The sequence below is a fragment of the Strix aluco genome, chromosome 3, assembly GCF_031877795.1.
Source record: "Strix aluco isolate bStrAlu1 chromosome 3, bStrAlu1.hap1, whole genome shotgun sequence".
Classification (NCBI taxonomy): Eukaryota; Metazoa; Chordata; class Aves; order Strigiformes; family Strigidae; genus Strix; species Strix aluco.
Window position 1 is genome coordinate 24,142,593 of NC_133933.1, and position 70,866 is coordinate 24,213,458.

General features: G+C 42.2%; 2 protein-coding genes across 5 annotated transcripts; both read right to left on the reverse strand.

The window, feature by feature from the left end:
- Positions 1–3,884: 3,884 nt before the first annotated feature.
- On the reverse strand, positions 3,885–28,152 carry EPHX1 (epoxide hydrolase 1). 4 transcript variants are annotated; one of them, XM_074817786.1, is made up of 10 exons: positions 28,064–28,152; positions 27,537–27,680; positions 17,349–17,533; positions 14,449–14,629; positions 12,014–12,241; positions 10,853–10,982; positions 10,137–10,351; positions 7,621–7,729; positions 6,511–6,636; positions 3,885–4,947 (listed from the first exon to the last, which is right to left on the reverse strand). In XM_074817786.1, exons 3-10 carry the CDS (start codon positions 17,526–17,528, stop codon positions 4,728–4,730), a joined length of 1,389 nt encoding a protein of 462 aa, XP_074673887.1. In that variant the 5' UTR covers positions 17,529–17,533; positions 27,537–27,680; positions 28,064–28,152; the 3' UTR covers positions 3,885–4,727. The 4 variants fall into 4 exon arrangements, with proteins under 4 accessions (XP_074673887.1, XP_074673890.1, XP_074673889.1 ...); XM_074817789.1 differs by lacking the exon at positions 27,537–27,680 and having other exon boundaries at positions 28,064–28,107; XM_074817788.1 differs by lacking the exon at positions 28,064–28,152 and having other exon boundaries at positions 27,603–27,623.
- Positions 28,153–36,668: 8,516 nt separating this feature from the next.
- Positions 36,669–43,965, reverse strand: SRP9 (signal recognition particle 9). The gene is made up of 3 exons (XM_074817791.1): positions 43,812–43,965; positions 41,322–41,390; positions 36,669–39,227 (listed from the first exon to the last, which is right to left on the reverse strand). Exons 1-3 carry the CDS (start codon positions 43,881–43,883, stop codon positions 39,108–39,110), a joined length of 261 nt encoding a protein of 86 aa, XP_074673892.1. The 5' UTR covers positions 43,884–43,965; the 3' UTR covers positions 36,669–39,107.
- Positions 43,966–70,866: the final 26,901 nt, after the last annotated feature.

The following is a 70,866-nucleotide window of genomic DNA, read 5'->3' on the forward strand; positions in this document are numbered from 1 at the left end:
TGCTGTTGAAACAACAGTTGTGAGTCGGTCTTCACATATAGTTAAGGTTGTCGTGTTGGTATCTTTGACTCAGTAGCTGGGTGGTTGAGTGTAGTTTTGTCTTCACATGTTTCTGCTCACCTTTTCTCTGTACCGTACTCCCTCTGCACCGATCATCTGCAGTGGTTTGAACTGTGGCTGCAGAGGGGGATCATCTTTCCTTTAAGAAGATGGAAACTCACCACTTACATCTCATTTATCATTTGTCCCATCCTCAAAACTGCAGACATCCAGCTATTAAACACAGGGAGAGCACGAGCATCCTTAACATCTTAAAATCCAATCAGGGAGGTATTTTGAAGACTGTCATGTGGACTACATCTAGCAAGGGGAAAGAGCTGTCACTCAGCACAGATCTGTTCTAAATACTGCTCTCCAGAAGTCAACTGACAATTGTAATGGGGCTAATTCTTCTAGCAGCATTGGCATAACACCATCAGGGCTGTCTGGCACTGCACAGGATATTTCTTCCACGAAAGAAAACTAATCCTAAGCAAGATGGTTTTAGTGTGAGTTATGTTCCTTAAAGTGCTATTACAGCAAGTAAAACAAGTGGCATCGTTTCTCAGTGTTTTAAAATAAGCTACCCTGAAATCAATATGGATTTATTCCTTGTCTCTTCCCACAGTATCCAGAAGGATCCTTCCATTCCTCTTTCAGACAAAAATGTATCTTCATTTAATGCGTATTATGTATTGCACCTGCTGTAGAACGGCATGTGCACTTGATTGACTGTCTTGAACTGATCAGTCCCTGCCCCCAGGCAATTCCGGCTGACTCAGTGGTGATGAATAGTGCCCCTTATGGATCTAGAGCTAACTGTGATGCTAGACTTAACAGATTCTGTTTTTCACTAAATGATGATTTAACTTCCTTTTTCATATGAAAGTGTGATTTCTGTTCATATTTTTTTTCATTCATACTCTGAGCAATGCCTGACTTTTTTGTTTGATGTGCATGAAGTCTTGTCTTGTTTAGTTGGATAAGATGTCTAAAGGCTGCATATAGTGGCTTGGATTTTTCATGACTTTAGGGTTTGTAGTTTAAGAATCAGAAGTCAAATTTGGTTGTAGTGGGAGTTAGTTGAGCTGGAGCTATATGGGAAGATGATGGCCTTACTTGTGTTTTTCCATAGCAAAAGGAGATACTTTTCAAAGCACTTCAGCTGGCAGGGACAGAGTGTAAGTTCTGTTTATTTTCAGTGGCGTCTTCATGGTTCTGAACCTCTTATCCAGACTCTTCATGGGCTGTAACTGGCTAATTAAAAAGCAGGGTTTAGGTCAGCTACTTTTGGTTTTGGTGGGGGATAAATGCATGCTTTGGAGCAACTTAAGGAGGAATGGCTTTTAGGGCAGCAGTTTCTTTGAGCAGAGGCTTTGGGGCAACTTTGGCCCAGAAATGGAAGCTTCACCAAGAAATGGCTCTGGAGCAAACCAAAATGTTTTGAGCATCAAAGTGTCACTGGATTCTGGGTTCTCCTGAAGGCTGTAGCTACTCTTTCAAAGAAAGAGCCTTATTCCCAAGGAACAGCTCAGCCAGCCCAACAGCAGCGCACTTGGCCTTGTTAGAGGAAACTTACTGTCTTGAGGGGCGGGTACTCAGCTGGCTCATTTAAATAAGAACAAGTATAATAGAGCAGGGAGTCCTCTCTTACTGCTTATCACTATTGCAATAATCTGATATGCACGGTTACTTGCTAACAGAAATGTTATAACTATTTCTGATTATCTGACCAACTCTTGCACTGCTCACTGTAGTACTGCCCAAATAATGGCCCATTAGCCAATACCAGAGTGTGTCAGAAATGAGTCTGGATTCACTCAGGGTGGTTCTTAAATCCAAATCTGAGGCTTATGGGAGAGTTGCTCCCTGCAGGAAGAGATGCAGATACTATCACTCGCCCACAAACACTTCATTAGTATTAAACCTTACGCTACAGGCCGTGGGATTGGCTGCGCTTTGCTAAAAACAGATGATTATTTTGAAAAAGGGGAGGGGAATTGATGGCAGGCTTTACAGCTGGCACATAGCTGAGTTTTATACTCTTTCACATTGTCAGAGTATTTCACTGAATCTTTGTATCTCAGAGTAGATAAGTAGGTGATGAACAACAGCTGCTGATAGCTGTGGGCTTAAGGTTTGAGAAGGGTGACATCAGAGTTCAGAATGACCTGTGCTATATAACAGGTGTTTAATTTTAATTTTTAAGCTTCTAAAGTCTACACCTTTTAGGTCCAGATTTTTTTCTCTTTCAGGCGTCAAACCCATTTTTGTGCTGGGTTTAGTGCCTCGGTGCCTGTCTTCCATACTAAGTAAAACTGACAGTGTGGACAGCTCGTGTTTGTAGTAGGCTGAAGCGCACTTATCTAGTGTGCAGCGCGGGGCAAGGACGTGCTCGCTCGCTGCTGCTGTGCATTATCATTGTCTCAGATTGCTGAGCACTGTCAGGCATATTTAAAAATAGAAAGGTTCTACAGGCAGTTGTTTTTTTGTCCTGCTCACTGGTGACTGAGCCTGGATGAGCTGCTTGTAACATAAGATCACAAGACAGAGTCCTGATGTGTCTCCTTTCATTGAGGCTGGGCCCCTTTAAGCAGATCTGCTCCAGAAGGGAGAGAGAAAATGCTTCGAGCCTTCTGCTCCCATCTGAAAATGGGTTTGGCAGGTATCATATAGCAAACTTCCTTCCCCTTTACTGTATCTGCGTTGTGACTGAACAGTCCCTGGGGAAGAATTCGGTTATATCGGAATATGGCAGCGCTCCCTGGCACCACAGCAGATGTCTGCGTCTGCATTAGAGAGGAGAGGGGATGATCTCCAGCTCTGAAATATAAGGCCACACAGGGGACAGAAGTGAAGCAAAAACAAATGGCCAGAGATCAAGACCTGTGCAAGAGGGAGCACGGTGGTGCCTGTAAACAGCTGTTGCTGTCAGAGGTGAGCTGACTCTTCTTGAATAAGTAACCTTTTTTCAATATGCTGCACCTGAAACAAGTTTAGGGATGGTCTTCTCTGAGAAGAGTCTATTTTAGACAAAGCAAATGATTCTGGATTTTCTTTCTGTCTATTCAAAACAGACTGGCCTGAACCACACAATAGTGTGCAAATGAGAACACTCATTTTGACTAATGAAAGCATTTATAAGTAAATGTAGAATTACCACTCACTACTAATCTGGAAGCAAGAAGTCAAGTACAGCTTGAAAGTGTAAGGCAGCACTGCAGTCAAATCTTGTGAGGGCTCCTCGGCCTTCCTCTGTGGGCACCCAGGTGTGGAAGCACAGAAGGCAGGGGAAAGGGAGCAAGAGGTCTCATCTCTGCTCAGAAAACAGCTCCCTAACCCATCTGCCCTAATGATTTTCTGTCATGGCGTATCAGGGGGCCTTCAGCACAAAGACTCCAATGTGCCCAGCAGGAGCGTTCACTTGCCTTCTGTGAAACAAACTACGGCCTATTCTTGAGTCTAAAGCCCTGTGGGATGGAGCAGGGCTCTGCCGGAGTGACTCTTATTTAACAGCTTCCATCTCAATTAATATTGTAAAATAATACTAATCCATGCAATTGTTACTGGTGGATTATATTTCCCTGTGCTTGCAGGGGTAGGGAAGTATATCAGAAGTGACTGGAGAACAAAACCCTACTGAAATCAGTCATCTGGATAGAGTTTGAGTGTTTGAAGCTCAACTGCACACACTAGGGACTGTTGCTGGCAAAAACATACAGCCCTTCAAGTTCAATTTTCTTTGAGCAGTTTGCCTTCAATCTGACCTTTGTAACGGATGCAGTACAGAATTGATAGGGTGAGTAAAATCTCACTTATCAAAAAATTGAAGAAACACACAGGTATTATCCAAAATTCTGATGCAAGTTTATTTTAATTTTGAATTAATCAAATTTTTATACTCTAGGAGCAGGTATTTACAATACGCTGCAGAAGCAGTGCAAAGCCACAGTGTCTTGAGCCCCTCCAGGGCTCTGATTTTAGTTGAGTACAAATTCAGTGCAGAGGTAGCTTGGGCTATAATCACTCCCACCCAACCCCTCCTCCTGGTCAGAGCTACAGGCGCCCATGTGTTTCAGCTGCTCCTCCCGTGTTGCTGCCCCAGGAGCCTGGCGCGGGGGAGCTGAGCTTCCTCACAGCCAGGAAGCTGCTTAACAGCCCAGGCTGGAAGAGAAAGGCAGCCAGCAGTAGCCAGCTGGCTAGTTTAAAGGTACTGTAGATCATCAATGCTGATTAACTGACACACTCATGCAAGTTAGGTCTTGCGGGGCTGTTCCCCATTATTTAGGTGAGGAACCTCACACCTACACCAAGTCAAGTTTTACTGCTGCCATGAAGAAAAGCCTTTCCTAACAATTAAACTGTTATTAGTTGTAAGGTCTATTTTTCAATTTCAGAGCAAGAGTCAGGAATACTACAGAACAGATTTTAGAAGTCTCTGCTCAGGGCAGAAGATAACCAAGTAATCTTCGTGCTACTTTCTTAGCCTAGCTGAACAAAATAAACCCAACCCAAAATCAGCAGGTCCCCACAGCAGTATCTCATTGAGATACACTGCATTTTTCTTGCTGTCCTCTCTATCTGGTCAAGAATAAGATCTAATTACATAGACTACAGGAGACTTAGTAGGGCCTGTACATGTGCTAAACTATAACCAGTTATCCTGCTGTTTGTTAGGGGAGTTGGTCTCATTTCTTTCTCCAAAGTTGCTCTTTCTCTACTTTCCCAACAAACTGCAGAATATCTTCAGCAAGAAGTTCTGGTTCCTCCAAAGCTGCAAAGTGGCCACCTCGAGGCATGAAATGGAAGGAAACTATGTTGGTGTATTTCTTCTGGGCCCAAGCCTGGGGTGTGTGCATGACTTCATTAGGGAAGGAGGCAATGCCAGTAGGTACTTGTACTGTGAGCCTGAGAGAGGAGAGAGAATAATTTTAATCTTTCAAACACTTAACTCTGCAAGAAATGGAAAGTCCCACGGCAATGTTGTTAAACAGTTGGGCACACTGTTGTTAGGCAATTAAAATTCAACTTCCAGATCCTAAATTTGAAGACTAGACAACACTCCCATTCCTGGGGAAAAAAACCAAAATTTTTGCACACATTGATATAAGGCAATTTTGTAAGGGAGCCGGGGCATGAGACTTAGACGCATGGATGGAAATTGAGGAGAGAGCCCTAGGAGGTGGTGGGTATCAAGTTTCCTCATGCTGCATTCAGGACTCAGGAGTCATGTATTGAGGGGAAAGCACATAATTTGACAAGGGCTGGAGAGAGATCTACAGTGAAGATTACAACTGGAACATGTTGAGCCTGGCAGGACAACTGGAGGGTAGGCAGGGGAAAGAATTATCTTGAACTGCTGCAAAGGGGGAGGAGAGGGGAGGAATAACAGGGTAAATCTAGACTCGTTCAGAGGATGCATTTCTGAATGTGAGACTGTACCCTGTAAAGTAGCTCTTGCTTTTAACTGGCACGATGCACTGTACAGAACAGTTTGCACATTAAGTGCAGGGAAGCAACTGGATATGAGGAGAAGAGTATCTTAGTGGAATGATCCACACTTGTTCTAGAAAAAGTTGCTCTGTTTATGTTTAAATACCCCAGTACACATAAGCTGTGTTGTCAGAAGTGACAGACTTTAAAACGTAGATACAAAAATTGTTGGGCACGTAACCACTGGAAACCTGAAAACAGGGTGCCTCATTTTACAGAGGACTTTGAAACTCTCTCCTCTAGGCACAAGAAGCTCATGTAGCTCATCTCATGTAGGCAGAACTGGAGCAGGATACTGCCCACAGCACAGCCACAACAGCTTCGAGAACTGAGTCAGCTTCCTGGGAGCATCATTTCACAGCTAAATAAATACCACAGCAGTGAGCTGGGGTTGCAAATACCTCAGGGCAGGTTTAAGCCTTCACTAATACTCAAGCTGACACAAGTATATGCAGCCAAGCTGCTGTCTTAAGTGTCTGCGCAGCAGGAACATCAGTCTTACTGACTTTCAAATGATGCAGTTTGTTGGTCTACTGAAGTTGCTTCCAAAGGTAGGACTTAAATCTTTTGCAGAAATAGGCAAACTGTGTCCGGAAAAGTACTAGAACTACAAACCAAATAAGCTAGAACAAAACTGACTGCATGACTCGGTCACAGGCTAATTTAGTAACTGAAGTAAAATCTGGAAGTACTTGTACTTCCTAGTCGGATACACTGTGAATGGGAGGTCCTCAAGCAGCGTCTCCAGTCAGTTCTCCTTACTGATGGTTCAGGATTCTTACCTAATTACTGTGTTTTCCAAGCACAACACAGTACATCAACTAACAGACCTGTCCTGCAGAGGAACACCGTGATAGAGCATTGATTTTCCTTAGCATTTAGGAACTTGCAGCAGCTGTAAGACATAAGCAACCTCTCTGCAACCATAAAATTAAGTTCAGGGCAAAATAGTTAAAGAAAAAAACACCCACCACTTACCTTTCATGTTTCTGTGTGCCTATCCCCTTCTGCAAATTTTCCTTGTAAAAACGCATTGAGGAGACTATGGAGCCTGACACCCAGTAGATCATGATATTGGTGAGCAGATCATCCAGGTCGAACTTCCTGAATAGGTAAACCCAGAGACTGCTTAGTTAGAACCGAATACCATTTTGCATTACTTTAGCAGGGACTTGACTTTGGTTTGGTTGTAAGAAAAAAAAGTTACAGGAAAATACAGCTAACTTGCTCAAGAAAAGATTTGAGAGGTGAAGTATGCTACCCCCTCTATCTGTCAGTGACCAATTAAGCACCTTAAAGGCTTTCAAACACAAACCAGGAAGTGACATTTTAACTCCTAGATGGAAGGCAGACTCCAAGAGGCACCTGAGGCTGCAGCACAGCTGTCGATACTGTCTGCAGACTGGGAGGGCAGGAGCAGAAGAAGGATGTAGAACAGCTTGTGCCATTTATTATTCATAATTTGAAATGCTACCATGAGCCTTCGATAGAGCCATCACACCAACATGTGCTGTAAACAGTGCATGTTTCATATCAGATGATGAGCTGTATGCAGTGCAAACATTCTATTCAAATCCATTGTCACTGGAGCTTTTCATAACATTCCCCTTCACTCCATCCCTGCCAGGCACCTCAGCAATTTGCAAAGGGGACTTCATCTCAGGTTTCTGCCACACACTAAGAATGATCCTTCCTTAGCAAGCGGTAGGTAGATGAAGCAAATACTGATCAATCTAAAGCAAATTCACAGAGTTAGGTATTAGTATTAAACAGAATCATGAGTTCTGTTTCCCAGCATCTTAATGTAGGTTAAACTTTTGTTTTTCTGTCCAAATGAGATTCTTCCACCTGAGTCAGTTCAATACCCAGAAGTTGCAGGGTGTATCTTTTCCAGGAGAACAAAGTGGAAAGGGAGTACATCAGCCTTCATGGCCTGTTTGCTTCTGTGCATGCTGTAGTACAGCACCGTACCATTTGTGGTCACTACCGGCTCCCTACCAGATGTGAGGCGATCAATTCAGCCAAACTTCTTTAGCTATGACTGGGCTTAGACACCTCATCCAAAATGGCATAAGAGGAAACGCTTACCTCCCTAGTCCTCCATCCTCTAAATTACGGAATTCCAGATCAGTCCATGTAGAAAACTTCTCCAAGATGTATGCGGCCAGTCCTACGGGAGAGTCGTTCAAACCACAGCCTGAAAAGGAGGAGGAAAATGTAATTAAAATGGCAGCATCCAACTACTGAACTCAGGAGCGGCCCATTAGAATACAGGGTACATAACTTTACAAAGCTGTTCCAGCAGCTGTGTTCTTAAATAAATAAAATAGTAGAACAAGTTGGAGCCATTTATTGTTGAATCATAAACTGATAGTATCTGCAAACCAACAGGCTCCGCATTAGCTCAGACTATATGTTATTTTGAACTGATGTAACAGTATTGGGTTTCTGCTGGCTTCTTTTTTTTCTTGTAAGCTAATAAGATTAAGCTCTATGTGCCAAGTAGGGTTTGCTTCCATTAATCTGGAAGTTGTCATGTATTAAACAGCATTACAGGGCCAAACCCCACATGCCTACACATGACCAGGAGAATTTGCACCATTATCTAACAGCAAAAACATTTTAAGGATTATTAGAAAGTCATTAAGGAAGAGCAAGGCTTTACTAAAAGGTCCATCTTCTGAATTAACAATAGCCAACTGCCTTCATGAGAACAAGGCTTAATATACTTTTTATGGTTTGTTTTGCTTGGATGGAAGAAACACACCTGCTCCTGGAACTTTGCTAATACATCCTAGTGCTGTGAAATCCAGGGACCATAAACTGTCCCAGCTGCTCAGAAAAACCTTAGAAAAAGCTTTTCCTGAGGAACAGCAATATATATATGAAGTTCCAGCCATGCAATCCAACCTTTCTGGAAGATGCCTAACCCTACAGCTAGCACCATTTCATCAGCGACTGCTATTTAAACACGATAGTTGACTTTCAGTTATCAAACAACTAACGTTGATAACTGAAATACCAAATGTTTGAAAGAGTTTTATTGAGCACGCTTCCCAGATCTGCAGAACTGGACAAGCAATAGCCTGTTCTCATAGACTTGCTGTGAACAAAGAAGAGTACATCGGTTTACATATAGGAAAAACTGACATTGATCCTAACAGTACTTTGAATACAGGCGCTGCCTATTTCAGTCCATTGAAAATGAACCCACACTCCATGCAGGTGTAAATAGTAAGTGTAAAATCAAATCCATGCAAGCCAGTCTGATCAAAAGTCAGCTCTGAAGCAATTGAGTATAGTATTAGCAAGCACAGTACAGATATATCAAGAGCCAGAGACCACTACCTCGCTTTGGACAGCTTGCAAGGTAGCCCTGTACCACCAGAAGACTGGTAGCCTCCATGGCTGCGCTTCTTCCAGCTACCTCACACTCCCTTCTTCAGAGTGTTTTTCTCCCTGTGGGAACCTGCCACCTGCCACGCTCCTCTCTCCTTTGTCCTCAGAGCTGCAGGAATGCTCCTGCTCCAGCTCCCAAAACATGAACTGGCTGCTGGTTCCCAGTCTGCACCGTCCGCTCTGACAGACCACGCATTACTGGCAGGGACAAGAATCAGCCAGGAAACCACAGCAGAAGGAGCATGGCTAGGCATCTTTCAGCCACCAGATTCCCCACCTTTTCTTAAAGCACAAAAGGAATTAGAGACTAATAATTTTTAGAAACCAAAACTGAAAGGAAGCAAAATTATTTAAAATCCATAAAATTATCATTTTGCCTACACATTAAGAATATACCTTGCTTCTGTGGGTAAGCTTATGGAAAATCATTAAGACTAAAGTTTCCTCAGCTATGTTTTTAATAAAATCCACGAGTGAACTGCTGCCACACTAAACTAAAATATATTCATTATTCTTGACTCAGTTGTCCAATTCAGTTGCAAAGATGTTTTCAAAGTAGACACACTTAATACTCAGATACTTAAAGCAGTTAAGCAATCTGAGTGACTACCTCATCTAGAAAGAATATTCATAGGTACACTTTTTTTTTACTTGAAAGTCTGCAAGTGATTCAGAACAATGAGTGAAAACGAAATTTGATTTTACTTTTCAAGTATTACTTATCCCTATAAATAAACTACATTGCATGCTGAGACAGCTAACAGCTTCTTGTAGTTTACATCATTTGATTGGGATCCATACTCTGTGAAGAAACTATATTTTGCTCTCAGCATAGCTGCGTTTGACATAGAATTACAGTCCCCAGTGATAGCAGAAGTGGAAAAGTATTAAACTATTTTATTTACGAAAACTGAAAATTAGGTCAGAGCCACTTAGAGCATGCTCAGTTTTGATGTGCAGATTTACTGCTTCTGCACGCAAAAGTGAGTGTAACACTATACACTCATACATAACCTTTTCTGGCTTGGATACAGAAAAGGAGCCCACCTTTTAAAACCTCTAACCTTCCTACTTCAATTTCCCTGAAAAAAACCTCTGATTGTCTGCATATTTTAAGCAGTAATTTGTTTTTCTATGAAAGTACAAGTAAAATGAACAGACTAAGTATTCTGAGCTCAAAAGGTTATTTTGTTTGTTTGTTTTACCAACAGTATCAGGCTTTGTAGCCTGTATGTGAGCGTAGCCAGACTCCAGCAAGATCCTGTAGAGCCCTTTTTTCAAGAAGGGAAACATCCGCCTCACATCTTCATCCTGGAAACCGAAGAGCCCTGGAAGATAGCGGCCCAGCAGAATGGAGAGCAGGTGAATGAATCCCATCTTCGTAACTGAGGCTAGATTTAAATGGAGACCTTTCATATGGCTAAAAATAAAAACAGAAAAAGCCCCCACAAATTAACAAAAATAAAATGTGATTCAAAGTTGTTATATCTAAAATGTTATTAACAAAAACGGCCATACTTGAATTCGACCTGCTAATTACATCATGACCTTAGCTGTACTTTGTAGTGTGGCTTTTCACACAAAAATGACAAGTCAAAGGGGCAACTGTCAGTAATCAGTACACACTCCTGGGCACTAAGCCACAAATCCTCCTTTTGTTACAAGTACTTATCCCACTCCAGACCCCCGTGGGGCCATTGCAAAACTACTGCACAACTGTTTGAAAGGACAGGGGTATAGTACAAACAAAGGTATGTCATTTTGGATCACTGCTTAATGCTGAGCACTGAAGAGAGAAACTACACAGTGCCCATATGAGGACTTGGACAGGAACTCTCAAAAGTGCACAAGAAATAACTATTCAAAGAATAAAACAGCTTTGCATGCCAGTCATGCAGCACTGTACCAAAGGGGAACTCACTTGGGAGCAATCTGGGCCAGATTGGTGCAGATGAGCCAGCCCCAGTCACCGCCTTGTGCGTAGAACTCCTTGAATCCCAGTCTGAGCATCAATTCATAAAAAATAGAAGCAGCACTTACAGAATTAAAGTCTGCATTAAAAGAAAAAAGAACACTTGCATTAATTCCAGCTATGCTTCTGACTGTGCAGCATTTATTCTCCTGATAAAGGCAATGTTCAAGTTCCTAAAAAGCTACAAGTCCATTTTTCCTTGCCTGAGAGACTATATGGAAGCCCTTGTCACATCATCCAGGCAAGGTCTAGAGAGGAAGCAGAAACCCTGGGGACAAAGTCCAGCCTTCGCTGCAGACTAGTGTTCTCCTAACCCCATCAGTTGCCCACGTACTTGCCCCACCAAGGGGTTGCCAGACGCCCTTTAAACTGTAGTCATACACCAGCTGAGCCCCCTCAGAAGCACAGAGCATTGCCCAGGGAATTTGTTTCCATTTTGTCTACTGTCAGCACAGTCTCGTCCTAATGATACTCAGAAACTTTAATTTTCCACTAGTAATGCACTTCTGCACTCCGCTAAACACTGACCACATAAATCATAACCAGGGAAGTAGAGAAAAGCAACACCAACCTTTCCCCCATCATTCACCTGCACACATAATTAACTACTAAACTCAGTATCACTACTTCAAATACTACCTTGCTCCAATTTGTTGCAGCTTGTGTTTGTGTAATTCAGAGCACAAGCTGAGCAAGCAGGTATTTGGCTGCAGTCTACCATGTAGACATATGAACTGATTTGTTCCAACTGCTGCTTCTCACCTACTGTATAATGCTGTTGCATGTGGATTCAAAACATCCAAAAGGAACAGTAACAAATTAAGTCTACTCTTCCTGCTCACCCACCCACAATTCATGGACTCAATTACAATTAATGAGTTGTCACTTCAGAACTTTTTATAGTCCTTTCAAATTATCTATACATTGCTCCTGAGACTAATTAATAGTGTCACCTGAAGTCACACTGAGATCTCCCTCTTCCCACATGACACACAGGATCTTTGTTTCTACACTGGGAAAACAGGAAGAGCCAGGAGTTACTGGTCTGCTAACAGGGGCCAGCTCACTGTGAGACTAGGCTCGTGTTCAGTTTCTTCTCATACATCATACCTTTTTTGTGGGGTGCTTCGGAGAAACCATAACCAGGGATAGATGGGCAAATAACTTCAAAAACGTGTTCATCACTGAGGCCATGGCTTGCAGGATCCGTCAGGAGAGGGATAATTTTGTAAAACTCGTAAAATGAGCCAGGCCAACCATGAACCATTAATAATGGCTTTGCAGACTGGCCTTCAGGCAAATGAGGAGGCTTTACGTGAACAAAATGGATATCAATGCCTGTAAAAATAAAATAATTAATTAACATGCCCGAATTTACCACGACACCCAAATCACGGAACAGATTATGAATAAATCTTTTCTAAAGTCCTTTTTGGGTGAGCACGCAAACACATTGCACTTCTCTGGATCCATTTATCCAAGGACCTTAAAGTACTTTATAATGGGCAATTCAGCATCACAGCAGCCAAATGAGGTCGGCATATTTCTGTTTTAAAATAAATTGGCAAATTAAGACATAGAAGTGAAGCAATCTACTAACGGTAACACAGTGACTCACACAGCTTAAAGGCAGAAGAGACGATTACATCATTTAGCCCAAGTGCCCTTAAATTTTACCCAAATGTTCCTATATGGCACCAGATAGGCTTCAGCCAACCACAAATTTTTCTTCCTGAAAGTCATACAATTGCAACTTGAAGGCATCAAGAAACAGGGAATCCATCATAACTAGCAGCTGTTTGTTTGGGGGCGTTACTCACTCTCCTTGTCTCGTGCATGCCTTACTTTCCATTTGAGCATGTCTAGCTTCTGTCTCCAGCCATTGATCCTAATGTTACAGCAAAAGGAATTTTAAAAGCCTTCAGTAAGTATTCTGTGTCTATGGAGGCCTCCTGTAATCAAGGCAGACATCTTAACTGCTGATAAACCAATCATGCTGAATCAAAGATTTGAGAAAATGCCTTGCTAAAAGAGTTAAAGTGTTCAATTTTGTAGATCTTTTCTACCTTTTGTCCAAAGCTTTCAGTATCTCTTTGAGTGAACCAAAACAGGCAACTATGTTCTAGGACCAGTCTCCTCCACGTTAAGTAAAAAGGTAAAAATTGCAGTCTATTTCCTTTGTGATCCTTACAATATGTAAGCAGTAGGCTTCACACAGTGTTGCACTAGTTGCTCCAGGTGCACTGCTTTTCCTCAAATCTATTCGGGGCTTTGCTTTCCAGGAAACAGTAATTTGCTCTTAGTAGAGCCTGAATGTCTCACTTCTTGATGTATTTAAGCACATTTTACTCATCAACTCCAGCTCACCAGCAATCCCACCCTCTTTCACTGACTGAGATTTCCCCATCCTTGACAATTCTGTGGATTTCTGTAGTCTCTGAAAAGCTTTGAAGTGATGACAGAAGCTAGGAATCTGATATATGGCATGTTTGATCTTGTCTTTTCATGTCTCATCTCTGTAATCATTCCTAACACTGAAATTTCTCTTCCTATTGCTATACGTAGTGCATTGTCCTTAGCTTCTTTTCCCCTTCTTGTCTCATGATACTTTTTTTTTTCTTTTTTAAGGGAAGACATTTTGCTTTTATCTTTTTCAGCACTAACCGTGTTGGTTTTCAAATAAAATCTTTATGTGCTAACCACTATGTAACAACCGTTTAATGTCCCAAATCCATTTAAAATATTATGAACTGCCCCATTTGAAGTAACGTACAATTATGGGTGCAAGTAAAAACATAATAGCATAATCTCAAGCTTGAATTTTGCCATCATGTGAGATAATTGCCTGCTGTGCTCTAAATCTACAACTGTACCCCTGAATGACCCAAGCACAACCCTAATTTAAGCATTTAAAACATCCAGTTTGACCAAGCTCCAGCACCAGCAGACCTTAGCTGAATGGCCTCTTTCAGAAGGTGTCTGTGCTTTGAATGAAAAGACAAACATTCACTCGCACCTGGCAGCAGATCAACCCCAAGGGAAAGGCATTCTGCATTTCTGAGGCTGTGAATGCTTGAAATGGTGCAGCAGAGCGCATCTGCCCTGCCACGCAGGGACAACCTGAGCAGCCAGCACGCCCAGCCGAGGAGGGCTGCCAGGCTGGTGGCATCACCCTGACAGCGGCAGCTGGGGAACTACGTGGAGCAAGAGGCGGCATCTGTGGGTATTTCTGCGTGACTGCATGCAAGTCAGGGAACACGTGTACATCTTAGGATCCAGTTCTGTTTCCAAATGCCTGTGCTTGGCTCCTGTTAACACCAGCTGACAGCCCATCCACGCACAAGGGAATTCCATTTGTCATTCCATGTCCTAAAGGCTTCAGTTACGATGAAGGAGTTTCTCGCTGCTTCAGCAGCGGTGCCAACAATCCACACCACGGCAGCACGGCCCATGTGACACAACCACGGCATTCTTACCACTGAGATCCCTTTAGACAAGATTATGTATTGCTGTTTGCTTGTTTTTTAAGGGAAAAAGCCACGCACCTTGAATCTTAGTTTTGAATTGCGGGTACTTGTTGAGGACTTCAACTTGTTTCTTCCAGTTGAACTGGTTTTTCCAGTAGGAGACGACCTTCCTGAGATACACTGAGTTAGTCCCATAGTGGAAGCAACTGTTCTCCAGTGGCTCAGTGAATCGAGCCTGGTCAAGTCTCCTAAATAAGTCCTATAGGGAAAAAGAAAGAAGAGATATTACAAGCACTTGTGTCTACCATCTTGTGCTCCACGGTGCATGGTTTCTAGTTTTTCTCCAACTGAAATGAGAACAATAAAAAAACACCTCTAATGACACCTGTGCATTTTGCTGATGCTCCATCAGCTGTTCCAATGCTTTTTCTCCTCCAGATGGCCTCCTTCCTCTTCCATTCACAGCTGTTCTTAACACTCTGTCTTTGTTTTGTAGGGCTGGCTAACCTGTTTGCCAGGCTGATAACCACAGAGGACAATACACTCTTCTGACAGTACTGTGGCTTCACAGTTGAAGTCCTGTTGCCTTTCCATGGTACTTTGTTCCGCAGGTTACCAGTGAGCCCAGCCTCATAATCAATGCATGGATTTGGCCCAAACCTTTTGCTCTCCTTCCCAAACAAAGAGGATGGGTGTCTACACTGGCGTTTTGCTGATTAAGGATACCAATTAAACTCAGACACCAGAGTGAAAAGAGTAGGCATATTTTACTGGTGATAACCGAATAATGTAACAGTGTAACACAGAAAACATGCAGTAAGAAAAGGCAGAATAGTGCACCTAAAGCAACAAACAGGAAAATACAGGGTAATGCATCAAATCATTACTACACGAGAGAGTAGTAGTGATTAAGAAAGATACATCACCACTTGCATATGTTACCATCATCCAGATCCGCAGACACTGGGCAGCCCCAGTTACAGCGAGGATTTGGAGAACCTTTCCCAGCAAGTGGGAAGTCCTACGCGGTGCATCCACCCATAGGTGAGGCTTCCAAAGTCACTGCAAACGGGTCCAGCCTTATATACCAGAGATCGACAAGCCAGAATAACTGGCACCTTTGTTTTGAGCGGACAATTTCTGGTTTCATTTTCCTGTTGGATTCCACCCAAAGCTTGGCCAGGGCTCGGGGGGTGGAAACCGAGGGAGTTTCTAACAAGGCCAAATACTTGGGTTCTCAGCCTTGAACAAGGCTGAGAAAGGAAAGTTGGATACATTCTCTCCTCACTACTGATTATATTCTGTCTAAGCTGCATCTTTCACTAGCGAGTTTACATATTTTATTAATGACTACATGCTAAGTTAGAAGCTTCAGCTTGGGGCCTGTTGTTCAGGCTTCAGTATTTCAACACTTTAGCACTTCTTACATCAGCATAGGTGGGTTGTTATAACTTAGTACAATACCTACTAGCACAATGATTATCAGTTATAAAATATACAGGATTCATCTATAGGTCAACTCTGGCTTGGGCCTGTTGTCCAAGCCTTAGCACTTCAGCTGGGAAACACTGAGGGATTCGCATGGCCACAAAACTGGTGAAACTAGACTGGAATTAAAGCTTCCCAACCCAGAGTAACTATGAAAGTGACCTTCCCACTGCACTTCAAGGTTACAGGGGATGCTGACGATACTGCAAAATCAGTCCAAAATCACGCAGCAGGGAAGGACAGCTAAGACGCCCTTCCTACTGCGAACAGAACCACAGAATAGCCAAGAGTGGAAGGCAGGTCTGGAAATCTAAGCCTGCTCAAATCTCTGTGGGGTTTAAACCTGGACAGCATTTTCTAACACAGCGATAGAGATAGCTCTCGCTGACTAAGATGAGTTAGGTGTACGCACTGGCTCACGCCTCACACTGAACAGGCAGTCTCAGTCTAGGCAAGATGTCAGTATGCTCACTGTTTTGGCATCTAATGTGTACAGAAAGCATGGATTTTTAAATGAGGTTTTTAACACGTCTTTACATACATTGTTTTTGTCCATGTTTGACACCTTTAAAAAAATGTTTTAGTAATATACACTGGCATAACTTTAACTCCTAGTTTACAGGAGAATATATTTCGAAACAGAGTTTTCTACTGATGGATTATGTTGCAATAGCTGTCATAATACCGAATTGTGTGTTTCAAAAACATCTGTAAATTAGAAATTATCTAGCTTTGTGTCTGCAGCGTAAGGGGAAAACATATTGGAGATCAATGTCCATTGATATTACTAAGGAGGGCAAACAAAGTGTTAAAAAACCCAGGCCTTGCTGAGAAAATAGGAATCCATTATAAATGAACAGTATGAGCAACCCCATGAGTACTGTTTGAACCGCTAATTCCACACAGATATATGAAACTGTGCAATCCCTGACTTAAAACACACACAACCAAAATCTTGCTATCTAACAAATTCTGCAACGTATGTGTTTACTGTAATTACCACTGTGGTATTAGTGTTGACCAAAGTAGATCATTAATTACAGAAGAATCAGCATCCAACACAGCTGCAAACATAAAGCAGTCAAGAGAGTTAGATATTCGTAATTGCTCTTGAAAGAAAAAAAGAAAAAAAAAAGACATTGTTCTTATTCTGGTCTACACAATCAAACTGAGGAAGGTGCACAAATGGGAACACATAGCTGAGTAATCTGTAATATGATTTTTATGTTTATTAGGCTTTACAGAGTAGATTTATTTACTAGCAATCTTGCAACAGCCAGCTGAGAACAAAATTGTATAGCAGGCTGTGAAATCTGCGTATGCATACCTATCTTCTGAAGTACTGACAAATCCCCTCCCCAAGTCCTGGACATCATTGCTCATTCTCATAAATGTAACTATCGGTTCAATTTAAAAATTACTTCCAAACAAGTTCTGCATTTATTTAGCCATTTCTTTCTTCTGTCTCCCCAGTATAGAGATTTGCTTACGCTCAGCTCTTCTTCTGTAGTTTCCACCTTAAATGGCCAAATAGTTGTATCTTCTTCAGTGTCAGGCTTTTGTCCCCTGCCCCACCATCCTTCTTTGAAGGGTAATGTCTCTTCTTTCTTCTTGGAAAGTAAGAAGTAGATGATGACTGTCCCCAGAACCAAGAATACTTCGAGCAGCATAATGCCTGCAGAGGAAGAACAGAATTCTGGTAAGCCCAATCAGATAGTTCAGAGACATGCAACTTACTTTGTAAAGAGTATAGAGGTTTACTCGCTTTTAAAGATAGGATTCGATCTACACAATGTTCTGTCACTCACAGGACATCAACACTTCTGTAAAATTTCAGAAATACGACGTTTTAACCTACACAACTTAAATGGGGAGGAATTTACACAAAAGACATTTAGTAAAAACAGAACTCAAAGCAAGTCAAGAGGTCACATGGCTTGCTAATTAATGAAATAGTCGCCTGATTAAACACGCCATGTCGGCTTCCTCAGTGGCTGCTGACTGCTGCTAAACTTCAACAGTAAGGGAGATGACTGTGGATATAATTCAAGTTTAATGATTTCTCTTCCTCTGAAGCTCTAGATTTGCCACAAATTCCAAAGCACAGCATCTCTTCAGTAAGGCTCACATATCCATTGTTACAGATTTAGAAGGGAAAAAACCCCAAAACCCAAGACACATATAGAGAATAAAAAGAGCATGAGGGTAGCCACCTTGTACCTCCCAATCAGCATGGGGAAGCGGAGCAGGGATATATTTACCTAACCCTTGAACAGCAGTGCAAAGGGTAGAAGGACCTTCCTTTTCTTTCTCCCTCTGAACTGTTTTAAAGAGAAAACAAACGACCACATGCACGTTCTCCTGGCTCTAAAACAACCTTCCCCAAGAGACAAAATGCTGTCAAAGTGAAGAACAACCTGATTTCACAGCATATCTGCATAACCTGACTGCAGGGCTGTTGTGTTTTAGCCGAACAGAACACCTTAACAACAACAAAAAAATCCATTTGAACTGTTTCATGCTGCAAGTAGAAAAAATAGTTACTCAGACTCTCTTTAATAATTGATGTTTTCAAGCATCCCTTTAAGTATGAGAAACGTTTGTAAGGTGGTTTGGGGAGCAGTACTGTCATTTCAATGCATAATTTTAAAGAATGTCGTGTTTCAAACATTCATTTGCTGGAGAATTGATAAAACATGAAGTATTTCAAAACTTCTGCAGGGCAAGCATTGTTTACGACACAGAAAAATCTTCATTCTCTCCAGAGCGGGAAGGTTTTGTTGGTTTTGCTGCTGCAGAGTAATTTGATGCTCTGAAATTGCTCAAAGGTATTCCTGGATCAAAACAGGAATTATAACACAGGTTAATGGGAGTTCACATGATTGTAACAGGAGTAAAACTGACCTGTCTTTAAGTGCCTTTATGTGACAGGACACAGACTTTAATTTTCTAATCCCTGACAATAAATGAATAAAATGGTCAAAAAGAGCACCCACTAAAACATTTGTACAGAAGTCAGGTACTATGCAGATAGTGCAGCAAGCTACAAAAATACATTGCTTAGAGATGCAAGTGCTACAGCCTTGAAAGTGACTTGAAATTTCTTAATTTTCAGAGGTTGGAGAAATGGAAATGATAGGCACTGAAAGAACTTGATCCGTTTATTCAGTTCATTGGTCCTTCGTAATTTCTGTTGTTTGAGGACGTGCTAGTTTTTCTCTACAATGTTGTCTGGAGCACAAGACAACAATCTTTTCCCACCTCCAACATACTCAACCATAACTTACCCCAGAATTGAAAAGTTTGTCCAATTTCAGCTTGCCTCAACACATAAACCAATGCAGTCTAGGAGCCTCCAGAGCACAATTAAATTTTACTGCAAAGCAGAACTGGAAGGGCTTTTAGAAACCTCAAAGCACTTTACATAGAAATAATACCTACCACAGTATTTAATAGCATTTCTATTGCTAAGTCTTCACAGAAAAGAACAGCAACTTCCCTGAAATCACAACACAACTCAGGCTGTGTCTAGACTACAAAGGTTCACCAGCATAACTGTGTAAACACCACACAGGAAAAATTCAAACTCTTAGCCAACTTCAGTATGCTTACAAAGCCCCATGACAAACAGCCATGCCAGGAGGAGAGAGAGCTGCTGTCAGTGCCAGCCCCGTTGTTCAGGCAGGATGGCTGGGGTACCCAGAAAAACAGAGGACTTTCTCCTGGCTTATGCTGTATCGGCACCATCGCCTCCGCCAATACGGTGACAGAGGCACAGCACTGAACACCGAACTGCTTTACCCAGGAACAGAATCCCAGCCCATTCTCTAGCAAGAAACTTCTATGTCCTAAGTCAGTGGAGTACCCAGATCCACAAAAATATTTCTGCTTCCCCCACCTGCTCTCGAGAAGACTTGAGAAAACAGAATTTTTGCAGCAAAAGACATGGAAGGGATTGTGTGCAAACACGCGTATTTTGCATTTGCCCTGGACTGCGCATACAAAGAACTTGCTATGTGAAAATATATCCATTTTTGCAATTAATTCCAAACAGACTTTAGGATGAGCTTGTTTCCAATCCATCAATAAGCACCAAAATAAATTTCAGGTCTCACAAAAGTTCTGTCTTCTATCACAGAGAATTGGGGCCAGTGACAAATTGATGTACATGAGATGTCACTTTGACTTGGAAGAAGCCACCTCTGATAGTGGACGGATTATTTTTTGCTAACAAAGAGAGATCCCAAGTTGCTCTCTATATTCAACCGCTTCCAGTTCCCTTGAAAGTACCTGTAAAATTCCTAATTGCAACAAGCACACAGCTCCAGCTCTGCTACATTTTTTCCTGAGTGCACAGGAGGAAGAGAAAGACCAAAGTGCGTCAGCAGTATTTTAACTTGCACCAGTTCATAGCACACTCAAAGGGATTGTTTTGCTAGTGATGAGTTACTGAAACGCAGCATGCTCCTACCAACCTCTCCAGCCTGTGCTGAGAGGAAACCACTTAGAGCAAATGTGCTCAATGATTTCCCAAGTTTGCTATTCAAGCTAGTTCTTTAAAACTCCTGTGTGTTATTTGACCAGCATAAAGCAGCCTCAGTCGTGATGCATCTGCACCAGAATTTTCTCTGCTAATCACTACTCAGCTGTTGTGAGAGGGAAGTTATTAGCCCCTTACACTTGTTCCGTGATAACAGCAACACAGCACCACGAATGTGGAAGGAGAAACATGTACAATAACACTTTTCTATACTTGCAGTTTTCAGAGATGAAAACAACAAAGTGCTGATGGTTTTATTCTCTAAAGCCTCTTGATGCAACCATACTGGCATGTTGCCTTTAAAAATGACTACTTCAAAGGGAGTTCATGTTTTGTTTTGGCTTTTTCCTCTTTTTATGTGACCAAAGGCAAGACCTTAGAAGGAAATATTTCCATTTATTCCATGGTCAAGTACTTAGGCTCCAAGATTTTGCTGTACTCCAGGGTGGATATTGTTTGTAGACAGCACTTAAATACCTTAAGACAATACTTTTATCCTAAAGAGTCCAAGGAAGAATGTTTTTGGTTTGCTACTTCAAAAACAAGTTTTGAAAGAAAAATGTTCAAGTGTGATGGATCCAGTAAATAGCCCAAAAAACAGCTCCTCTTGAAGAAGGCCAAGTGCATCTTGAGCAATATGTTGTTTGCAAGAAAACCCCAAAACTTTCTTACAGTATCTTACTGCTCCTTGTTGAAAACACTCTTGTTTTTCAGCATTTTTTGCATTTGGATTTGCACTGTCCCCTGTTTGTACATTACCAGCAGAGCAAATAGCTCCACAGGAACAGAGCAATTATTATTTACAGCAAAGCTATGTCCTGTCTCATGCCCTGTCTTCATCAGTACCCAGTAACAGATGCCCTGGAGAGAGGTCATCTATGACATAGCTCAATGGCAAAATCCCCATCACGTTCTACTAGTAATCACCTTTCACCTTTGTCTTGCAGCATTAGAATCCATCTGAAACATGTTACTGGAGAAATAAGCAACTGGAAGGACTTTCAACCTAACGTCTGGAAACCCATTTTGGCCCAAACACTACTCAACCCAGCTACTATGGCTTGAATGATGCACAATACCCACAACTCTGAGTGGTGCCATTAAACCGTATCAGTGCAAACCAGCTAGCGCATGGGTGAGGCAAAAGCTCCAAGAGACCGTGCTGCTTTCAGACACATGCCAGGGGTGATCATGGTTTAGAGTTAATAACATTTACTCTCCAAGGTTGGTTTACCAGCAGACTGCAAGGTAGCTTGGAGCACTTAGCACACTCTGATGCTGTCAGATACAAGGTTTATTGATTAATAATTACTCTGCAGGAGAAATAACAGCTCAATTTAGAAGTGATGTTTCCATTTATTTTTGTTCTGTTACATAAACTCCCCCATTAGGTTTTTCTGAAAAGGCACCCCTCTGCCACGGTGTCTTTGTTTACAGATCAGTTCGCCTGAAGAGCTGCAATTGCAGGTTACTCTTCCCAACAGATCTGAAGGAAAAACAACCCACTGAAGGACTTCAAAAACTCATGGCACCTGTAACAGGGTCCCCTAGCACTGACAGCCTAAAAGGGACTAAGACATGGCACAGTCCCAGAAGCTTCACCCTCAGTTCATGTCCCGCCATCTCCGGGCATCACGTTTTTGTCATTATGCAACACCAGAAACAGACAGAAAACCATGAAGTGAAGACATTTGTGTAAGAAAAGCTTCATGTGTATGTAGTTTATGGAGCATTATGACAACCTTCAAAATAACTTAGCAACGCGGGAATTGTTTTGCATACAACCGATAACATCTCCCAGGTGAGCAGAAAATGATACATTAACATTGTAGGAAAGGAGGAGAGGTAGGCATCGGATGAAATAAAGCGTCCTATGCAGGGAATCAAATCAAAGACAGGAAATACAAATCCAACAGAGTTTCTGGCTTGTCTCGATAAGAAATTTAGCATTTAGATTTTTTATTGCCATAGGGAGGTGACATACAATGCTATCTCCAAAACAGCAGGAAGAGATGATATCATTCTGTTCCACAATCTTTTTCTAGACTGTTCGCAATCAGGAATTAGCCAGTATAGGAGGAACCTAATTAGAAGACTACAAGCAAGGAAATGGGTCACCTCCCCAAAGAAGGAGGAACCACGCTCTCTCTCCCAGGGGGATGGCCAGGCCTCTCCCAGGAGCGGGGCACACTGCCCCCAGGACAGTGGCTGGGGGTACGCCTCCATCGCCCCTGAGGAACGCCCCGTGCCTGTGGCAGCGAGGCACTGCTCCCTTGCAGCGGTGCCTCTGCTTTGCCCCTCCGACAACGGTACAGAGACAGTTTAAAGCTCTGGGGGTATCCGCTTGCATCACTCAGAACTTGCACTTAGGGCAGGCAGTCCCTGAGGCACTTCATTTCAGGGGAGAGGCCAAGTACCTTATACAACATTCCCACCTAGTTTTTCCTACGATACAATGACAGTCAAGTGGTATTATCTCTTCAGTACTACACTGAAATCTGACAAGCACCAAGACCCAAGCCTAGCTAAGCATAAAAGTGATATGGGACTAAGTTCAGTTACCCACTTTGCCTCACCTGGAGAAGGCATATTTATGCACCCACTGGCCAGTCAAAGCTCATCTTACAATCATAATTTAAAATACTGCATGCCACATTTTAAAGAGGAAAATACTCAATTTAGAACACATATTTAAGCAACGCTACTTGCTCTTTCAAATCCGTGCCCAACACAATTCTTATGTGCTGCTTAAAAACATGTCTTATTTATCTCAATTTTCCTTATTTTGCTTCTATTATGCTTGAACAAACCCACTTCCTTCAGCAAGTCTAAAAAAAATCCTCGAATTCCAACAACAATAGCAGAGATTTTTTTGCATGAATGCAGAGAAGCAACAGAAGCCTGGCATACAACTTGGGGTGCACACAGCTGAAAGCTGGGTCTCCTAGACAGAGCTCTCTCAAATCACGTTACAGTTAAAAAAGGGAAGGATATCATGCCAGTAAAAAGTTTTTAAAACAGTTCATAGCCACTGTCCAGCCAACTAAGTGACACAGTTGAATAAGACTCCAAAGAACATCCCGAGCTTTACTTCACATTTAATTTCTAATGTCTGAAAAGTAATTATGAATAGCACATTGCTCTGTTTTGCCTTCCACCGGAGTTTCTTAGCAATAATGAGTTTAACCTCCTCATCCTATGCCAGTATCTGCACTTTACAGAGAGGGGTAGAAAATAAGTGCAGATGAACCAAAAGAGTTTGGTATTACAGATAAGGAAATGAGATCAAGGTAATTGTTCATCAGGCCTTAAAGGAAATTTGGGCACCATCTTTAGCTTTACTACATCCTCCAGCCCTAAAGAGTAAAAGGTTGCCTTCCTCCCCTACGATGGTACTGCAGCCAATGTTTTGCCCGCTCTGATCTCTAGGTAAGACTCGGGTTCATCCCGTACTGCTTTGTGGCATGGCACAGCATGTGTCCTTCTATTTACTGTGGCATTTTCTATTAGTCTAATTCTCTTAAGAGTCTTCCATGAAATCACAAAGGGAAAGACGTTCTTTAACTAGAAGCTTTACAGGTTTTTTGTATTAGCACTGTTAGAAAACTGTGTTACTAAAACCTTTAATTATTAGCATATGCGGAATTGACACGTCTTGTTGCCTTGGGGGGGGGAGGGCGGGGAAAGAGTGCAGTTTGAAATCTTGCACTCTGAAGTATGTAAGAACAAAGTACACGACAATCTTTCAGTTAAAATAAGGTGTGGAGACGGAAATGATGAATAGAAAGACTGCCAGAGGAAATTTCTGGCGATCTGCAAGACAGTAAGATGAGGTGCACACTGTAATTTAAAATTAGGATCATGACTCCAAGTAGTAAGGGCAGTATGAATGAAGACGTGTATGAGTGTAAAAAGAAAAAAATAATATTTTTTTTATAAATTGTGACTATGGAAACAAGAAGAGATAGAAACTTGTTATCTCTCTATGAAGACTTCATTCTCAAAGAAAAAAGGAACTTTGAATGATGAGAGAGGAGGGGAACAGATGGTAGTCGTCATTTTCTGTCAAATAACTGCAACACCAAAAGGATGTGCCAGAGTAAACATGTAACAAGAACAATTCTTGCTACTTCATATCTCTCTTAATAACAACTAAATATTTAAGTTCCCTTTGAATTTAAGGGCTTCATCTAGAAAAGTGCACTACCTGTACCCACCAGATTGGAGCAATTAACACTCATGATGAAGCAGCCAAGAGGGCTAGGTCCTCCAACAGAGCTTTATTTTTGATTGGTAATACATAGCCATTTAACTTGAGAGAAAGACTCATCTTCTATCAGACAGCAAAGCACACCCAGGATACAGATGCAGTGGGCAGCCAGGGCACGCAGAACAAACTGGTAGAGCAATAGTTATGTGTCTTCGCTGCAGAGTTCAAATGAAGAAAAAACAAAAAAAATCGACTGCTGGGTGCAACAAGTAGAAGAAGAATTCCTTGAAGTAGAGAAAGAACAAAAAACCAGAAAATTTGCTGAGCCTTTCCTTGTCTTGTGGATTACGCCTAATCATCTCCAACAGAGATGTTTCAAAAAAAAGTTGGAGGAATGTCAGAGAATAGCTCACTTTTCAGAGACGAAACCTAGAAAACAGCTCCTGTTCTTTACCCCAGTAGGATCCCTCCATAAACACGATCACAGATCATTTCCTCATTCTGGCAAATGCACTAGAAGACAGCATCATACACTACTGAAAAAAGCAACTAACAAAGCATGGCTACCACGATTCCCACAAAAATATTCCCAGCTCTGCCAATCAGAAAGCATTTAATCAACAAAAATATGTTTAAATATATATAAAAGCTGATAATGCTACTTAAAAAAACCCCACAACATAAAACCCAAGGTATATTCAAGTCATTGTGTTAGCCATCCTGCTCTGGCTGGCATGACCAAGATATTAAAGCAAATGCCATTTTAGAAGTAGATTTTTGTGCTTTACTATTTATGTAAACACTTATTTATGTAAATACCTATTTACACACATACTGATGCTTTGAATTAAAAATAATATGTTGAGAGGAAGAATCCAGGACTTTTTCAGCAGTAGTATTCAGAACAGAAAAAAGTATTTTCAGCATTAATTACAAGCAGACCAAAGCTCTTCAGAGAGAAGCGAGACGCTCTACTTTCCAAGTGAGTTTTCTTCAGGGACTTACACAGTAATTAGAGATCTATTTGCCATGTTTGGAACTCACACATTAAAGAAGACTGCCCTGGTTCTGGGATTGTGCACTGCATGAAGAAAATACTCTTGAAGGCTCAACAAAGCAGTGCACACTCTACCACAAAGGTAAGGCTTTACCTCTGCTCATTTGGCCACAAAATTTGACTACTCCAACTATAATACAAGAAATGCGCATAGGAATATGCAAGATAATCAATTCATTTTGCCTAGAGCTATAAGTTACCACCTACCACCCCCATCCCCGCTTTGCTACTTCTCCACTGACAAATTACTTGACAAACTATTACTGAAGAAACAAGAATTTCTGGGAGTATTACCATTCCGAAATTATTACCCCAAACCTTTTTATTTACCCGTTATAATTACTTAGAACAAATTGGCCATGTATATTCTGTTAAGAAGCCTGAACTTGTTTCACAGTGCTTACCATACTAAAACATCGCAGTTCTATGTCTACAAATACTAGGTAAGTCTGAAAGCTTTGCCAAAGCCCTAGATAAACAAACAAGCTGACAACACGGTATTACCCTATGGAATGACCAAATACAAAAAATATAGTAGATCAACAGGGGGTAAAAAAAGGCCCTATAAAACACCTAGTAATCCAAAACCTATTCTGGGCAATTTGTACAGACAAATTGCACGTGGATTCTGGCTGCACTGGTTATTACCGACTGTGCTCTATTTCAAATTATTTACTTCAACACCATGATTGCCCCTATGAAAAAAAACCAACAAAATTCGGAAGAAGTAACAAACAAGCAGGGTTTAAGCAAATCATACACAAGTTTTTATATATTAATTCAGACTGGAAAAGATGTAGAACAAAGAGTCATGAACTTGACACTGTGCCAGGACCTTCCCCACAAAGACTTCAGCTCTGACAAAGATCTAATCCTTGTCCTTGGACAACTCCAACCGTGGATTGATTTTCAAAGCTGCCTAATTGCTTTTGGTGCCTATCTTCCATCGATTTTCAGTAAGCATTAGCAATTTGCGCACTCAAGTCTCAATTTTAGCTTACTTCAGACAGGAGTAATATCCATTTCAGAGGAGAAGCACAGTATCTCAAAAGAACAGTGCCAATCAAAATATTAACCCCACATTCGTGGCTGTGTACGTAAATTTGAGCCAGTGGATTCTAAGACTGATCTTATCTCGCAGGTTCACCTACAATAAGTAGGCAAGTTCTCTTGTTTTAGATAAAGCTATGCTATGAAAATAAAGGAAGAGAAAGCAGCCTAATTCAACAGAATTGGAAAATTATGTACTTGATTATGATAGGTTTTAACTGTAAAGTCAAAATCTCAACTGAATTCTGACAAACTGAGCCAAACTTGAGGAGCAGAGTGCGTCATTTGCTTAATCTTTGCCGATTGCTCAGTTATGCAACAAAATACGGTCATTAAACTTAAAAGGTTTTCTTCTCATCCCTAAAATGCTTGTTCAGCAAAGGGAACTATGTATATAGTACTCATGCAAACAATTTTCAGGTTTGGCAAATGACCCATTAAAAAACAAAAAAGTTCAATTTCATATCCCCATTTAGAGATGAGTAAAAAAAACCAAACCAAAACCAGACTAAACCATTTATACACCAACAGTTAAAGCCACTTACTCTAAACCCGGAAACCTGGCCAGATTCCCAATGAATGCTAAATAAAATAGTTGCTTCCATAAGTATTGTCGGCAGCAAGGCCAGCTTATCAGGAACCTTAGATGGGACAAACAACCCTGGCTCCAGCAAGCTGTCGGGGACTGTCACATCTGCTCTCCCCCAGAAAAGCCAATTAGAGCCTTCCTGTTCCCAAAATCAACCCAAAAATCCCCACCCGGGTCACTGCTGTTATTCAGACTTTAATAATACCCATTGTTAATAATATTTTGATACTACCAGCTGGCAGAGGGGCACACGCTCTTTAAAACAATGGTATTTAAGGCACGTAGGCGCGGAGCCCACTTTCAGCGGTCCCTGCTCCCTCTCTCTCGGTGTTCAACGCCCGCAGGCTCCGGCGGCAGCCGCCGCCCACGCAATCACCTGTAAAAGTAATTTCAGTTACTGGACGGCAAGTTCAGGCCAGCGCTCCCGCCTCGCTCCCCCTTCCCGCCGGGCCGCACCGCCGCGGCGGCGAGGGCAGAGGCACCGTGTCACCCCCCCGGGGCACGCAACTTCACACACACTCCTCGGTCCCGCCCGCGCCGCCGCCGCCTTCCCCTCAGCTTTGGCCGCCGCCGCCCGGCACCTCGCCCGGCGAGGCGAGGGGCTGCCCTCCCCTCCCTCCCCGCCCGGCCCGGCCGAAAGGCTGCGGTTGTCTTGCGGGGCGGCGGCGGTAGGGCACGGCCGCGCCGCTGAGGGGTTTCGCGCCTTTCCGCTGAGGCGGCGGGGCCTCCCCTCGCCCCCCGCCCGCCCGGCGCTGTTACCTGCCGCCGCCGGAGCGGGCACCGGCACCGCGCACGCCCGGCCTGGCCTGGCCGCGCCCGCGGGGCCGCCCACCGGCACGCCGGGAGAGGGGCACGGAGCCGGCCGGGCCCCTCCGTCCGCAGCCCGCTGGGAGCTGTAGTTCCTGCCGCGGGGGCGGGGAGCGGCGGGCCGCGACCCGGGCGACGGCACCGGTCCTCCCCGGCCGCCCTCCCGCCGGCGGAGCGACACGGCACGTAAACGGCCGCGAAGGCTTTACCGCCCTCGAGCGCGGCTCCGGGCGAGGGCCGCCGGCGGCTCCCTGCCCGCAGCGCTCCGGGGCGCCGGGGCTCAGCCCCGGCCGACAGCGGGGCGGTGGGACTCCGCTGGGCTCCGGAGGTGCCACGAGGCGCTGCCGGCTTCAGCGCGGCCAACACTGATCCGCTGCTGCGAGGCCAGAGTCGGGGCACGGCCGGGCAGCACCCGGCTCCGAGCGGCACCACCTGGGAGCTTCCCGAGCGGCTTCTCGGCTCGTCTCCCCGGCACTCGCCGCCCCGCAGCTGGACTGACTCAAGGAAAGACATCCAGGCTGCTGCCCCTCCCCGGGTGCTGCCCTGCGCAGCACAGCTGGTGCCCAGCGGAAGGAACACGCGGAGAACGCTCGTAGCAGGGGTGCTGCTTCCCTCAGCCTGGGTTCTCCAAGGCCTGGCTTCCAAAACTTGGTCAGAGAGATCAGAGCAAGCCTCAGAAGGTCAAGCTGTAATAACTAATCCCGTCAGTAAGAACGTAACAAGCAACTTAAATTCTTTATTGGCTCTTTGAGTTTTTTCCATTCAATCTCAGTTTTCATCTAGCACTTCACTGCCAGGTTACTTGTCACCTCCACGCCATCTCAATTCTCTTGTTTGGATTGCTGAAGAGAAGTCTTAACAAACAGACTTGTGATCACAGATAACAATTCCTTTCACATCTTTCAACCTCTTCTACCCGACCATCCCAGTCTGCTCAAGCATTCCTTTGCTCAAAGAGTATTTGGTGCAGTTCTCATGCTGTTTAGCTATGAACAGCAATAGTTGCTAAATTTAAAAAGTAATCTGTTTTAATGCAACATGTGCCTAAACTGTTCTGTAAGTAAGGCTTGTCTTCTTTTGTTGTTTTCTTCTTCTGTGCCAAACATGCTGGCTGTGAGTTCTGTTCCTTCTGGGGCATCTGGCTTCACCAACAGCTCCATACTAATTTTCTTGAGGTGCCAGAAGCATCAGCAGCAACCCATCTTTCTTCTGTAGGACTACAGGGATTTCACAAACCTACAAATAGGACTGTGTTGAATTGCACAGTAAAACATAACAACTTTTATGTTGAATGAGACGATGAAAATGCAACTGTATTATGTCTCACACTGTCATAGCACTTTATTACAGCTACCAAATAGATACTGTATTTGACTATTTTAGTTAATGAAAAATTGCATTTCTTCTATCCCTTATTTCTTATAAAAATGCCAACTCCAATCTCTAGTTAACCAGTAACTCCAGCCTCTATAAGCTGATAAAGTAGTTTCATCCCTTATCCAGGCTGTCCCATATTCTTAAAACAGGTGTCTTTGGTCATCCAGGAAGGCACCTTCTTACCTCCTTAGTGCCTTCCTCTTCTTCCATTCATGAAGAGGATTGGATAGTTCAAAATTCCCACCGTGGAGGTATCACTCTTGCATATATGTCTTCCTGTGGGTGTTAACCCTCCTAAATTGCCAATTCATTAAATATTAATTTTTCTCTGTTCTTTAACAGTGCTAGGCAGGCGGTGCTTCTGGTTCATGGGCAGGACTCTTAGGCGCCATGGCAGTAGCAATAATAAACAGCAATGAGCAAAGTAGTTACCTCAGACATACAGAGAACAGAGGAAGATTACATCAGGTTTAGTTCTTTACATGCATTCCTTCTAACTGGAACTGTTTGGGCTGTTTATTGTGAAAATTGTACAACTCCCACAGTCTGTCAAAGGAAAATACAGACATGCAAATACCACTAAAGCCAAAACAGCCAACTGTGTCCTGGGGTGCACCAAGCACAGCACAGCTCACTGGTTGAGGGAGGTGATTGTCCCACTTTGCACTGCACTGGTGCAGCCCCACCTCGGGTACTGTGTGCAGTTTTAGGCGCCTCAGTATAAGAAGGACATCAAACTGTTAGAATGTGTCCAGAGGAAGGCAACCAAGATGGTGCCTTGAGGTGGCCTTGAGGGCAAGACTTACGAGAAGCCACCATGGTCACTCAGTTTGTTCAGCTTGGAGAATCACGGAATCATTCAGGTTGGAAAAGACCCTTCGGATCATCAAGGCCAACCATCAGCCCTACTCTACAAAGTTCTCCCCTACACCATATCCCCCAGCATCTCATCTAAACGACCCTTAAACACATCCAGGGATGGTGACTCCACCCCCTCCCTGGGCAGCCTGTTCCACTGTCTGACCACTCTTTCTGTGAAAAATTTTTTCCTAATGTCCAGTCTAAACCTCTCCTGTTGGAGTTTAAAGCCACTCCCTCTTGTTCTGTCACTAATCACCTGTGAGAAGAGACCAGCACCAACCTCTCTACAATGTCCTTTCAGGTAGCTGTAGAGAGTGATGAGGTCTCCCCTCAGCCTTCTCTTCCTCAAACTGAACAGTCCCAGCTCCCTCAATCTCTCCTCACAGGATTTGTTCTCCAGGCCCTTCACCAGCTTCGTTGCCCTCCTCTGCACTCACTCCAGCACCTCGATATCTCTCTCGTACTGAGGTGACCAAAACTGGACACAACACTCCAGGTGTGGCCTCCCCAGCGCAGAGTACAGGGGGACTATCACCTCCCTACTTCTGCTGGTCACACTATTTCTAATACAAGCCAGGATGCCGTTGGCTTTCTTGGCCACCTGGGCACACTGCTGGCTCATGTTCAGTTGCTTGTCAATTAGAACCCCCAGATCCTTCTCTTCCACACAGCTCTCCAGCCACACCTCCCCCAGCCTGTAGCGATGTATGGGGTTGTTGTGGCCCAAGTGCAGGACCTGGCATTTGGCCTTGTTGCCAGAAGGCTGAGGGGTGACCTCATTGCAGCCTACAAGTTCCTCATGGGGGGCAGTGGAACAGGAGGTGTCAATCTCCTCTCTCTGGTGACTAGCAATAGGACACGAGGAAATGGAATGAAGCTGCATCAGGGGAAGTTCAGGTTGGACATTAGGAAAAGGTTCTTCACCGAGAGGGTGGTTGGTCACTGGAACTGGCTCCCCAGGGAAATGGTGACATCACCAAGCCTGTCAGGAGCATCTGGACAATGCTCTTAGTCATATGGTTTAGTTTTAGGTAGCCCTGCAAGGAGCAGGGAGTTGGACTTGATGACCCTTATAGGTCTCTTCCAACTTGAGACATTCTATGATTCCAAATAAGAGAAATGGAAAACATTAGCAACTCCATGCTCCAGCATTCCTTAAAGTTATTTTTGCTTTATAGTTTTGAGCTGAGGTGGAGAAATATTATACAGGATTAGATGCACCTCTAAAGCAGCTGGAGTTCGTTACAGCAAACAGAAATTAGCAGGAGGATATGGCCATGATAGAAACTTATGGGACTACTGGTGTGAGGGGAACTGCAGAGAGTTCTGACAAAGATTCATGTAAGCACAGAGTGACTGACAACAACAAATGTGGTTGGAGAACAGTTTTTATCTTACAATATAAGGAATGATTTAAAAAAAGACAGATATTGATGACAAATTATTATGGAGAATGATATCTAATCATTATGAGTTGTAGAATGGAAGACAGTCATCAGCCAAATAATGTCAAGGAGTATGCAATTTGCATTACAGGAAAGTAAATGAATTGCTACAATCTAGGTAGATACTCCAACACAGAGTTTGAGCTGAAGGATCTTCTCATTTGCTAAAGCCTAAGTGTTCTTTTTGATATCCAAAAAACCTATTTTCTTATTCTGTTATTGGATAAGGAAGTTGCACTTTGTTGTTAATGCTTCTGTGACACCTACACACGTACTCTTCACAAGTGTGACAATGCAGAATCTCCCTCTACCGAAGCTCAGATTTGAGAACAAAATCCTCTATTAACACCCACAAGTAAGAAGGTAAAGGTACAACTGTGTAACAATCCTCTTCCTGCAAGCCAGCCAAAAAGTCATTGTGATCAAGTCCTTAGAGGAAAATAAGAGGAATGTGTCTGAAACACCTAAAGAGAAAGTTTAAAACAAATGATAAAGAAAAAAGGACTGAAGAGTCAGAAAAGAAGGAAGCTTAATACAGAAGTCAGAAGAATGAGGAAGGAAAACACTATTCTCTGATGGTGAAATCAAAGTAGTCCGTTCTCACCACCAGTGAAATCATATCCAATACATGTTTCAGTAGTTATGTTTTGAGGGTTGGCCACCTGGATGTATTCTGGAGACGGCTTAAGAATTTATTGGTTTGGAGCAACTGCAGACTGAATTGTTACTATTGCAGTCACATACGCCTTTCAACATGCTGATCCCTTCTTAAACTGCTGCCCCACCATTTAACCCATCCTAACATTTAAGAATGTAAATTCATAAACCACAGTCTTTTGAATCCGTGATACAATCTTTACCTTGTACCATGTGTTCAGTTCTGGTTACTCCATTTGAGAGGCTACCAGAGTGTTACAGGCCTTTAGAGAGAATAGCATCTACCACCTACATACTTTCTGTACCATCCATGTGAACTAGAACGACACAGAAACAAATTCAGACATATCTAGTTTTTAGGTAAATATTGTATGGCATGTACGTTACAGAGCGTTTAATGGGACAGACAGGAGGTTTTTACAAGCAAGTCAGGGAAATGACAAAGTGCAAGTTATTTAGGCTGTGGTTCTGTGGCAGCCTAAGCCAATCTAACTGCTGGCTCTTCCGCTCCCATCGTTCTCACCCCTCTCGGGAGCTCTCAGCCCCTCCATTTCACTCCCTGTAGCACTCATTTGACCTTTTGTGAAGCCACCTCAGCACACCAGCCAGGCAGAACACCAAACCAGCAGCTCTCCAGAACACTGAGGAGTTTTCTGATGCACTGGTAAATTGAAATGGTTCAGGTGAGGCTCTGAGGCACACTAGAATCAATGCAGCAGAGGCAACAGGAATCAGCAGCCAGCTGTTACACTGGCCAAGGTTGGTGTGGAATCCCAGACTTTGCACATGTTTTAGATGATCAACAGGGAATGTTGCTGCAGTGGTTAAGAAGCTATTTGCAAAGCAGCTGTTTGTTAAAATCATGGTTGGTTATTTGCATGTTTAAACATAGTCACGTTATGTGGCTCTGCTGTGTGACCAACACAGAAGGTTTGCCTCCACGCAGATGAACAATCCCTGGTGAACCTTGTTTATTTCTTTGGTTACTGCCCTCAGCCATAGGGTAGCATTGCCACAGCAAATGTGTTTAAAAAAAATTAAATAAAACCCCCTCAACTGTCAATCACTCACTGAAAAGGTCACCTTCCCTCCTGCCCCCAGATTTAAAAGGTATCTTTTATGACAATTTAAAGTAAGACATTGGCTTTCACACGGACATGTCTGAGGCATTAGTTCATCCTCCTGCCTGCCGACTCCTTAAAGGAGCAGATGCCTCTGGGAGGTAACATCCTTAAGCCACACACACAGTTTGCCAGAGCTCATTTGTCAGTGCCCCGCGGCAAGCCTTTCATCTTTTAGCCACATAATGATAGCAGAACTGTATTATAGATGGCTGTATTTACATGCACGAGCAATCCAGTTAAAATGTATATTTTTGCTAGCCAATGTGAAGAGCAAATTCTCATCTGCTCACTACCAACCAGCAAAGCTATTCAGTTCTGTTGAGAAAACTCAACCCCCTCTCCAAGAAACCAGTCTTTGAAATCTTGCTGTAAACACATGCCTATACTCAGGAAGGTTCTGCTCAGTAGAAGCAGAACAATGCAGATTAGTTCTTTTCTGAACAGATACCAATTCTAGACAAAAAAATGAAACCAACATGCAAACACAACTTCAAAGGAAATAAAAACCAATCTCTCCCAGACCTCTTGTTATGACTGATGTTTTAAGTTCTAACAAAATGACTAAGAATGGCCACAAAAAAGTGGACAGAAGAATGTGAGCACAAAATCAAAACTTGCTACAAAAACAAAGCAAAATGTCCTCAGAGCTGGTCTTGATTTAAATAGAAAACACTTTCATAAATACCAACACTACGGTTTAAGAGAAACACTCTTGTATCTTCACAACACCTAGGAACTGTCTGTATGGCGAGTGCTAAAGGGTTGAGCACACTGGTTCTTGCTGGAAGACTGGGCATTTTCACGTAAGAACACTGAGAGATGGCACTCATGACTTTAAGATGTTTTTAGAACAGCAGAAAGTAATTGCGTTCCCATTACAGAGCTCTGAGAGCACACAACTATAACTAACTTTGGCACAGTATAAGAAAATAAGCACGTACCTTCACCAAAGACTGCGTGCAACAATAGGGCCTGTACTTGCATGAAGGCAGTTAACTCTGCTATCACACTGTGACCATGTTTTTATTGGCTCAGTTCCCACAGACTTCAGTTTTACACGGTCCAGCTCAAGCCCACATTCTCCTGAGAGCATTTAATCTGTTAGAACAGTTACAGGACCTACACAAGCTTGCATAATAAGCAGGGGTTAGCAAACTACCATGCTTTGTATTCTGCTGAGTAAGTAATCTGTGTCTAAAATACTGTGGCATCATTCTCATCTCAAAAATAACATTTCTGCAGACTAAAAAGCCTACATCTGCTTTCAGTACGTAGTAATTCAAATCAAATACTTCAATCCAGCATAAAGGTGGGGAGATTTATCTGGAAGCCAGTCTAAAGAGTCTACTTATTGTGAAAGTAATAGAGATGAAAGGCATGTTTTTATGTCATCCCCAGGAACAAAGACAATTCAACTCTTGCTTGTATTTAAATACCAGTCCTTGAACTCCGAAAGCCTTTGTAAAAGATAAAATCTTTATAAACAAACAGTTGTGTTATCTTGAGTCATGCAGAATCTACCTTTAAAGTGGTATCAGCTTCTCAGATTAGACACCCTCATGTCTTGAAAAGCAAATCACTATTAACTTAAGCAAAAAACTAGATGTTCTTCACAGACCAGTTTCCTTTAAAAAAAAGTGAAGATCCTTTAAGAAAGTTATCTATCAAGAAGACTCCTTAGATATGCTTGACCCAAGCAGCTTTGTTTCAGTCGATTAGATTTAAAAGTTACCTCAGCACAGAGCATTGTATAAAGAATAATACTTTTCAGCTAGGCTCCTACTCTCTGAGGTCACTCAATAATGCTCACAGACTGTTGAAGGAAATGGGACTTGTGCAGAATCTGCAGTCTAGGTGAGAATAAGTTATACAGAAAAAACCTCACCTATTTGCTATATATTAATTTTTCCACTTTAGTTCTCAAACTCCATGTGAAAGGTGGTTACAGTATCATTTCTGGGTTAGTTTTATCTTCCCATAAGCCAGAAGTGAAAAAAGCACAGGTGCATTGCAGGATAACAGTGTGTTACCATCTTTAAGATGAATGAAGTGAGGGGATTTGTTCTGCCTATAGCAAGAGGGCTAACACACCTTCCAAGTGACGTAATCCTATAAAACCAACCTACGGTAAGAAGTGATCATCCAAGTCTTACTGACCACATCTGGCAGAAACCAGGGTTTCTTCACATTTATTACAACAAAATGATGAATATTACCCACTTTTATACTGCAGGAAGGAACTTACCAAGATAGAATATTATTATTTTGACAACTTAAAATATCTTTAAAAGCACCTTCTTGGCTTCAGTTCCGTTTCCCATTTTGATAGACTCGGGCACCAAAGCATTCAATTTTCCAGAATAAATCTGTCACTCTTAAAAGTCTTAGGTCAGCATCAGTGGAAACAAAGGCCTCTTTCATAAGGATCTCCAAAACAAAGACCTGGGACCAAAATTCTCACTTCTACACATAATTTCAGGATCTTCCTGTAATCCAGAATACACTTACAGAAGGGACTACATACAGAGAAGATCAGAGTTAAAACCCCTAAAGGAAAACAGAAGTGATGTAGTTGCATATACGAGAGCTCAGACACAAAGACCGCTTAAGTGCTGTGCACAAAGGAAGAATTGAAATCAAGACAGAATCCAGGAAGTGAGAACACCAGAAAACCAGAATAAATTCCATGGGTAAACTAATCCAATTTCTTTGTGCAATAACAAGACTCATATTCTTTATTAAACTGTTCTCACAAAACAGAACAATTACTGAAGATAACCAACATGCAGCAACGAAATTAGCTATAGCAAAGAAAAATGTCTTTTTTTTTTTTAATCATTCCACTTCTCCTGTAAAGAAGGTTACCTGTCCATAACTGCACAGGTTGCCTATGTGCCCCTGTGCTGTCTGTTTGCAGCCTGCATTTGGCACAGACTCCATCGCTGGTGACCAGAGGCATTTGTTGAGGTGTTGGGCTCCCAAACTAAGGGCTTCACATGCAATGCATTCAGTTCAGCCCTTTGGTGCAGCAGCCATATTACGCTGATTTCTTCATCACATACCAGTGGACGTATTCAAGTAGTTGACAATATGATGGATTAACTCATTGGAAGTTTATTAGGAAAGTGATCAGTGTACATACGCACACACGCACACTCTCAACAAGAGTAAAAGCACAAAAAAGCAGAGCTTTGAGTTCACAGCTTTTCTACCACCCCATGAACACAGTACTGAAGTTGCTGAGAATTCCAGGACAAAGTCAAGAAGCACCTGTCTTTTTCTGAAAAAGTTTTCAAAAGCTTGGTTTTGTTGGTTTTTTTTTTCTTTAAGCAGTAGCTTTATCAGTGTTCTTGTGTATTATGACTGCACAGAACCACCCTCATTTTTCTGAGTATATGGAGAATGAGCTTAACAATGCAATACTCTTACAGAAGTAACACTATTTCCTTATGGTTTTACAGAAATAATTTAGAAAACTAGAAATGCATTTCCCTGCCTCTTTTGCTTGACAGCTGCTACTCTAACATGAAGTACTGGAATTGCCCCCCTCCCCTAGACAACAGTGCCCCCCCCCAAAACCTGCTTAAGTGTACACCAAACCCACCTGCAGTCTTCTCTCTCTTTACTTTCCTCTTCCATGCACAAGCAAATATCACTCAAGCCTTTCTGTACCTCAGCTCACAGAAGACGCCTACGTGCCAAACCAATTTATAAGAGATGTCCAAAAATTACACTAAAATAATGGCAGCCTTTTCACCTGCCAATTCAATTTAACAGCTTAAATCTTTGCTTGTATGACTTTGTGTAGCAACCTTTCATACTGCAGAACAGTGATTTAGACAAAAATAGCTTAACTACTTAATATACTATATTGCAAATATTAAGAAAATAATTTGGAGCATCAAGGAAAATTTTTAGCATTACAGTATCTTATTAAAGCTTAACTATGACAAAGTTTAGCCTTCTCTCTGGATTTATCTGTATTTCAAAAGCCAATGCAACAAGAAAAGTGTTACGTACGTACCAGTCACTCCTGTAGACTAGAATCTGAGTAGTCACTGGGAATTTAGCACTGCAGTATTTTCCGACAATATGCAACATTACATGTTCAGCTGGAAGGGTGCTCTAATGCAGTATTCAAGCCAGGTTTTTTTCTGAGCCCTTGGCAAATGTAGGAACTCCACTGCTTCCGAGTAGCTCAATTATTTTTATGTATGTGACAGCAGGTAGCTATTTAAGTAGATTGATTTGTTATATATAAATGTCACCACAGAGTCTTTGTATGGCTGTGCTTTACTTTCGTGGCTTGGTTTAAGCCAAAACGCTAGTCCTGAAAAAGCCTAGTTATACCAATAGCATAATTACATTAAAATATTCATCTGGTTTTAAGTATGCAAGATCTAGTCAAAGCAAGTATCAATTTCAGCTACTGGGTTTTCAAGCAAAAAGCCTTTGCAAGAGACAATTAAGGCTTCCATCACCCTACCAGAGGTAACAATGAGAAACAAGTCTAAGCCACAGGAGCATTGGTCTATTTTTGACAGTGGTATTTAAGTATTTATTAAGCTGGTTTTCATCCATTTATTCATTGGCTGACATCCATCTGCCACATGTAACATTGGAAAATGCACAGTTAGCAAGCTGCTAAAATAAGGGAGCCTGGCTGCATTTTTTTATCAAAATAATAGGCAAGAGCTTCTAGAATTTGTCTTGCTGATACAGTTCAACTCTGCCTGAAGCAAGGATGGGAAAAGGTCCCCTGCTACTATAAAATAGTTCAAGTATGGAAAAAAGCCAGACTATTTTTTAATAACAGTATTTGCATAAGCAGAAGAAAAACATCCAGTTTCTCACCAATCTCTAGCAATATTCAAGCAAAGTTTTACTTCAATTTTTAAAATACAGAAGTTTATTTAGCCAATAACAGTTCTACAAACTGTATCACAGATAGTGTTGCACAGCTTATGACCAAGATCAATACCAAGAGCTAAAAATCTTGCTAGTGATAGTGCTAATACAAATTGGCAATTTTAACACTTCAGCTCAGAAAGCATCTGGTCTTCTAAACCTCAGTGATGTATATAATTTATGTAAATATTTATTAGATCCAGTCATCGTGCTACAGTATTAGTCAGGTTAATAAACCTTCTCACTGTGAGAACACACCAGCATAAGGTATGAACACAATGAAACCTATATGACATTTTATAGTAACTTTCCAGAAATATGCTTGTGGCCCATCAAATTCAGACTAAAGTACTGTAGATTTAAAATATTTACTGGTCTTCTTAGCATACCTAATGTGTCAGAATAGTTTCTTGTTCAATTCCCAAAAATAAATATAAAGCTTTCAATTGAAAGCATTTATTTTCCTAGTTTTCCAAAGCAGAGTCTGGGGGGAAAAATGCTTCAGACTTGTCATCAGTCCACTTCGGTACATAAAAGCATCTCCTGTCCCAGTATTCATTCAAATCCAAGAGATATTTTCTTCCAGTGAAATATGACCGGAGCACTCATTTTATTTTCAGCAATTCAGTCTGTTTCCATGGCAGCACTGCGGGATTCCTTAGCCACCATGAGTCGCATTAGCTGACTGTGGAATTTCTCGATCTTCTTTACGTCTTGTGCCTGGTCTGTTCTATACAGCAAACACTGTAAGAGAAAGTTGCTTAATATCAGATTTCACTCGAACTGTTTTTGTCCTGTTTATAGTTGCAACAAATTTGTGCTTGAAACACACAAAACAAGGCAAGCACTTAAATGTTCATTTGTGGCATGTTGCTACCATGAGGCAGCACAAACAGGTATCTACCCTGTTTTAAAATACACACACATCTGTGTTTACATATAAGTTTCTCTGAAAGGCTCATGCTACTAATAGGGAATATTATATACAATACCTACTAATAGGGAAGTTCATGATTTATCCTAGTTTCTTCTCTCTCAAAAAGGTGCTAAAACTTGGGGTTTAAAGCTGTCTCTAAAGACACTCCTATTCATGTTGTCTAAAAATAGTACCAGATTTTAAACCTGAAATTCCTTCCCTATTCTCTATATTCTGAAAGTAAGGTTATTCTGCCTTTCACAGTCCTTAATGTTACACTGCCAGTGACATAAAATCACTTCAGTATTTCCCACTGAAGGGGATCCCCTCCCCCAAGCAAAATCTGTTTCTATGACAGTCCTAAATAAGGAACATAGCATCTGATTAAGATAAAAAGGAACTCCTTCATGTGACAAGCCTATAAATGCAAAAGGAACAAGAGTAATATGCCAATGACTTATCATAGAAAGACTGCTTAGGGTGTGGGTTTTTTTTTTTTTTCAGACTAAGTAATTCCCTACACCTGTACAGCATGAGTATGACTCCCCAGGCTAATTTAACAATGAAAAAACCCCCAGAATGCTCCATTCTTCAGTGTTGTTAACACCACAACTTTTGCTAGCATTAAATTTCTATTTTAATTCAGACATGAACAGTAGAAAACAGGTTTTTTTTCCTCCAGCTATATTAGTTCTACAGATTGAGCATCAAGGAAGACTTCCCTTCCCACCTTTAGAAAAAAATAACACCCACCCCTCCCCCCAAAAAAACCCAAGACCCAAAGCAAAACCAATCCCCTGCTGCCCCACCAGTGTAACAGCTTTCTGTGACCAGAAGCAGGTAAGGTGGCCTATAACTGAAAAGAGTTCACATTCATGAACCACCAGACTCCAACTTCCCCTGTGGAAGATTTCAACTAAATTGCCCCTAGCTTATCAGTGCCCCAGCCTCAACATCTCATCCACGTTAAGCCCTATTATCCTATCAAGAAGTGTCATTACTGGAGTTTCCCATCTCTCCCAGGTATTGGAAATACCGATGCCAGACTACTTTTCCTGGAAAGAAGAAATCTGATTTTCTTCCAAGTCTGAAGATAAGAGAAGGGCAGACTACTGTTGCTTACGCTGGACTGCAGAAAACCAACAACTTGGCTATAACAGCACTAGCACCAAGAACCTGTTGCTGGCACGCACATCCGCGTGCATACACCGATGCACGCTGATGCATTTCTACCTGCTGCCCACCACCTCACATCCTACCCCCTCCCAGGCTACTCAGAACAAGGGCAACCAGTAAGCACAGCTGCTCCACTGCCTTGTACAGCAACCCTTGGAAGGACACTGCAGAATTCCACGTTGCATATGTGTTCCACAGTTTTTACTGAATGCATAACTGACACCGTAACAGTATTTCAGAAAATGGGATCTCTGAACTGCAAGTGGATCTTGTCATTTGGTCTCATAACCACTCGACTGTCTCATAATCACAAAGGAGCTTAACCTACGGTTGGAAGTTGTCCCCAGTCTGAGCAAATAAAAAGGACCACACTCACACTAGTAAACATATCTGTTTGAAGATGATCCTGAAATGCTTTGGCAGAAGCTACCAATGGCATTCCATGAAGCATTTTCAGATTAAGAGTGTCCGAGATTTTTGTAATTCTCATTTCTCTTTTCATAGAATCCTAAAATAATTACACTGACACCCATGAAGAACAGGGAAGTGTTAGAACTTTTCCTGTACTGTGCAGAATTGAACCACAGGTCAGTGTCAATCACAGACACAACAACCAGGGAAGTCTGAACACAAGTTTTTAGAAAACTGTCAGGCAATGGCTAAGAGCTCCCAAGTTGACTGACAGCAAAATGCAAGTCTGGGAGAGATACAATAAGCCCTGAAAGTGAAATATATCCTGTACTTACAGCTACATCATCCGTTACTTTGATACAGAGGTTCCCATCACAATGTCGATATTTGAGAACAACCCGCACCTGAAATGACAAACATTTTAAAAATTAACATCTATAGCTAATGATTCTCAGAACATATCTGAAGGCAATTTGCCCAAATTCAGACCACCTTATTAGGATTATGTACTGCTTCACATCTGTGTCACCTCTGTGGTGGTCCTCAGCTCTGGTGGCCACTAATCCTACAGCCAACATGGTGTGGAAGTTGAACCATCACACTTCCCTGCCCAACATGTTAAACTGGTATTACAGCAGCATCAGGAAGCTTAACATTGGGCATGATAAAACCACTGTAAGTAGAGTAATGACAGCTGCAGAGACCTTAGTGACAAGGTAAACTCCAAGAGTAACATCAACACAAGACACCCCCTCACCACATATCATGCTTCAGAAAAACTAACTGGGAGTTTGTGCTTATAAACTTGAAACACTTAAAAAAAAATAGTTCTACATGAAGACTTGAAAGGGATTCACTGAGTGGGGTAAGCTCAATACTACTACTTTTTCTTCTACGGTACCTAAACTGTTATGTAAAAAAGTCTATTTCCAGTCACTACAGTTATTTCAATAGCTGCACTGCTGCCTGCAAACAGATTTGAAGTGTTCTGATGTTTCTGTAAGTGGAAAGGGAAGATACAAAGAATAACACTTTTAGAGTAATTACAGTCAGAGGACTGAAGGGAGTCCTTTCAAACTAAATTGCTTTCAAGACTCAATAAGGCTAAATTTGAAGTCTGAAAGCAAGCATTCAACTCCTCACTAAAACAGTTACTACTGTAGTCACCTGCCCTGAGCTTTAACCTGGCCACAGTCCCTCTGGATTCTCAAATCACCAAAGTTCTCAAAGCCATGGTGATAAAAATCAACATCCTCAGCAACTGACTGAGCATTAAACGCTTCCTCCTGACTGCAGAACTGGCCACAGAGACTTTATATCTATTGTTTCTAGCCTCAGCTAGCATCAGAAACAAAGCAAGGTGTCCTTTTGAGAACATTCTGAACTCACACTATGAACAGGTCTTTGTTGTAATGGCCAACAACCTCCTTGACTACTAGATACATCTTGGAGCAGGAATTTCAAAATATATCTTGTCCAAGATTTATCCTTCTTGTTTAACGAACTGTCACCTTCCAACCACAAGAGCTGTGTATCAGTACATCTCTCCACTGAGCAGGCCCAAAAGCAGGAGAGGCTGCCTCAAGCAGCTGGCATGGACTCGACACATAACTCGCTCCTGCAAAAGGCAGACCACTCACTGCCTAGCCTCACAAGCACAGGAAGAACATGCACCCATCTCCCATGATTCTTGTTCTTCCTTCAAGTTTCTTGACAAGCCCAATCACATAAAAAAGCTCCTCAGGCTAGTTCTCTGGCAAATTAAAAGAAGGGTACTTGTGTTGTAACTCTGAGGCCTAAACTCCTTTGCAAATAGACATGTTTATTGCCATGGATAGGAGAAGATTGTCTTTGAGGGCCCCTCAAGAAAAGGGGGAAAAGCAATTCCTGGCTGCAGTGACACTCCTTCTCCTTCATTTAATTGAATGTTACAGAGCATAAGAAGGTAAAACAGGACAATTTTATTATCAGTAGATAGCTAGCAATTGCATATGAAGCAGTCACCTACGCTCATGTGCCCTATTTTTGGTGACAAAAACTAGGTCTTTTTTATTGACGTTTTCTTAGGCATATGAATTCCACATTACTTTTTGTGCTGCTTTTTGGCTGAAGTATGTTTTTTCTGAAGACTGAAGTTACTTTTAACATTTGCACAAACTATTCTCCTAAAAAAGTCACCAGAAACAAAAAGCAGTTGTGAACCAAGAAGTTAATTCCTAGAGCAATTACCTTTTAGGAAGCAAACACCTTCCAGTCTGAAATGACACTGCAGGCAACAACGCAATGTAAGAGCTAATAAATGCTTTTATTTCTTTTAGGAAGACAAATTCAAATGTGTTGTAAACTCATAAAACAAGCCAATTCTCGATACACTTTTCATTCAGCAGAACTTTTAAGCCTGGATTCTAACATACAGGTACACTATAAATAAGCACAACGTCTCTGGAGGTCGGTTCCACAGGTTAATACCTGTCGCTGGTAACACCATCCTCTACGTACGTTTTTGGGGTGTTCAATGAGAACTTCCGTTCCGTGAAAAAGGAAGATCAGGCGTGACACCAGCGAGTAACCCCCTCCCTTGGCGGGCGCGGCACAACTGTGGTCCCTGCGAGACGCTGCAAGGCGCTCCCCGGCCCTGCCGGGGCCCAGGGCACCGCCTGCCTCCCCGGGCGGCCAGAGCGAGAGCGCCGGAGCCACCACGCCGCCGGCGCCCACCGCCTCACCCCAGCGCCGCTCCTCCCCGGGCCTACCGCGGTCGGCGGAGGCCCGGCCGGCCAGCCCGCCCGCCGAGCCCCTCAGCTCAGCTCAGCCCGGCCCTCACCCACCTTCATAGGGTCGGCGAGGTAGAGCTTCTCGGCAGCGCGCGTGAACTCCTCCCAGGCCTGGTAGTGCGGCATGGCGGGGCCGGCCCGGCGCGGCTCGGTGCTCCGCTCCCCCCGCCGGCGGCAAGATGGCGCCGAAGGCGGGCGATGCCTCCCTGCCAGCCAGCACTTCCCATTGGCCAGCGGGAAACTGCCGCCCAATCGCGAAGCGCGTGACTCAGAGGTTCTGGGCCCGGGGGCGGAGCGCGGCCGACGGGCGCAGAGAGGGGAGCCCGGCGGGCGGCGCCGTCGCCACAGCGACCCCTCCAGGCGCGGCGGGATGCGGGCAGGCGCCTCCCCGCCCACAGCGGGGGTGCACGCGCCCATTGGTGGCTGCGCCGCCGCATCGGAGCGGCGCGGGCTGGCCGCGCCGCCCGGGTGTCACCGGTTCGAGCCCCGCCGCCGGCCGAGGGACAGCCCGCCCGCCTGCGGGGCTCTGCCAGGCCCGGCGCGGGCCGCCTCGGCGTCAGTCTCCCACTGTGAGGCCCACGGTGCGGCTTTGGGGGCGCGGGGCGCCCAGTGTGGGGGCGAGGGACCTGGCCTGGCCTGGCAGGGCTGGGAGGGCCCGGTGGGAGGTGAGGCCGGAGCCCCAGGCCAGCCCCGGCCAGGCGGGCTGTGAGCGGGAGGTTAGCTTTCACCGCTGCATCTAGCCCAGATTTTCCCAGGCTGGAAGGTCCTTTGTTAAGCTGGAGGTTGGCTCCATGTTAGGCAGCCTTTAAAAAGAATATTTAGGAGCAGCTCACTGGCTTCACTGGGCCGCCGGGGCTGCTGCGGTCGTTTCAGAGGGGTGCTGAGGCAGGGCTTGGCACTGGAAGTAAAGCTGCTGGTTTCAGAAAGAGACTGAAAGTTATGAAATTCTAAAGATCTTGGGGAACCCAGCTTTTCAAATATATATGTGTGTGTGTGTGTAGAGCACTGACATAAAACATGGGAGAGGAAAAAAAAAAATCCATGATTTTTCTGTTACATTTTAAAATCCCATTTTCTGAAGTAACCAGTGATTTTTGTTCTCTAATTACACAAAGATTGTAGCCAGCCACAGTGCTAAGCTCTGACTTGCTACATGGCTTGTGTAACTGCTGCGATTACAATAAACACATAAAAATTGCAGTCCTCTATTGTCCATTTCATAGGGATGTACTGAAAACCCAGAAGCTGCTGATAATGACTCACAACTTCAAGTTAGTTTTAGTGAAGTGAGCAAACCTCAACAGTGTGTCCAAACAAATAAATGGGAAAGTTTAGGGCAGATCTGCATGTAAAGGGACAAATTATGCAGGCTGTTCCAGTCTCCACTAGCGATGTGGGGGAATAGTAGCTTAGATTTTTGACCACAAAAGGCACAATAGGCGCAAGGGAGAATGAAGAAACGTGGTGTAGAAATAAAAGGGTGGATGGGAGGTAAGGGGAGAAAAACTAGAATGAATTTCCCTGAATCAGTAAAGCAGAAAGTAGTTGTTACTGTGGGGATCAACTCTGAAAAAGTCTGGAGTGATTAGACTGCCAAACTTTAATAGATTGCGACTTGTGGGTGTTACGTGGTCTAAACAATTCTGTTAAAGGGCTTTGCACCAATGAGTGGAGGCTATGAATAGTGGAAAGACTTAGGACTTTTTTTTTTTTTTTTTTTCTATCCAGAACTGCTCACAGAGTTTAGATGCTGCGGTGTCTGAGAACCCAGCTTCAGAAACACGAGAGTTGTCTTTCAGCGAGGCTGATAATCAACAGCTCTGATTAAAGGTGATAAATGTATTGACAGAGCCTAAAGCAGTTATCCCAAACACAGAACCTAACCTGGAGGGAGTGCTTCTCCACTATCTTAGGTTTTAGGTACCCATTTACAACAGCAGAGTAGGAGTTGCATTTGGTAGTGCTTTATGGACATGCCGGGGATGTAAATATATGAAAATGAAAGGTGTGGGGAGCACAAACTGTGTAACACACAGAACATTTCACAGAACTATTGCTCACCAAATTTGGATCTAGGTTTTTACGTGGGACATGGATATTTTCTTTCTGAAGGAGGAGTCCAAATTTTGGGCTGTCCAGTCAGAAGTACCTTAGGGTTGCTTTTCAGAGGATTTTAATTTTGACTCAAATATTCAGAATCTTTTATGTGTTTTTTGACACAAGAGCTGTTTTAGGAGCTTGCCAATGGCCAGTCCGTAGCCCTGTAATTCGCAATTTCTGCAGTTGAACTAATGCAACAGGGCAAGATTAGAGAACAAACCCATTTTGGTATTTCTTTTTCCTTAACCCAGATGATTTCTGTGATCCAGTTTAGGATGCAGCTTCTAAAACTATTACATGTGCACAGTTTTGGAGATGACAGACTGCAGCAGCCAGGGCAAAGAACAGAGAGAGGGATTTTGTAATTGGCCTTACCTCTGAAGAAAATGTGATGTGTCACTATGATGGTTATATACAGCCTGATACACAACTCTGCATAGCCTGTTTCTGGCTGCAGATCTTAAGGATTTCATCTACCCTGCCACCACCACCACCACCTATGGCCCCACGGTCGTGCTGCCACAGCTGTTTGTAACTGTGCTGGGGATCAAACCAACGCTTGGATTAAAAGCAGCACCGTTCTTAGTAACACCGTGATCAGTTTGTTTTTCCAGTTTACTGTGTGGCCTTACGTACTGTTGTGCTGACACAGCTGTTGAAAATGTACCTTTTTTGGTGGCAAGACAGGATATGGGAATTCCTACTGTTTTTGCTGGCTTGCCACCAAAGATTGGTGTTGCACGTGAAACAACCCCTCCAGCTCTCCTGAAAGCAAGGCCAGTTGCTGAAATCTCAGCAGTTAAAAAGAGAGGCTATTTCTGAGCCTCAGGGAATGTCTGATACCTATAGTTAGTGTGCTGCTTTGCTCTGTTGTTCTCTTCTTGCCTGGAGAACAGAACATTTTCTTGACATGTTTGAAAAGTAACTTAGACCACTGCAGTTACTCAGCTGTAAGTTGTATTTGATGTATGTCCAAAACTGTATTTTTCAAGTGAGTTCCAGTGAATGCAGTAATAGTAGAAATCTTTCAATGGGCTTTTTGTTTAGTGAAATAAAATGAACAGTTGTTTATCACTGTGTGGAGTGTTTGGTATCCAGCCAATAATAATTTAGTAGCTAGTAAGAATTCTGCTAAAACATACATACTTATCTTGCTTTCTTTTCTTGAGTTCCTGCTTTCTTCCGTGCAAGAAATCATTCCAGTGGTCTTAACGGCCATTCCATCACTTGTAAGTGAAATCTGGAATGCTATAAAACCTCATTTACCCTTTCCTCAGTCTCTCCTTGTATATCCTTGCTATATTCCCTAGACCACCTTAGATAATTTCTTTTTTCGCTTGGATTTAAGGCCATAAAAAGCTATGAAGCAACAATGTAAGTACTTGTGTGATGAAGATTTTTCATGCGTTTTTTCCTCAGGCCTTTTCCCCTCATCCAACCTGTATGTACATGATTAATGATCTCTCTTTGATCAAGCTTCTACATGCATTGCCACTGCAAGTTCTGCTTTGTATGGTTATGTTCAGGCATCTGGATTCCACATGGTAATTTCTTTAGGTTTTTATCTAGTGTCTTCCTTTGCATAAATGACGAACTGGAAGAAAACAGTAGAAAAAGACCTTGCATTGTCTCTTAAAATATCATCCACAGAGATCGTGAGTTCTTGCAACTCCTACAAACTCATGGATGTTGCAGCTTGCAGCTGCTCCACATCACTCAAGGTTAGATATTTGGTTTCCTGTTCTTCACATTAATGCTTTTATTCAATCTAAAGCAGGTGCCATATTCTTATTTGCAATTGTATTTTCTTTCCTGGATAAGGAATTCAGATAAGAGTATTAAATTCATTAAAATAATTATCTGTCACTATGACATACTACTAGTGGGTAAAACAAGCTGGTCTTTCCAGCTACAAGAAGCTTTGTATAGAACACTGTGCATTATCATGCTAAATTATAGATTTGATAGGAAACAATAGGACAAACTCTGATCTCAGTTATGCTGCTGTAAATCCAGAGTAATTCCATTTATTTCAGTGGATTTTTTTTTTTTTTTTTTTTTTTTTTTTGTATCTGTAACAGTTTAATTAAGAGGAGACTTTGGTGCTGAGATGATAATCCTGTTCTTGGACCAGGAGCAATATAAAGTCAGCGCAGTTATACAGGTCTAAAAGAGTGTTAATGAGGAGTTAGTTACAGGGCAATTATTGCTGCCAGGAATGCTTAATGCTTGAAGAAGGAGATATAGTCACTTCTTTCAAAATAGCTTCAACCCAGCCCTCAGTAAAGTTAAGGAGAAGGCATGGGCATGGTGATTATACATTCCATTCTTGTGTGTGTATGGTCTAAACCGGCTTGGGATTTGTACCGGTGCAAACTTCAATCAGTTGTTTTTGGGGTTTTTTTTGAAAGGCCATTTCTGTGCATAAGGGTGCAGATAGATCTTGAGTACAGTGAGATCTGAAGTCTTTGACATCACACTAGCCTCTGAGTCTCAGTGCCCATGAGAACCAAGTCTGCAGTCAGAAGCAGTTCATGCTCCTGGATGGGTTATAACATGCCAAATCAAGCCACGGCTTTTGACTCCACAGTTCCTGAAGGAGCACAAAACACACTGCTCCTTTCTATGGGTTTTATGTTTTAAACAGCTTGGCTAATGGTTTTGCCAGGCTGAGCCATATATAGTTAATTACATCAGTGCTAATTTTCTACTTCTTTTGCACACAAGCATCTTACCGAGTGATTCAGACTTACACCGTCCTAACAGGGTAATTAAATATTGGTGTGACTTGGTTGTTAAAATGCAGTTCATGACAATTAAGGCTGTTCGTGGACAGCAGGATTCTAGGGCCCTGTCCCGATGCCTGTCCCAGCCAAGTCACAACTTCAAGTCAGGATGAGACCTGTGTGCCCGCTACTCTCCTCCCTCCTTTTCCCCAGTGCCCCTGTTCCTGTGAAAGGAAATACACTCCAAACACACCCCTGATCAGGGCCACTGGGGAGCTCGCAGCCTTGGGCACACCATGATCCATTAGCCATAACCTTTCCCAAGGTAGCATGGTTTCCTAGTTTGCTAGTTTCCTAGTTTCCCCCCCCCTGCCCCCCATCATATAATATCGTCTAATCTAATCTTACTGTATGTTAGGGAGTTTATATATGTGCATGTCAATAACCATTACACTAGCAAGAGAGCTGTCCCTACATATGGCTGTGTTGCCAGCTTGGCCTTAGTAGAAACTTGGATGCTGTTCTGACAGTGCTCTTGTTAAGCTGTTTGCTTTTGATAGCTAGAAAGATGCATCTCTTCCTGTTAAGTGGTCAGTTTAGTCCCTTCAGCATAATAACATATTCAAATTAATGTGCTGTCGTGCAAGAGACATATGTTAGAGAACAGACTCTATGCTGTCACAACATTGACTGTTGAGATTTGAGAATGAAATAGCAGTTCTCGTGATGGCCTTCAGGGAAAAGAAGAACACATCTGGTAGCCAGCTCATGAACCGGCATTTGAAGCACTCTGGAAGCAGACAGTTACTCGCAGCATTAGCTGCTCATAGATTTTGTATCACCATTACATGAAGTTACTGAGCATGCTTAAAATGGGGTTAGATCATCTGCTGGCACACACTGGAAATGCATTGATTTCTTACATTAGTCTTTAAATAAAAAAGCTTTTTATGCGATAGGCATGACTTAAGGCTGGTTTACCTGTGCTATTCATGCTGCCATGGTTGACGTAATTGAAGAGTACAAATCACCAGAATGGGCAAGTGAGATTAGATGCTTATAGCGATACCTTCCCAAGTCCCCTGGAGCAGTGTAACTGCATGTGGGGCAAAAGGGTTTTCGGTACTTTTAACTAAGTTGATTTCTAATTCTAAACTACATGTCTCAGCCCAGATCAGATGTAAATTACCTCCTTCTCAGTTCAGCCTGCAGAAGGGAAGACATGAGCAGTTCCTAGTCTGCTGTAATGCTAAAGATTGAACCTTCCTGGCAGGTGAACCCTGCTGACTTCTTCCTGAAGTGAAAGAGTAACACGCTTCCCCTTCCCCCTGTGCTGTTGTGAGAACAGCAACATGTAGCTGGTGGGAAACAGTAGCTTTTGATGTTTGCAAAGTAAATTCATGCCTGTCCCTGAAGTTGTGCGGCCTCATTTGAGTGGACTCTTGACTTAGCTGTGTCTGCGAAAGAGGCTGATAGTCCCAGCCACTTGTCATTGCCTTTTCCCAGGAATTAATGCCCTCTCGTGATGTGTTTGCAGAGATGGTTGTGCGAGTGCCCCTTAACCCACTTCAATCAAACTGAGTTAGCAAAACCTCCTACTTAATCCATTTAAGCTAAGTCTGGCTCAGGTTGACCAAAGTAGGTTAGGGGGTGCCTAGATGAGCCACTCTGCAGGCAGATCTGAAGAGGTGGTAATTTCCACAAGAAGAAGTAGGACGGGCGGAGCAGGGGGAGTGGATCTGAATCAGCAACTTCTCCCATGCCCTCAGCTGCAGGCAGAAGTGGGCGCCAGCCACTGTCCTGCACTGCACACACACAGGCGTGCCGGGCAGCTCAGCTGGCAGGCAGAACTTGGGAAGCCACAGCCGTGCAGCTGTTTTCCCATATACCCCTTCCTGTAGTTACAAGAGTAGAAAAACTTTGTGCACAGCAGCTGTTGCCGAGAACGCACGGCAGACGAAAGCCTCTGCAGGCTCCTCAAGCTCTCCTGTTGAAGCGTTTGTCCTTGGTCAAGAGTTGGTGCAGGTAAAGGTCCAAATTATGGTCAAATTAGTGTCAGAGTGGATTCTTGGCATTTGCATTGCCAATTCCTGAAACAACTGCAAGCACACATGTTTCTTTGATGTCTACAGTATGGCAGCTTTCTATAAAAGATGCCTGTTGCAGAGCTTGTATAGCTATTGGGCTCGCAGGCCTACATAGAGCACACATAAGAGCTGGGAGCTGTGCTGGGAAGGGCTTCCTTACCTCCAACATGGTGCTGCTGTTACAGTCCTTGTCATGGAGCTTGCAAGTATTTACCTGGTGCTTTTGTTGGCTTGAGTCTGCAGAGAAATTTGAACCTCAAATATGTGAGTTTATAATTTTCATAAGATTTGGAGTACATTAAAAATATGAAAGGAGGTCTAGGTAGTGTGTAGGAGTGGGGGCAGGGAGAATATCTGTATAAATTACATGCCAGGGCTGTGACTTTATGTTGAAGGGATAACCACTAACAAGATTTGAAATGTGTCCTAAGAATTGCATTCTTGCTGAGGTGTTTTTCTCTTTCCATTAGCAACTTTTACCGATGTCATTATTTTTTTTAATGCTTATGAAGTAAGTCAGAAGTTGAAGTGATCTTGCTACTTCAGGAATAAATGACAAATTTCCCCTTTCTTTCAGATGAGGCAGAAGTTTAGAGGTTGCACAGATACTAGAAATGCATATGCAAGGGGTGTGAACGAGGGAGGAAATATTGACCGCTCTCATCATTTTAGGGCCTGGAGAAAGATGAGGGGCCTTCAGGCAATTCCCAGCCTGATGCTGACCCTCCTTCCATGTCTCCCTGCCTCCTACCCACTCCTGGCTGTGAGGGAGAGGAACTAGGAACAGTAGCTGCATGTTTTCTGAGGAATCTCTGTACCAGATCTCTATTTATAAGGATTCAGCCAATCTGTGTCACCCTTATGCAGCACAAAGAGATGAGGCAGGGCAGTGCGTCTGCTCATACATATTTCAAATCCTTTTCTTTTTTTCTTAGGGTTGTTTTCAACTTTATTTTAAAACAGTTAGGGTAAATCTGACTGCCCTAAAACTAGCTCCTCTTCTATATAGTTGACTCTTGTTGATTTAAAAACAAGAATCATGAGAAAGATTTGCCAGCATAGCATTTGCTATGCAAAATTTACATGCAGCTGCTTTGAACTAGATTCCCAGCAGAAGTGAAAGGATTTTGAGGCTTCCAGATCTTAGCAGACTACTGTTTTTTGCAGACAGAAATCTGTATGATATGTACTTCTCCAGAGATCCCTTCCAGCCAGCTAGGACTGTACTATCCTTCTCCTACCCCACTGAGACATATTATCAGCTTTTGGGAGGGGATCCTTCTGGACCTAGAAAGTTAATTAGCTTTGCTTGTGAATGTCTGCCACTGAAGTGACTGATTACTTTTTGGAAGGAAGGAGAACTCTTGTCTCTAGAGTTGAAACCAGCAAACACATGCAAATTTGTGTAAATCTTGGTCCTTATTTCTCTTTTGTGGGGCAACACTCTTCTCCATATGTGGGGAAAATTTTCCAGCAGTTCTATTTTAGCTTCTGGAGTTGTAGGTTGAATCATAAATCTAGTCTTATAGATCGAGAATATGATCAGGAGTGTTTGAAGGCTGATTGCAAATCAAACGCTGGTAATTTTGAGTAAGATAGTCTTGCCCTGCCTGACTCCAGCCTGACCAGTTTCACAGAAGCTGAAAATCCGTTGACACCGATAGTATTTTTGGGCAATGAAACCATGATCTAATCCAGGGCCAGAGTGGTAAACAAGTGGTTTGCTGTTTAGACATGTGAGGTAACTAACGCAATTAAGGTAATGCTGGCCACTTACAGGTGAGGTGAAGATGTCTCCTGTGTTGACACAAGAATCTCCTCACTCCTCGGTGGCAATGCTAACTTCGGCGAGTGGACGTTTTTCTCCTTAGGAGCAGGATCAATTTGATGCCTGATAAATCTTATTAGGTATTCTGTTCATTCCTCAGAGAAGTATCATGAGGGTTAATTATTTCTCTGCTCTGACTCAGACAGTGATTTTGTGCCAGAGGATTCTGGCAGTAAGTATAATCCTAGTGATACCCTCAGTGAGGAAACCATTGTTAACAATGTTGATGAGGAAGCGCTAATGGAAGCTGAACCAGAGCCTGATATAGAAATTGAGAGACCTAAGGCAAACAAAGGAAAGAGGTTGAAAACCTGGCTGTTTTCAGCCTTCCGCAGAAGATCTTATGAAAAATAACTCTTTGTCTTCTCCCCCCTTCCCCTCCTATCCAAACGCAGGCTGCAGAATGGCTCTCCTGAGGCTGAGCTGTGCTAGACGGAGGGAGTTGATACGCTGCTGAAGTGCTGGTGCCGATTGTCGTTCCCCGGGGAAGATGTGCAGCAAGGAGCAAGTTTCAAATAGAGTGTCTCTTCAGCAAAACCGGGCTGCCAGGTGGGGGCTGAGGCCCTTGCTCTGCCCAGGCTCCAGCAAGGCATCGCTCCAGAGCCAGTCAGCACTGTGAATTACAAGTTCGTTGGCCATGTTACTCTATTTAGGACAGGTGCTCTGGAATTAGATGTTGCGTGAATAAGACATATTTCCCACATTGTTTTTCTCTATCAGTATTTTATAAGCTCATGATGAGAGACCAGTGATATCTACCTGCTGTGCAACTGCTGTGAGGGGCAAAAGGGCTCCCTGTGCCAGCACACAGAGCTAAGCACAATATAGCCCTTAAAAAGTTTCCCTTGTCCCAAAGAGATTATTTTCCTCTCCTAGTCTCGTGTGGTTTCCAAGGCCCAGTCTAAACACATACAATGACATAGGATAGATAGCTATTTTCCATACATGGCATTGGTTGTTCAGCAGGAAGCATTCATTGCTTTAAGACAGTACTGAAAGGGATTCTGTTCTGCCCTCCAAAAGGGAAGCAGGCAGGATTATCTTGGGTCACATCTTTCTTCTATTAGTCAAATGGTGAAACCAGACATCTGAGTTGTTTCAGTCTGTGACCTTACCCTGTCCTCTTGACAGATCTCACAGCTTTTCAGTTGTCCCTAGTTTATATGCAGGATTCTTCAGTCCCCCTGGCAATCTGCATTCTTTCTCGAGCTTTTTCCTGGTATCTTGGGCCCTTGGGAGATCACAGCCTCGCCTTGGTTTCTATGTGGCTGCATAGCTAACGACTCCAGTAATTCACTGCCTTAGTCTGGATCCTTCCGCTGAACAAGCTCAAAGGTATTCAAGGCCTTCTCCAATGTTTCTTGATGCTATTCAACCTATACACTGTTCTTTCAACTTGCATTCTTCCTGGATGCCTCCAGAAGCAGAACAGCAGGCTCCAACATTTCCTGACACTGTGGCCCTTTATAGCAACCAGCAGTTTACACATTTATCATTCAACTCACAATCTGCTTCACTGTTTCTGGCATCTTATGGTTGCTCTCTCATTCCCTAACATGCTATAGCCTTCTTCAGGCTCAGCAGCTGCTCAAAGAAGCTTCCTAAGGCTGGGGAGCTTTTTGCTGAAAACATTTTTCAGATTCTCCCTCATGCTCTCTAGCAATGAATTTTTTTCTATTTTGTGATACAATATGGTTTTTCTTGGCATATTTCTAATTGCTTCTTCATTTACCTCTATTGGTCTCTATCTCCAGCAGTATGTGTTATTCCCCATAAAATCTGGACACTCTGTGGCCTTAGTATTTCAAACATCCTTATAGCTATACCCAGAAGTTGTAGCTATACCCAGCAGTTGTAGCCCTTCTTGATGTGATTGCATTCAGTAACATTCCCTTGTGTTAGCTGTCTTTTGTGTCCCCAGCAATTCTCAGCCTTCTCTGGTTTTCATCATCATCCTGAGGCTTGCATCTCATAGCATTGTGAGGCTTTCTCAGACAGCTTTGTCATGATGATGTCTCCTCTGGTTTTCTGTATCACCCTGGGACCTTCCTTGACATACATATCTTATTCAACTTCCCTTATGTCCCACAGCACTATACAGGCTTTTCCTACATCCTCAGCAACTTTCATGGCACTCTGATGTCCCTTGGCTGTTATCTGGCTCTCTTTGATCTTTCCCAGCTGAATCGCAGCACTCTCTTAATATCCCTCTCTCTATCCTCTATGATCTTCACAGGCACCTCTGGCTCGCTAATGGTTATTTCCACATTCTTTTTTAAGTTTGACTCAAAACATTTTCGCTCATCTACAAACATTCGGAGTCATGCAGCCAAAAAGGTCTTCCTGGTAAAGTACGAGTTCAAGCATCCAATTTGCTTCTCCGACAACATTTTTAAAAGAAAATACGTAGCTGTCTTCATAAATTTTGAGAACAGGAAATTGTTACAGCATTTGCAGAAATGTACATGAGCAGTCAGAGGCTCTTTTACTAAGTGACTAAAGTAAAGTAAGGATTATACCATGGTGAGCTTGCCACATGTGTAAAGACCCTGCAGAGAATAAGACTGGCAATGCTCTCGAAAATGTGATCCATAATAGCAGTGCCTTTGCTTCTCTTTAATAAGATGCATATCACTGTTCAGTGCAAAATCATCTTGTAAAGTACTCGAAATATTTGGGTGATGGGTACTGTGGAAATTTAGACTGCTGCTATTCTTACATTAGACATCTTTACCCATAATGATTAATAAGAAAATCCTGAGTTGGATACGATGAAGAAATTTTTACTTGCCTGCTAGCTGGCCTCAAAACCCGTTGAGGTTCAAAGTTTTCAAACAGAAAAAAGAAACAAATGCTGATGTTTACAAAGCTGTAGAATTGGCTTCATTCTTATATCACCTCTTTTGAAAAAAAGATAAGCATTAAATAGTACAGGTTACATTTCTTATTAGCTATTATGTAATACCATCATCATCATCGGACTCATCTTTGCTGGTATAATGTAAGCCAACTGCATCCATTCTATGTGGATATCATAGAATGAATATTCCTTCTTCATAAAAATTCCAGTTCTCAAGCACGTTTGTATACTTTGACTCTCTCCTTGTCCCCAGTGCTTTGATTGCAATAAGAATCCTAAAATAAGTTTGTTCCTGTCCTTTGTCTTGTGCAGACATGCACACCCATTCCTGGTTTCCACTTAAAAAGATTACAAAAAATCCATGTGATCTAAATCATATAGTAGAGCATTACAGTTTTATTTAGTTCCTTAGTCAACCATGCTTTTAGTTATACGTAGCAGTAGACGCCATGTTTAACTGTGCAAGGACTACATGCTTATGTGCTTACTTTATTTCCTTTACTGCTGAAGTTCTAAAGCAGTCAACAGTACTTTAAATAGAGATTTATTACTGCTTATGTACCACTGAACTGCAGGGGAGGGAGGATAAAAACGTTACTGAGTACAGTGGGGTCAATTTGTTTTTGCATGAAAGGACTGTTTAGCAGAAGGCAAAGAAGCTGAACCTGGTGCCAGCTATTTTTGCAATAGCCAAGTCCTGTCATCAAAACTGCACAGGCACTGTGCAAACTTAGCTCTGTAGAATGGTAAGGTTAGCTTAAACTTCCAGATGTATGCTTCCACAGAACCCTTCCCTTCCCTTCCCTTCCCTTCCCTTCCCTTCCCTTCCCTTCCCTTCCCTTCCCTTCCCTTCCCTTCCCTTCCCTTCCCTTCCCTTCCCTTCCCTTCCCTTCCCTTCCCTTCCCTTCCCTTCCCTTCCCTTCCCTTCCCTTCCCTTCCCTTCCCTTCCCTTCCTTCCTCTCTTTGCTCCCCTCCCCTTCTGGGACAAGTGCAGAAGCCATCTCAGCCAGGTGGACACCAGCAGGTGAAGTCTATTATGGTTGTGACCGCCCTGCAGAACCTAATTCAAGCAAGTGTTCCAAGTTCAGTCATGGCATCATGGCCTAACTGAGCATAATTTTTTTTTAAACACAAAATCTGAGCTGGACCTGGCAGCTTTTAAAACCTGGATGATTTGAGGGGAAAGCAAAACCAACAAATATTGAATATAGTCTATATTACTCTTGCATCAGATAGACATTTCTTTTATTGTTTTCCTTAGTAGGAGTTTCCCCAACGTGAGGGATTCCCCTGTGGGTGCAGAGCAGGCATGACCGCCTTCGGTCCAGATACAGGCTATCATTGTGGCTGCTAGAGAATAACTGTAGAATAATTTAGGCTCGAATGGACCTCCGGAGGTAATTTGGTCCAACCTCCATTCCAAGTAGGGCCAATTAGATGAGGCTGTTCTGTGATAATCCTTCTCTGATAGATGGCACATGGCAAAAATAAAGCCTTTTAGATTAGAAAAGCATTTCTTAAAATTCTTGTGAGCATAGCCCACTCCTGAATCATTTGTCTTCCCAAGGTTTACCTGAGTGCAGCCCTTCTGCCCAGACTAGGGAACAGTGAACTACCACTAACTGATAGCAACAGCTCAAATTCCTCCAAGGTGAAGGAGTGAGAATTGATTATAACTTACTTGATTGAAGTGTGAAGATCCATTTCTTTGCCTTGGAACAACTGCACTGCAGTGAGCAGTTAGATGAGCTTGCATAAGTACTTGCAACCAGTTCTCATGCCCATATTCTGCAGGAAATGATCAGCATCTAGAAAGTAGATTAATTGCTGTTCCCTATCTTGTTTTTTACTACATCTTTTTTCTTTCTGTTATTTACCTAAATTTATGGTTCATACTTCTTAGTTAAGAAGGAAAATATCTTTTCTTGTTCTTAAATGTTTCAGACTCCTTGTGATTCTGTTTGAATCCTTTTTCATTGGAAAGGGCATTGCAAAATTAAGTTTTCTGTTGCTTTTGCTTGCAGTTTGCCTCATGGTTGATGTAGTGGCATTACCTCTAGCAATGCTCATTCTGTCTTTAGCCTCTGTATTGATATTTCTCCCAATAAGTGAGAAATCTATTTTTGTGACATCTTGTGACAACCAGCTCAAGTGACATAAGCCACTGAACAGCTATTGAACAAATCTAGGCTAGATTCAGAATAGTAAATTAGAGGGAGAAGTCTCCCCATTCAAATAGCAACAACAGATTAATCTGGACCAAATTTGTGTCCTTCAGCTTCTACTTTGTGTGACAACTGTCCACTTAAAATAGCATTGAAATGAAAAAAAAAAAAAAAAAGGAAGCTGTGACAGTACTTTCAGTCCCCTTGCGGAAGGTGTTGGTTCACCCCTAATGCATAACGCACAGGCTCTGAGAAATACACATCCCATCAGTTCTCAGCATCCGCAATGTTATAAAGCAGTTTGGAAAAGAAAGGGAAGAATAACTTCTCCAAATGCAGCTAGAGAGCAGAAGTTTGAGAGAGCCCTGGATATAATTACCTGAGGCTGGAGTCCAGCCAGGAGAATGCTGAGCTAAGGAACAGTAAAGTCCTGACTCTGCACAAGAGATCCAGACAAATTTAAAAGAAACTGCAATAACAGAAGTGGGATTTGAGCATCTGGGAAGACGTTTGAGAGAGTGAATGAATACAAACTAAGGCCTCTAGGGAGTCTGATAGGAAACAAAAGGAGCAAAATCAAGAACAGAGGAATATAATGGTAATATATGTGGCACTGACTGTCTTATACTCAGTGAGTGCTAAAACTGTATCTTGTACATGGTCTAAGAGAAATAACTTCTCTGAGTTCATTTAACCCTCTACCCAGGCCAAACTACATGAACAAGGATGACAAGACATGTTATCTCTGTTGTGTTCTTAAACAGCAATGAATAAGAACTGAGTCAGACCTGATAAATATGGTAAATCTTTAATGTAACACCAGGTTAATTAGCCACCATTAAAGGAAAGCTTGCGCGGGAAGAAGTCTTTCTCTCTGTTGGGCTGAGTCTCAGCCTAGAAGGATTTTACCTTTAATCCCAAATTCCTTAAAGGGTAGCTATTCTAACACTTGGCTACTGTTTCTTGCCAGCACTGGTATCAAACAAGCATTTCAATTTTCCTTCACTCACACGTTTTTACAGTCTTCACAACTCCAGAATCAGCAAACCAATACACCCAATGGAAGCACGACAACGAGTCTGCTACCGGCTACCTTTCATTTTAAGATCCTATTCTGTTTTTCTTTGTATTTGCTGGGAGCTAAGAGCATACTTGGGCAGCTACCATTGATCAGACTGTGCACAAAGCTTTTCGGTGCCTCTGAACTGTTCTCGTTCAGGCACTCTAAATGGTTTATAAGGTTTGTCAAAGAGAAGTGGTTTAAAAAGGAATGCAAATGAAAAAGTGGAGAGCTGATGGATGAGAGCAGAGAAGGTGGTCCAGAAGGCAATGTTAAAAAAAGAAAAAAAGAAAAAAAAAAAAAAGGAGGGGCCGGAGGGAAGGTGGAACATGAGGAAATCCAAGTGGGGTAGTATCCGGGATTTGAAACTGTACGTTCTTCCCACTGGCAGGTTTTTTCTTACTTTCCCTTAGCTCTTTCTTTTTTCACATTCCTTTTCCCCCAGCTCATTTGTTTTATGCCAAGAGGCTTATTTGTCTTTCCTGGCTTATTTGTAGTGCCTCTGGATTTAGGCATCCTGATAAATCAGTTCCTCTGAAGACTGTGATCTAAAAATGAATGTTGGGATGGATTTTGAGCTAATTTAAACTGATATACATCTGACAAAGTGAAGTTTAGCCATGTAAAATTCCACTGCTTAAGCAAATGCATAAACAATGAACATTATTCCCCTTCAGTGTGTCAGAAAAAGAAATCGTCTGCTCCTTCCAAACAGATTATTTTAAATTTGAAACACGTACCTGTAAATGTCTGTATTTTGCAGTTTTGAAAATCTAAGCATGGAAATGTATTATGTTAACACCTACCACACTTCAAGAGATTGTCTTCTACTGAGCATATTATTTTTGAGAAGTGGTAAACCTTTCATTAGCTTCCTCCGCCTGAATGTATTGGTTTAATTGTGTTTTATTTGTTTCTATAATATCATGCGTGCTTACTGGGCTTTAGCAGACAAATGTAAGCCAGGGTCAGAGTGCAAGCTCAAACAACAATCTGCAATTTTCAGCACCCTGCAGGATTTGGCATTTCATTAGTATTTTTTGGTTTTATTTTATTATTAAACACAGAATGAGAGCACCATAGAACTGATTCATCTTGGTCACTGTTCTTATATGACTGGCTTGGAATTGAAAAAATATATTCTAGAGACAGCTTTGCTTCTGATCTTAGGGAAAGCACTGATGGGAATTAGTTAGGTGCTGCTACTTAGAAAGAAGGCAGATAATTAGAATCCAGATTTTAATCATGCTGCCTTTGAAAGCAAAACAAAATCAGTAACAATCTAAAATCATGTCCCTTGCCACTTTTCACTTTAGTCAGACGATGCCCGATTCCCACTAAATGCCAAGAGCATTACTCCACGTTGAGAGATGAGCTCCAATGAATTTTGCTGCAGCAGCTACAGAAGTTGCTGCCCCAGGCTTCCCACCCTGCTGCTTTGCTGGAGGTTATCACCACCCAAACAACGTTGGCAGAAAAGAGTACGTCACGCCTCAGTTTCTTCATGGTTGTCTACTTACATTCACCTCGACTGGATTTTAGACAGGATTTGCACCAATTCTCCCACAGAGGTGGAAGCACAGGCTTCCTGCAGCGCACTTGGCCATCAGGTGGAAATCTCCATTAGAAGGATGGAGCAGCTGAAGGTGGCAGCTCTTGATGGTACCACAGCAAAACTCATCTGTCAGTGGTGGGGGAGGTGTCAGCTCACCACTGTATGACAACTGCATGGCAACAACAAATTAGGCAGGAAAGAGGTTAGGGACTCAAATAGCAAAATAAACAAAAATACACATGTATAGAAATAAGAGAAGGACAAAATGCTTTAAGATCCAAACAAGAATTCACATGGTGAGTAAAATGATTATTGGAGAGCTGCACCTTGACATCTTCCTTTTCCAACAAATGTTTTTCTCTCACTTCAAGCTACACTCTGTGTTCTGCTGATTTGCTTCATTAGAAAGGACAAAACGCAGAGATAGCCACTGGATGAGCTGGGGGCTTTGCGACAGGAAATGGAGACTTTCAGCTGCGTGTCAGTAGTTGCAATGCTGTCTGGATGGGTTTTGATGGTGTTACCAGCCAATGCAGTTTAGTATCTTCTGTGAAATGGCTCACTGATGTCAGACCAGTCCTAGCGACAGCTAATGTTGCTTTGCCACCAACTGGGCAGTCAAAGCAGAAAGGACAGAGGATGAGCAATCAATGGATACCGACTTATAAAATTGCTTTCAAAATGGCAACAGGTAAGTCAGGTGGGACAAATAATGGGGATAAGCAGAAAAAGGTTTGTGCTTTTATTGTCATATGCACAAGGGCCAAGTGCCACACCACCAGTGGTGCTTAGACCTTTTGTTATCTCTGAAGATATGAGAATTACACTCAGAATAAAAGTGCAAGGACACTATGGCATCCGCTGGATCTACCACCTGCCATTAGAGTAAAAAGCTATCATCAACTTCAGACATTTGGAGTTCAAAGATACAGGCATGCCAGCCCTAACTAACTGATGTTAGTTCTTGTCCTTTAGTCCAACCGGAGACCCAATGTTTAGATGCCTAATTTCTTAATTCATTATTCTCCTTAACCCTGACTAGAAGCAAAATACATTTGTCCAGAAAACAGTGTGCAATTGCTCTGGAAACTGCTGAGCTCCTGCCTTTTTGGTGTGCTGTTGAAAATCAAATTATATAGCTTTAGCAACAGAACTATAATTAGGGTCAGTGGAAAACTGTGGGTAGGATAATATTGTGGATTCTGCAATTTTTGTCATGTTGCTCCATAATATGCCAGAACCCAATAGTTTTATTGCTCTGCAGTGCATTAACACTGTCAGTGAAACATCCCCTGCTTCCTGATGTGGAACTGGCCCTTCTGTGAGCACATTGCCAAACCTGGCCTCAATTTACAGTAATCCGCCACTATGTTCCTCCCGCAGTTGATGGCAAAGCTCCTGTTAACTTCCGTAGGAGCTGGGCAGGCCTAGGCAGGGAAAATAGGGATGGATAAGGAAGATGATAGAGCAGAGCTGAAGAGAAAAGAAGGCAGGCTATCGTGTTTCATTATAATCTCTCCATTTATCACTGGATCTCATACTGATATCACCAGGAGGTTTGTTCATAGATTAAAATTATGTTGTAACTAAAATTTAATCACTACTTATTTTCCTGTTCTCCATCACACTAAGAAAATCTCTCCACTAGACTACTGCTGCTTCTGCCTCTGGGCTATTAAGTTCCTCCTTTTCCTCCTCAGATTTTCTTCTGCTTATTCTTCACCCCCTGCTTATTCCTCATCGCCCCCCCCCCCCATCTTTCTTCCAGCCATTTCCATATCTTGCCTCTTGGGGGACTTCATTCTCTCCTCTTGCACCATTCCAACGCCCAACATAATTAGCTGTGGGCCTGCTAAAGACTGACTGTCATGGGTTGTTGTTGGCCCTTTCAGCCACGAGAATACACCTCCTGAGATCATTCTTTCAGGATGTCAGCAAACTCAGGCAAATGTTACAAGACTGATATCATAGTTGGAAGGCTGCCCAGAATCACTTTTTATCAAAAAAAAAATAATAATAATACTAAAAAAATCAAGTTTTAACTCTCGTGACTATAGAGGTGGTCTGAAGATGTAATACAGGTTCAAATAATTACAAAGATAATGCAAGATCCAGGCTCATGCTTCATTCCTTGTGACAGAAGAGGGAAATAAAAATGAAGGGGAAAAAAAAGTGAGCAAATTGTGGGAAAGAAGCACAGAAACAGAAGAGGTGGAAAGGAAAACAGTGATGGAAAAATATAGAAAGCTCTCATTTTTATTGAAAAAGTGTGAAACAGACAAACAAAAAATAAACAAAAGCCTAAGGACTGAAGAAAAAATAAAAGGAGGAAGAGAAGGAAGACTAACAAGATAAGCTGGGGTTGGTTGAATTCAATTTGAGCACTGCAGTGAAAAGTTCCAACAATGGAATTACAGTCCAGATTCTTTAGATTGCAAAGTTGTTTGTGAAGAGACTGACTTTCCTCTGTGCTTACACAACACCCACTGACTTAGGAATTACCACCACATGAATACTTACTAATGCTAATAATAAAAGGTTGAAGTAATTCTTGCACCAGATGACTTGGAGGAACCTCTGCATGAGGTGGCAGAAATAAAAACTGGATAAAAATGGAAGTGGTCAAAGCAGATGAGTAATGGTTGAGCTCCAGTTCTTGTGTTCTTGTATTTCCTATTTTCTGAATGCATTGACGTACACACACTCATGCACACACACACACATATATAAATACATATAAGAATTAGCTTTTTAAGGAAGGAAAGTTGATGTCCTTTCACATGTTACCACATTGATTTCCCTTTGTTTCATTGGAAAGGCTGGAATTCCAAATCCACAGTTGGAGGCAGAGGTCCACGGACAACTCTTACTGTGTGGAAGTGTATCATCCTCTGTGCAGGCTGCAAGGAGGCAAGGCATTCACTTTTTTAGTGGACCTCAGTAGGAAAAATAGAAAAATACTGTAAGTCAGAAATGCTGGGTTCTATTCCAAATTCTGGGAGGAACACACCTAGGCACAGAGTGAGCTCTTAACACAGCTTTGAAGTTTTCAGCTCCTCCTGTAGCTTTTTCTTCTTACAGTCGCAATTTCTCTCCTTGTAACCCTTACGTCTCCTTGACTCCATCCCTGTTTCTCAGTCTCCTTTCAGCTTCAAGTTTTAGTCCTCACCATTGCCACATTCCAGCTGCCAGGAGCTTCTTCTCCTAGTCCTTGTCTTAAGAGTCCCCTGCTTCCAAGCTCCACAGGTCAGTCCCTGGTACTCCAGCTACCCCTGGTACCTCACCTCAGGGCTGCTCCCCCTGGTCTCCCACCCAGCTCTCTGTCACACCACACAAGTTTAATCCAAGCCTGTCCATTCTTGACTGAATGAGTGCAAAGCAATTTTCAGAGGCCTGGCCAAATGGGGAGGCTTGTGGTATGAACCACTAAAGGTGCCTCCTTGATATCAGCATTCATGATCCTTTCCTCCTTCAGAGTAAGGATGGGCTCCAATTCCTACAGAAAAGGATGTGAATGTTTTTAAGGCAAAACAATATTCTTCTTTCTTGCCTGGGTTACTTTGGCTAGAATTATCCAAAAGTATTCAGGTAAGGTGGATACCCAGCATGGTAACTTTCAGCTGTCATAGTACTTGCTAATATTGTAATACTGTAATTCAGTCAGAAAACAGTGACTTAAATGGAGAGTGCAAAAACCTCACCTACAGGAAGCCTTATCTTATTATCCATAATGTCACAAACTACTTTACAAAATAGCTACATCTACTTTGAAAATTGCAACCGAAGACCTCTGCTCACCTTAAACACATTTACAGTCTCCCAGCCTCCCTAGGAGGGGGAAATTACCACACAGACAGAAATGGAGGCACAAATGCATTGGAGAGAGGGTTTGGAGTAACACGGTGGGAACGGGAGGGAGGAACAAATCCCATGTTACCCTGAATTCCCATCATATGCTAAATATCATAATTGTCTCCCCACAGTGTCAACAGATTTAATAGTAACAGAAGCACAGCGTGTGCATTACAGGTGTGCCAGGAAAGGCAGTCATCAGCAAGGTCTTCTTGTGCTATACACCGGAGAGACATGAACAGTTCTTCTCCCAAAGACATTTATGATCTAGGATGCTGTTTGCTGTTGTGTCCATTATGACAACAGTTAATTCATGCATGACAGAGCCCAGCCTACTCAAAGATCCTTATGACTTGCAGGATCATGGCTTAAGAAATTAAGTTAAACATTAACTCATGACAGTTTTTTGCTGACTTCACCTCACCAGCTTTTTTATCATTTAACACGTGACCATGGCTGTCACTGATTTACGTATGAAACATAAGAGAGGTTTTTTTCTTGGATCCTGATATCCCAAGGCTATGTGTGCGTACATAAAACGTATGTAAAAGAGAGGAGCTCTGTTTTCCAAGTGTGAAAAGGAAATTGTTCTAACGTGAGACATGCGTCATTGGTATCCCTTTCCCTTTGTTCCCAAACATGGTAAAGAGCAATTAAGCTGTTTGTGGACTATAATGTGACATCACGTAACAATACACAGCTCTCATTTTTTTATACGTGTATGTATATAACAATCTCAGTGCGGGCATCCAAAGAATTAATGGTTATGAAATACTGAGCAACAGCAATGTATAAAAGGTAAATGACACATGGCAAAGGAATCTCCCTTTCAAATCACATAGCACATGAAACCATTCTGGTCTGTGACAACTACACCACTAGATATTTTCCATGTTTATCCAAAGTAGCTTAGTAAGCATATCATGCATGCCATTCACTAAGTCTGTGTACCAAAATACAGAGTATGATGACCCTAAGCAATGTCTGCAGAGCTTCTAAGCTTGTCAGAAAGGGGACTGGCTGATGTTGCTGCTGCTGTAAAGTGTTTATTTCAATTAATTTTTGTGAGAGAAGGGACAGAAATAGCTCCCATTCTACTACAGCTATTCAACTGTTATTTTGGTGGAATTATACCTGTGTAACTTGCTTATAAAAAGAGGTAGGAGTTATGCACATGTTCTGTGAGCTAATGAGACTTCAGAAAAGGTTGTGAAGAATGGCACGAGGCATATCTATTATTTTCAACTCAGAACCAACCCATTTATCTTCTCTGTTTGCTAAAAAGGGCAATTTCAGGGTTTTTCTGGTGACTGAAAAAAAATGAAATGCTAGATGCAGGCTTCCTTCTGTCCCATATGTCTTAAGTGTACAAAGCTTTTTTTAGAGAATAGCTTTCTTTCAGGGCAAACCAGTTCTTACTAAAAATAATTCTTATGAGATCAGATAAAATGAGAGGAATGTTGCTGGCAGATCCTGGTGCCTTATTTACAAAAAATAAGGCTAAATCAGCCTAATTCAGGCCTGTAATACAAGGAGAGAGCTGAAGAACTTTCCCTGTTCCCCAGGGCCGTGGTTGACAGCCTAAGAGCTATTTTGGTGGTTGTGGTCAGAGGACACAAAGGGCCCGTACAGACGCCTCCCTGGGTTTGCCCTAGCCCCTGGCACTGGCCCACAGAGACAGGCAGGGCCACATGCTGAGGTTTTTGAAAAGGCACAGGGACAATCCTTACACCCATCTGGGACCTGCAACCACAGAGCACAAGAGCATCTCTTAGATTAGTAGGACCTACCCAGATATGCATCTGTTTAATTTTAAAAACTCAGGTCTAGCTATGACAGAGCTAGAAATACAGCAAGGACTGGCTACATGCAGGGAAGAGATTCTCCTTCCAACAAGTCTTGAGGTTGCATCCAGTATGAAAGTAAAACTTAGATGGCTTTTTATTGTTAATGTCCTCTTGACTTTGAACTTCACAGTTCTGTCTCCTCTTCATACCAATGTCTTCTCTCCAGCCTTTACTATTGAGTAGTGCCACGTCCCCCCTAATTTCTGGTGTTGTGTATTATTTTCAAAGTTTTTAGCCCATTTCTAAGGTAGACAGCAAGCCCCTGAGGCAGGGGCTTGTGTCATCTATTAAAAAAAATGCTCAGTAATTATTTATAATTCATGTGTGGGACTGGATTGCAGCATTTGCGTACATTATTTAATAACAGATATGGACCACAACTGTGAAGCAGACAGAAAGGTCCATATTGTCAAGAAGACTGAAGGTGATTTTGCAGATTGCATGTGTTGTCAAATACCTCTGTCAGTAGACAAATTTACTGCACGTGTACGTTCAAATCAAGCCAAAGCATACTAGTTGCCTTTTAGGTACTTAAGTATTTGTTCACACAAAGCATTGTGAATTGCTTATCCACACAGTTACCTGAACTTCATCAAACTAGCTTACATGTAATTGTGTGGTCTGGTTTTACATCTAACTTTCTTGACTCTTCATTTAAGAGCAAAACTGAAAGGTCTGAGAGAGGTTGGGATCTTTTGCTCCAAATAATGCATTTGCGTATAAAGAATTCATTGACTTGCTGTGTTAAAAAAATGTTCCTGAATCAGGTTGATTTTATTTTCGAACTAGAATAAGAATCCCAGGATCCAGTTGTTCATTTATAATTCAGCACTAAGCTAAAGAAATAAAAGCAGAAAATGCATAGTTGTAAATCACGCTCGCAGCCACAGAACAACATAATGCCGAGCAGCCATTTTAGGTCTTCAGTTGCTTTATACCCTTTCCACATAATGAAGCCTGTTAAATGAATCCTTATGGGAATCATTCATGAGGTTTGCGTTTTGTACATGAAATTCCAAGTACAAGAGATTAATTTCGCAAAGTAAATGGTCTGTATTCTGTAAAAATTAGTTCAAGGTACTATTTTCTTGGAAAGGTTTCTTGCTTTCTAGGTATGACAATAGTATTACCCTATTAATAAAATGTAAACCCATTCTCTCTGGAAAAAAAAAGAAATGTATTTCAGTGGGATTATTTCAGTCAGAAGGAATAAAGGTGGTAAATGCAATTCCTGGTGTATTTTGTTCAGAGGGATTCCTAGATAGCCTATAGCTAGATACATGGGCTGGGTCCTACCTTTTCCTCTATTACAGAAATCTCTGAAAGAAACAAACTGTTGCTGTTTCATTTCAGTCTTCAAAGTGAAGCCCTAACAGTGGATGGAGTAGAGGCTCTGTCTAGTTAATGGGTGTTAATTCTAGACCACTTTTTTCCTTATGCTTTGTTGATTAAATTACCACTCTCTCTCTTCCCAAAATTTGCTTGTGGATAGGTGTATTATTTTTCTCAGTGAGAAATAATCCAGGTGTCCAATCAACCCAAAGGTTGTGCATTCATTATTTCCATTTAAGTCAATTAGAATGGTGCAGATGCCTCTTCTATTTGATGATTTGCTTCCAGAGAAAGATTAGAGAATTAATTAAAATACACAATCTAATTGAGCTGAAATCAGAAGATTTTGTTTCTAGGAAACAACTTATGAGTACAGATGAATCTAAAGTTGTGCATTTATATCTAAGTATAGAATGTATCATTTCAAGCTGCTCCACCAAAGTTTGAGTCTGAGGTTAGTCTTCAGACTGCAAGTCTAATTTAGTTTCAGAATGGAGAGTACAGCTTAAGATTCCCAACACCCAGAGACCTAGGTGGGGGCGTAGGGGGGGAAACATGTGATTTTGGTTTCAGCTAATTTTAGATTTATTTCTGTTTATGAGATCAGTTGTCTATTTCTAAAAGTGTTTTCATTTTGGCAGACTTCTCAAATGAAAAGCTTATTTCGAGACATTTCCTGTTGAGTAACTGATGTTGCTGCTGCTGAGAGGTAAAGGAAGACATATACAATGCTGCAGGGGACGTATGGTAGTGTCATGGTAATGACAGGCATGAAACCAAAGACTGCCAAGATCTTTCCTTCTATCACAGAGGAGCTTAACAGGCAGCGCAGAGGGAGAACACAGTATAGAGCACTAGCAGATCCATCCCTCCAACCTTTTGGGTGAGTTCTACTAGCCATGTATTGTGAACATGGATTATGATTTGTGTTTCATGTGATCATAGCTTCTAACCCTTCCCTTTTCTTGTTCAAGGATTCCCAGTCAGCTTTGCAAATTATCTATTTTTGGTGAGCACAGGGATTCTTCATAATTTATTTCCATTGTGCTAAAGACACCAGAAAGCGGCAAAGTAAAATTCTGCATGATACTCCCATTTGGACAAAGCCATGGTAAAGTGAAATAGGGGCAAAAATTCTGTCTTTTGAGGTGAATATTCAGAAATCTTGCTATTTTGATGAATTCTAGATGACCACTGTTTCCAACTAAGCACTCCTTTCTGTCTTGTCCTATTAATGACCACCGCTGTGCAATTACTCCGTAGTTTCTGTACCCATCTAAAATTCTTACCCGATTTCACAGCTGTAATAATAATTTTAACATTAAACAAAGAGTTTCTTTGCGTAATAACAGGAGAAAAGATGATGAAGATGCAATACTGGACAGTTAAGATGAATCATTTTTTAATTGCCTTGTGGATGTTCTACTCTTACATATAAGCTCTTTGAATACACTTAGAGAAGCCTTTCCCTGGTTCTTACAGTCAGTCAGAACTCCTTCGTATAGTTGCTGTAAGAATGTAGTAGCTGGATAGAAATCATTAAACTAGTGAGGTCAGCATCTCAGGAGAGTACATCTGCAGAACTTGATAGGTAAAAACTAGGTTATGGGAAGTTCTTAGCTTTTGAGGAAACCCTGTTGTAAAGGATTTAGCAAATGTACATAGTAGGATATAGGAATAGAAATGCATTTGTGGCTGCTTGAGAGCCCTCACAGTAACCAGTAAGATGTGCAAAAGGTGAAAGTCAGAGAGTTTGAGGGAGAAATGCTTATGAAGCTGAGCAATTCTGTGAATTGCAGATAACTTCACAAAATTCTTAGAGGAGGAACAGAAACTGCAAGGCAGTCTCTTGTGTGCTTATTTAATGTAATTAATGCATTTTGAACCACTTTTTTTGGTGCAAAGGGATCTTGATTATAGCATAAAATTCAGATGTAATTGATGTAAAAAATCTTCATGTAAATGAAAATACAAGCTGGTATGTTTAAAACCAAAGGGAAGAGGAAATGCCCTGTTGTAAGGTCACAGCTTCTGTGGGTCAGAGTCTCATCTTATTTGCATGTGCTAAAGGTCCAACTCACACAGAAAGCAACATGCTCAGATACTTGTGTAGTGCATAAACCAGCATTACATTGTCATGGGTGAGGCTGTAATGCAGAGATAATGAGGATAATTTGCTTATTTCTATGAGTTAAAAGATCCATTCCAAAATTCACGTGAAAATACTACAAATGAAAAGCTTTGTAGAGTAAGTTAATTGATTGAGCTGTGCTCAAGCACAGCTCCTGTGTCCAAGACCTTCCTGTAGTCTATACCAGGCTGATATTCCTGAAAAAATCAACTGCTTTGGGCTTTCCTCAGTGATCCATATGTAAGCAGAGGCAAGAACACCTCTTCCTTAGTTAACATACGAGTGCAACCAATATTTGTTTACTAGGGTGAAACTTCCTACCTCTCTGTACAAGTGACAGGCAAGGATTCAAAAGCAATGCTCTTAGTCTCATTTTGTTCAGGTTTGAAGGCATCACTTCTAGCGATGCGCTTTGACTTAATGTGATCTGATTCATGTATAGAATCCCCCTAGGATTCCTTGAGCTAGTTCATCTTCTGTGCTTTAGCTAGCTCCTCTCCCTTCCCAGGCATAGCCTGCAGCAGCTTCCAGCCTGCTCTGAGTTACCACAAGCATAGTCAACCCAAAAGGGACATTATGAAGCAGGAATCCCTGCACTTTGGTGGGACAGGGGGCACATCTCCCCTCTCAGCTGGCCTCCAAACACACCATCTATTCCAAATTGTGGAGAAGCAGGTGAAGTGAACAATAGTTTTTGTCAAATGAACCTTGTAATATGTCTTTTTTAAAATTCTTCTGAGCTTCCGGGATGAAGTTAAGAGATGGAACAGTGATGCATAGCAGCTTTATCAGAATAAAGAGCTGGCCTTCTTTGGTTTTAAAACCAAAATTAAAGTGATAAATGGAAAGCCTACCTCTACAAAGGCAGACTGACTTTGGTATTATATTTTCTTTGGCATCAGGCTTAGAATAATGGTCTATGATTAAAAAAAAATACATTCCCTGCCTTCTTAGATCTATATATTGTTCTTTTCTCGGAAAAATGCTGATTAATTCCTACAGGGTTTTATCCTTTTTTTAGCATTATAACCTCGCCACCTCTTTGCTAAAATAACACTTCTTTTCGTGCTCTTGTTCTCAGCCACTTCTTCAAAGGAGCACACAAGGATTTCCCTTGCTGCTGGGTTTTAGGAACAGGCTTGCAAATCTTGCACTGCTTCTCATTCAGTTCTGCATTTTTCACCCTATCAGTCACCTCTTGTGGAAAGGGACAGGCTTCTCATCTTTCTAACATTTTTTGTCTGAGCATGTACTCTTACCATCACATCAGCTCGTATTACTGATGACTTTATGAATACACCAACACTATCAGATGCTAATGGTTATGGTTGCTACCAGCTTAGGGTGGTTCTAAACCATGAACAGGTAAGAGATGGAAGGCTTTCTATTTCTTTGCAGATATGCCAATATCCTAGTTGTATGGTTGTTTTAATAATTTCAAACATTACAAAGCTGGCACTACCCCTCCACCCACTGGTGTAGTCACAGCAGAATGAATGGTTCATTGTTGTAAGAGTCATTTCGCTGCACAAGGCAACCTCTATTCACAATTAGAAGGTTAGAAAT

What these genes read in the sequence shown, in the direction of transcription:
- EPHX1 (XM_074817786.1), bottom strand. Translation starts at nt 17,528, where the DNA reads ATGCTGCTCGAAGTATTCTTGGTTCTGGGGACAGTCATCATCTACTTC. An exon ending in CTACAGAAGAAGAGCTGAGC is followed by an intron (nt 14,630 to 17,348) that starts GTAAGCAAATCT and finishes TTTTCCCTATAG; the next exon opens with GACTTATTTAGGAGACTTGA. An exon ending in TACAAAGCCTGATACTGTTG is followed by an intron (nt 7,730 to 10,136) that starts GTAAAACAAACA and finishes CCTCCTTTTCAG; the next exon opens with GCTGTGGTTTGAACGACTCT.
- SRP9 (XM_074817791.1), bottom strand. Translation starts at nt 43,883, where the DNA reads ATGCCGCACTACCAGGCCTGGGAGGAGTTCACGCGCGCTGCCGAGAAG. An exon ending in ACCTCGCCGACCCTATGAAG is followed by an intron (nt 41,391 to 43,811) that starts GTGGGTGAGGGC and finishes TTGTCATTTCAG; the next exon opens with GTGCGGGTTGTTCTCAAATA. An exon ending in AAGTAACGGATGATGTAGCT is followed by an intron (nt 39,228 to 41,321) that starts GTAAGTACAGGA and finishes TTTCTCTTACAG; the next exon opens with TGTTTGCTGTATAGAACAGA.